This window comes from Nicotiana tabacum, chromosome 19 (assembly GCF_000715075.1).
Source record: "Nicotiana tabacum cultivar K326 chromosome 19, ASM71507v2, whole genome shotgun sequence".
Taxonomy (NCBI): domain Eukaryota; kingdom Viridiplantae; phylum Streptophyta; class Magnoliopsida; order Solanales; family Solanaceae; genus Nicotiana; species Nicotiana tabacum.
The window spans coordinates 63452265-63524353 of record NC_134098.1 but is presented as its reverse complement, the minus strand read 5'-3'; the positions used below and the strand labels follow the sequence as shown (position 1 = coordinate 63524353).

Sequence of the window (72089 nt, the reverse complement as noted above, 5' to 3'; positions counted from 1 at the left end):
CCCCGGGGCATTGTTCAACCCAAAAGGTCCGAGCCGCGACATCACGAAACCTTAATTTCCTAAGCAAAAATATTCTGGGGTCGTTACACTTAAGTCAACATCCGGTAAACCTTTTCAACTTAAGTTCTAAACCTTGGAACTAAGTATTCCAAATCATTTCAAAACCTCACCGGACCTGAACCAATTACTTCGACAAGTCCAATAATAAACGTAAAGCACAATTGGAGCAGTAAATGGGGAGACGAGGTTGTAATACCCGAAACGACAGGCCAGGATGTTACATTCTCCCCTCTTAAACAAACGTTCATCCTTAAACGAGTTTAGAATTATACTTGGAGTCTCAAATAGGTGTGGATATTTGCTCTGCATCTCCCGCTCAGTCTCCCAAGTAGCTTCTCCGACTGGCTGGTCTCTCCACTGCACTTTCACTAAAGTTATGTTCTTTGATCTCAACTTTCGAACTTGCCGGTCTAAAATAGCCACCGGCTCCACATCATAAGTCAAATTACCATCCAACTGCACTATGCTGAAATCCAAAACATGAGACGGATCCCCGACAGACTTCCAGAGCATAGATACATGAAACACTGGATGAACACTCGATAGATTAGGCGGCAATGCAAGTTCATAAGCCATCTCTCCAATATTCTTAAGCACTTCAAACGGCCCAATTTACCGAGCGCTCAACTTATCCTTCTTCCCGAACCTCAACACACTCTTTATGGGCGAAATATTGAGCAAAACCTTCTCCCCAACCATGTAAGCAACATCACGAACCTTCCGGTTAGCATAACTCTTCTGTCTAGACTGCACCGTGTGAAGCCGCTCCTGAATCAATTTAACCTTCTCCAAAGCATCCTGAACCAAATCAGTACCCAATAACCTAATATCACCCAACTCAAACTAACCTACCAGAGACCAACATCATCTCCCATATAAAGCCTCATACAGAGCCATCTGAATGCTCGATTGGTAGCTGTTATTGTAAGCAAACTCTTCCAGTGGCAGAAATTGATCCCAAGAACTCCCGAAATCTAAACACAAGCGCATAACATATCTTCTAATATATGAATAGTGCGCTCGGACTGTTCGTCCGTCTGAGGGTGAAATGTTGTACTCAGTTGAACATATATACCTAATTCTCGCTGTACTGCCCTCCAAAACTGTTATGTAAATTGCGTACCCTGATCTGAAATGATGGACACCGGCATATTGTGTAGGCGAACAATCTCGCGGATATAAATCTCAGCCAACCGCTCCGAAGAATAATTAGTACCAACTGGAATAAAATGTGCGAATTTAGTCAACCGATCCACAAACACCCAAACATCGTCAAACTTCCCCAAAGTCTGTAGGAGCCCAACTACGAAGTCCATGGTAATACGCTCCCACTTCCACTCTGGAATTTCAAGTCTCTAAAGCAATCCACCCGGTCTCTGATGCTCGTACTTTACCTATTGAAAATCTAAACATTGAGCTACGAACCCAACTATATCTTTCTTCATTCGCCTCCACCAATAGTGCTGTCTCAAATCCTGATACTTCGCGGCACCTGGATGAATAGAGTACCGCGAACTGTGAGCCTTCTGAAGAATCAACTCACGCAAACCATCTACATTAGGAACACATAGCCTGCCCTGCATCCGTAATACACCGTCATCCCCAATAGTGACTTCCTTGGCATCACCGTGCTGAATCGTTTCCTTAAGGACAAGCTGATGGGGGTCATTATACTAACGTTCTCTGATACGTTCATAAAGAGAAGACTAGAAAACCACACAAGAAAAAACTCGGCTCGGCTTGGAAATATCAAATCTAACAAACTGGTTGGCCAAGACCTGAACATCTAATGCTAAAGTCCTCTCTGCTACCAGTAAGTATTCTAAGATGCCTAAACTCTCCGCCTTACGACTCAAGGCATCGGTCACCACATTGGCCTTTTCGGGATGATAGAGAATGGTGATATCATAATCCTTTAGCAACTTCAACCACCTCCGCTGCCGCAAATTAAGATCCTTCTGTTTAAGCAGATGATGTAGACTCTGGTGATCGGTATAAACCTCACAATGGACACCGTACAAATAATGCCGCCAAATCTTCAAGGCATGAACAATAGTTGCTAACTCAAGGTCGTGGACTGGATAATTCTTCTCATGTACCTTTAATTGTCTGGACGCATAGGCAATCACCCTACCGTCTTGCGTCAGCACTACACCGAGACCAATACGCGATGCATCACAATACACAGTATAAGACCCTGAACATGTAGGCAACACCAATAAGGACGACCCCTGTCATATTAAAATCGACCCCCTGAAGGAACACCACTGAAACCACTCGATCCACGAGGCCTCTTGGCCTCTCTCTCTCTCTCCTCGCTTATGGCTATGAACCATCTCTATCTACCGAGCAATGTCAACTCCTTATCAAAATTAGCACTAGACACCCTTTCCCGAGTCATAAGTAACCGCAACTGAAATGTGAGGCCATCAATGAACCTCCTAATCCTCTCCCTATCACTGGGAACCAACCAAACTGTGTGACGAGCCAACTCAGAAAACCTCATCTCGTATTGGGTCACACTACGTTATGAGCCATCCTGGCGAAACTGCTCAAACTGTCTGTACAGCTCCTCCCTATGAGACTGCGACACAAACTTCTCCAAAAAGAGAATAGAGAACTCTTGCCATGTAAGTGGTACTGCACCGACCGGCCTACGCCTCTCATAAGCCTCCCACCATCTGAAGGCAGACCCAGAATACTGAAAAGTAGTGAACGAGACCCCACTGGTCTCCAGAATACCCGCTGTCCGAAGCATCCGCTGACACTTATCCAAAAAACCCTGAGCACTCTCTGACTCAGCACCGCTAAATGATGGAGGTTGAAGCCTTCCAAATCTCTCAAGTCTCCTCTGCTCATCATCTGCCATATCGGAGACTACCGGGACCTGAGCAGCTGCAACCGGCTGGGCTGGTAGTTCCCCAGGTATATGAAGCCCCTGCACTACCTGCTCTACAGTACGGGCAACAGGGGTATGAGTACCTCCACCGACCTGAGAAGTGGCTGGTGCGACCTGAGCCGAAACCACTTGAGCAAGGCCTATGCAAATAGTCAATATCTCTGCTAGAGCCTCCTGAAGGCCTGGGATCACAATAGGCAGAGTTGGTGCATGAGCTAGTCCCGCCGGCTCAACTATATCTGGAATCTTCTCCTCAGTTGGAGCAACTGGTGGTCCTACAGGTGCTGCCCTAACTGTTGTACGAGCTACACCTCGACCTCGGCCCCGGCCTCTAGCGGACCTAACTGGTGGCACTGGTGGATGACCGTCCGATCCGATAGTACGTGTTCTCACCATCTGTGATAGAATAGAATGAATGAAATTTAGTTTTCGGAATCAACAAATTTGCACGACAGAATACAAGAAACTGAAGTTTTCCTAAGGTTTTGCCAGCCTTTCGAAGATAAGTACAGACATTTTCGTACCGATCCGCAAGACTCTACTAAACCAGCTCATGACTCATAGGACCTATGTAACCTAAGCTCTGATACCAACTTGTCACAACCCAAAATCTCACATGTCGTGATGACGCTTATCTCGATACTAGGCAAGCTGGCAACCTCAATAAACCATAATTTCTTTTATGATTAAAAATATAATATTTAAGGTCAATACAAAATCTCATTAATACCGACATAAAACACTCCCAAAATCCGATGTCACTGAGTACGTAAGTATCTAATTGATAACATAGTCTGACAGATTGAACACTGTCTGGAAATATAGAATAGTACAAATAACTGAAAGGAAAGAGAGTCAAGGTCTGCGGACGCCAAGCATCTACCTCGATAGTCTCCGTAAATAAAGCTCCGAATAACTAGCAACCGCCGTGACCGGAGGTACCTGGATCTACACACGAGGTGCAGGGTGTAGTATGAGTACAATCAACTCAGCAAGTAACAATACTAAATAAAGACTGAAGATAGTGACTAGCCTCACAGCTAAATTCAATTACAGTAATTTCCAACAATAGAAGGTAGGCATGCTTTCTAATTCAACATTTAAAACTCAACATTAATTTCATATCAAGTTTGACTAAAGCAAGAGATAATATCTTTCAGAAGTTTCCAAAACAGTGATATATGACAGCTAAAGTACAACAATAATAAAATCAATGCATCCTCTCAGAACAACAGTCCCCCAGCCCTCCCATTCACGCAGACCTCACAATCACTCTTTCCTCCCAATCACTCATTCCTCTCAATCACTCAGCATTCGACACTCGCACTCAGTAGGTACCTGCGCTCACTGGGTGTGTGTATAGACTTCAGAGGGGATCATTCTGCCCAAACGCTATAACAAACCAATCATGGCATATAACAATGAAACATACTGCGGCGTGCAGCCCGATCCCATAAATATTCTCACAATCAGGCCATCGGCCTCACTCAGTCATCAACCTCTCCAGTCTCTCGGGCTCTCAGAAATCATGATAAGCAGCCCAAATAGGAATGATATAATTCATCAATAATGAACAATAGAGATTGAGATGTAATATGTAGTAAAATCTTGACTGAGTATGAAACAATAATTTAGCCGATAATTCAACATGTACACGACCTCTGTGGGTCCCAACAATGTAAACACATGATTTAAACATGATTTATAGTTAAATTTCTCTAATACGTGGAAATATGTACGGATATCAATAGATTATTCAACTACACAGTTCCATGGAATTGATCAAGTCACAATTCCTATGGTGCACGCCCACACGCCCGTCACCTATCATGTGCGTCGCCTCAAAATCAATCACATATCACAAAAATTCGGGGTTTCATACCCCCAGGACCAAATTTAGAACAGTTACTTAACTCTTACCATCTAATTCTTTATTCTGCATTGCCTTTGCCTCGCGAATCGGCCTCCAAATGCCTCGAATCTAGCCACCAATAATTCTATTAAGTCAAAACAAATTATAAAAACTAATTCCATATGAAAATACTAATTTTTCAACAAAATCTGAAATTACACTCAAAAATCTCATGTGGGGCCTACGTTTCGGAACCCGACAAAAATTACAACTATGAATGCCCACCCAACCACGAGTTCAATCATACAAATTTTACCAAATTCCGACATCAACTCGACCCTCAAATCTTCAATTAAAGTCTTTGAAGATTTCTACCATTTTCAATCCAATCTTTACCCATTTGAACTTAACAATCTTTCCACAAACCTTATTGGTACGTGTATGTATAAATAATACTCTCACACCCAAGAATCATACCCCCAATCACCCATCTTTACCCAAACTTGAAATTGAAGACTAGGGTTAGAAATTCTTACCTCTTTGAAACCGTAGCAAGATCCTTGTGAAATCTTTAAACCTTGAACAAGAATTGATAGACAAAGGACTAGGTCTTCACTTTATCTCTCTAAGATGCTCCCACATCTCTCTAAAATATCAGATGACACCCTTCAAAATGACCCTCAATGCCTTTTTATAAAAATGGGATCGGGTAAAATTTTCAAAACTTAAACTTGCCGAAACTGGGTCTGCGATCGTAGACCGTACCGCATAATCGTTACTGTTACAACCCAATTTTCCCTCCGTGTGACGTCGTGACGACACCTAGTCTATACAACTAGGTAAGCCTAACATTTTGCGGAATAATGAAATAAAAATATAAATTTAACCAATTATTCAAAAATACACAAAAAATCCTAAAATCCGGAATATCGTGAATCACAAACTACAGAAGGAAAATCTAGTGTCTCTATATATCGGAGTCTAACAAGGAAAAATACAGAAGATAATGGGCCTTAGAAAGAGTAGAAGGGGACTCCGAGGTCTGCGGACGCCGCAGATATACCTTGAAGTCTCCAAAGCTATCCCGGCTCACTGACAGTGCGGCTGATAAGGTAGAGTTGGATCTGCACACGAAAAACATGTGCAGAGAGTAGCCTGAGTACACCATAATCGGTACCCAGTAAGTGCTAAGCCTAACCTCGGTCGAGTAGTGACGAAGTCAGGTCAAGGCCCTATTAGTAAATATATAATAAAACAACATAGAGTGTAATACCGCAATAAAATAAAGGCTGAAATTTAACAATAATGAAATCATAGAAGGTAACAACTTAGTACACAGAAACACAACAGGGGATCTCCCGAGATACCGTCTCGTAGTCCCAAACGTAAATGTGCAGAGGGATCTCCTGGAATACCGTTCCGTAGTCCCAAAGTAAATGTGTAGGGAGATCTCCCTAAATACTGTTCTGTAATCCCAAAGTAAATGTGCAGGGGGATCTCCCGGAATACCGTTTCGTAGTCCCAAAGTAAATATGCAAGACAGGAGGATCTCCTGTAATACCGTTCCATAGTCCCAATATAAATATGCAGCGAGAATGATAGAAATACAACAGCATCACGAAGTTCTTACAATTTAGACTAAGTACCAGTCAGGGAAGAAGCAAGAAATTCATTAAGCATGCTGCACATAATTCACATAAATAAGACACGTAGACATGTTGTATTAGACTAAACATGATAGCTACACATATTGAAAAAACTCAATTAATAATGAAAATAGATTAGTACTCATTAAAATGGTATAACTCAAAATAACAGGAAAAACATGTTGCTGCTCAGTTAGAAAATCGGGTTTTCCACAACTAGCTCGTATACGTACTCGTCACCTCACGTACACGACGCTCACATATCACAATAGTTCCAAATCTCAAGGGGATTTCTCCCACACAAAGTTAGGCAAGCCACTTACCTTGAGTCAAGCTCAATTAATCGGTCACAATGCATTTCCCACGAATATCCGGCTCTGAATGACCTAAATCTAGCCAAAAGAAATTACGTATCATAAATACAACAATAATAGACTCATCTAATTAATGAAATCAATATTTAACGAAAAATCCAAAATTTAACTCAAAACTATCCCGTGGGGCCCACTTCTCAAAAATCGGGTAAAAGTCATAAATTACGAAAGCTCATTCACTCACGAGTCTAACCATATCGATTTACTAAAACGCGACACCAAAATCTCGATCAAAACCCCAAAATTCGGCCTAAGAACTTTTCTCAAATTTTCACCCCAAATCCGAATTTAAACGATGAATTCAAGCATATATTAGTGGAATATAACCATAAGGGAGTTAAGAATCATTACCCAAAAACTTCCTCCAAAAATCTCTCCAAATTCCGCCTTCTACCGAGCTCTCAATCAAATTTGTTAAGTGAACTTCAAACCCTAGAATCTGCCCCTTTTCTGCCTAGTTATTCCGGATCTGCGGACCTTGGGTCGCACCTGCGGAATTTCCTTCGCAGGGGCAGAAATGACTTAAGAGGGCTGGGTCCGCTTCTGCGGAAAATGGGCCGCACCTGCGAGTGCGCGTCTGCGGACTATTGTTCGCTTCTGCGATCTCCTCCGCACCTGCGGGTCCTTTAGCACATCTGCGGGCATCGCAGATGCAGCATTTCCCTTCGCACCTGCGACCCCTGACCACACATCCCAAATCCGCTTCTGTGCTTGCCTCTCCGCACGTGCGATCACGCACCAACGGTCTCTCCATTGCAGGTGCGAAAATGACAGATGCCTGAAAACTTCAGCTTCAACACAAATCCAACTTTTGATCCGTTAAGCAATCAAAAATCACCCGAGACCTCTACCAAACATACCAACCAATCCTAAAACACCATACGAACTTAGTCGAGCCATCAAATCACATCAACTAATACTAAAATCACGAATCACCCTCTAATTCAAACTTAAAGAACTTGAAACTTCAAATTCCTACAACCGATGTCGAAACTTTTCAAACCACGTCTGAATGACCTCAAATTTTGCACACAAGTCATATTCAACATTACAAACCTACTCCAACTTTCGGAATCAGAGTCCGACCCCGATATGAAAATTTCCACTACCGGTCCAAATCTTCAAAAATTCTATTTTCGCCATTTTAAGTCTAAATGAGCTACGGGCCCCCAAAACACATTCCGGACACGCCCCCAAGTCCAAAATTACCTAAAAGAGCTAACGGAACCAACGAAATTCTATTCCGGAACCGTCTTCACACAATTTTGACTACGGTCCAAATTATAAGGCTTAAGCTCTCATTTAGGGACTAAGTATCCCAAAACACTTCGAAACTCAAAACCAATTATCCCGGAAAGTCACAATAGCAGAAATAGATATGGAAAAAGCAGTTAATTGGGGTTCGGGGCTCTAACTCTCAAAATGACCGGCCGGGTCGTTACATCCTCCCCCTCTTAAAATAATCGTTCATCCTCGAACGAGCATAGAGACATACCTGAAGTGGTGAAAAGATGAGGATAACGGCTGCGCATATCCTGCTTGGTCTCCCAAGTCGCCTCCTCGACCGGCTGTCCCCTCCAATGAACCTTCACGGAAGTAATGTTCTTTGATCTTAGCTTTCCGACCTGCCTGTCTAAAATAGTCACTGGCTCCTAAACATAAGATAGATCCTTGTCCAATTGAACTGAGCTGAAATCCAACACATGGGACGGATCACTGTGATACTTTCGGAGCATAAAAATATGGAATACCGGATGAACTCCTGCTAGACTGGGAGGCAGGGCGAGCTCATAAGCAACCTCCTAACTCGACCCAACACCTCAAATGAACCAATGAACCTTGGGTTTAGCTCGTCCTTCTTTCCAAACCTCATATCGCCCTTCAAAGGTGAAACCCGGAGCAAGAATCGCTCTCAAACCATGAATGTCACATCGCGAACCTTCCAGTCCGTATAACTCTTCTATCTGGACTGGGCTGTGCGAATTCTATCCTAATCACCTTCACTTTTTTCAAGGCATCCTGAAGCAAGTCTGTACCCAATAATATGGCCTCACCGGGTTCGAACAAACCCACAGGGGACCGACACCGCCTACTGTACAGAGCATCATACGGTGCCATCTGAATGCTGGAATGATAACTGTTATTGTAGGCAAACTCCGCAAGTGGCAAGAACTGGTCCCAAGCACCCCCAAAATCTATCACACACGCACGGAGCATATCCTCAAATATCTTAATAGCCTCCCGAAGATAAGTACAGACGTCTCCGTACCGATCCGCGAGACTCTAATAAACCGGTTTGTGACTCACGATACCTACGAACCTAGAGCTCTGATACCAACTTTTCATGACCCAATTTCCCCTTTGTGTGACATCGTGACGTCACCTAGTCTCTACAACTAGGTAAGCCTAACATTTTGCGGAATAATAAAATAAAAATATAAATTTAACCAATTATTCAAAAATACACAACAAATTCCAAAACCCGGAACATCGTGAATCATAAACTACAGAAGGAAAATCTAGTGTCTCTATACATCAGAGTCTAACAAGAAAAAATACGAAAGATAATGGGCATGTGAACGAGTAGAAGGGGACTCCGAGGTCTGCGGACACGACATATATACCTTGAAGTCTCCAAAGCTATCCCGGCTCACTGACAGTGCGGCTGATAAGGTATACCTAGATCTGCACACGAAAAACATGTGCAGAGAGTATCCTGAGTACACCACAATCGGTACCCAATAAGTGCCAAACCTAACCTCGGTCGAGTAGTGACGAAGTCAGGTCAAGGCCCTACTGGTAAATATATAATAAAATAATATAGAGTGTAATACCGCAATAAAATAAAAGCTGAAATTTAACAACAACGAAATCATAGAAGGTAACAGCTTAGAACACAGAAACACAATAGGGGATCTCCCGAGATACCGTCTCGTAGTCCCAAATGTAAATGTGCAGGGGGATCTCCCGAAATACCGTTCCGTAGTCCCAAAGTAAATGTACAGGGGGATCTCCCGGAATACCGTTCCGTAGTCCCAAAGTAAATCTACAAGACAGGGGGATCTCCCGAAATACCGTTCCATAGTCCCAAAGTAAATATGCAGCGCGAATGATAGAAATACAACTACATTACGAAGTTCTTACAATTTAGACTAAGTACCAGTGAGGGAAGAAGCAGGAAATTCATTAAGCATGCTGCACATAATTCACATAAATAATTAAGACACGTAGACATGTTGTATTAGACTAAACATAATAGCTACACATATTGGAAAATCTCAATTGAGAATGAAAATAGATTAGTACTCATTAAAATGGTATAACTCAAAATAATAGGAAAAATATGTTGCTGCTCAGTAAAAACGACTAGCCCGTGTACGTACTTGCCACCTCACGTACACAGCATTCACATATCACAATAGTTCCAAATCTTAAGGCGATTTTCCCCACACAAAGTTAGGTAAGCCACTTACCTCGAGTCAAGCTCAATTAATCGGTCACAATGCCTTTCCCACGAATATTCGGCTCTGAATGGCCCAAATCTAGCCAAAAAAAATTACTTATCATAAATACAACAATAATAGACTCATCTAATTAACGAAATCAGCATTTAGCGAAAATTCTGAAATTTAACTCAAAAATCGCCCATAGAGCCCACTTCTCGGAATCGGGTAAAAGTCATAAAATATGAAAGCTCATTCACTCACGAGTCTAACCATATCAAATTTACTAAAATGCGACACCAAAATCTCGATCAAAACCCCCAAAATCGGCCTAAGAACTTTTCTTAATTTTTCACCCCAAATCTGAATTTAAACTATGAATTAAAGCATAGATTAGTGAAATATAACCATAAGGGAGTTAAGAATCATTACCCAAAAACTTCCTCTAAAAATCTCTCCAAATTTCGCCTTCTACCGAGCTCTCAATCAAATTTGTGAAGTGAACTTCAAACCCTCGAATCTTCCCCTTTTCTGCCCAATTATTCCGCATCTGTGGATCTTGGGTTTCACCTGCAACGCCGCACCTGCAGAATTTCCTTCGTAGGTGCGGAAATGACTTAAGAGGGCTGGGTCCGCTTCTGTGGAAAATGGGCCGCACCTGCGAGTGCACGCCTGCGAACTATTGTCCGCTTCTGCGATCTCCTCCGCACCTGCGGGACCTTTAGCGCATCTGCTGGCATTTCCCTTCGTACCTGCGACCCCTGACCACACATCCCAAATCCGCTTCTGGCTTGCTTCTCCGCACGTGTGATAATGCACCTGCGATCTTTCCACCGCAGGTGCAAAAATGACAGATGCCTGAAGACTTCAGCAGCAACAGAAATCCAACTTTTGATCTGTTAAGCACTCGAAACTCACCCGAGCCCCCCGGGACCTCAACCAAACATACCAACCAATCCTAAAACACCATACGTACTTAGTCGAGCCCTTAAATCACATCAACTAACGCTAAAATTACGAATCATCCTCCAATTCAAACTTAAAGAACTTGAAACTTTAAATTCCTACATCTGATGTCGAAACCTATCAAATCACGTTCGAATGACCTCAAATTTTGCACACAAGTCATATTTAATATTACGGACCTAATCCAACATCCGAAATTATAGTCCTACCCCGATATCAAAATTTTCACTACCGGTCCAAATCTCCAAAAAATCAATTTTCGCCATTTCAAGTCTAAATGAGCTACGGACCCCCAAAACACATTTCGGACACGCCCCTAAGTCAAAAATCACCTAACGGAGCTAACGGAATCGACGGAATTCCATTCCGAAACCGTCTTCACACAGTTCCGACTACGGTTCAAATTCTAAGGCGTAAGCTCTCATTTAGGGACTAAGTATCCCAAAACACTCCGAAACTCAAAAACAATTATCCCGACAAGTCACAATAGCAGAAATAGATATGGGAGAAGCAGTTAATAGGGGTTCGGGGCTCTAACTCTCAAAACGACCGGCCGGGTCATTACAGTTACGCGGCCCGGATAATGGGTCACAAAAAGGCCCTCTAGAACTGAGCAACACTATTTCAGTCTGCGGCCGTTATACGGTTCACAGACCTGTTCTGCGGTCACATAATGCACTGCAGAGCTGGTCTCCGGTCGCATAATGCGCCGCAGACCTTCCTCCAAACTTGCCCCACCTCTGATTCACTATGCGGCCATTATGTAGTCCGCAGAGTGATTCTGCGACCGCATAGTGGGCCGCAGAAATGACTTTTTTCGGCAAAAAAAATTTCTTTATTCCCCAGCGCATTGTTCAACCCAAAAGGTCCGAGCCGTGACACCACGAAACCTTAATTTACTTAGCAAAAATATTCCGAGGTCGTTACACATATGTCAACATCCGGTCAACATTTTCAACTTAAGTTCTAAACCTTGAAACTAAGTATTCTAAATCATTCCAAAACCTCACCGGACCCGAACCAATTACCCCGACAAGTCCAATAACAGCCGTAAAGCACAATTTGAGCAGTAAATGGGGAAACGGGATTGTAATACTCGAAACGACCGACCGGGTCGTTACAAAAAGAGATGGGAAAGGGAGGACAATAATAAACTATTTAATATTCTTTTTTATTTCTTGTGGAATTAGACTTAGGGCTGTTTATCGGGCGGATTGGGCGGTTAATTACTCTTAACGGTTTGGCTTAACGGTTATCGACTTTTAAATGTATTAATCCGCTAGCCACCCGATAAGATATCGGGCGGATTGGTATCGGTTTAGCTCTTATCGGGCGGTTATTGGGCGGTTTATCGGCCTAATTCAATCTATATTGTGTATTAATTGTTTGCTGACCGCCTAGCATACAAATTCAGAATAGGAAATTATACATTGAGTCTAGACATACATGTCTGTTAACGCCTACATAAGAATGATGTAGTGTGTCATGTGTTGTAGAGTGAAAAAAGATGTGGCACAACACTGTTGTTCTTCTATTAAACATAGACAACATGCATTAGTTTTAAAAAACAAAAGCAGAGGTGAACCATAGACATCAACTTAAACAATTTTGTTGTAGGGTGGGAGAATAAGCTAAGCTAAGCCAAGCCTGGGATCTTTTGATGCATAGTACGTAAGGGTTCTGATTATTTAGGAATTAGGCGTTAGAACTTAGAGATAGAGTACTGGAAGAAGTGGAAGGGTTTTTGATCTTTAATATATATATATATATATATATATATATATATATATATATATATATATATATATATATTCTTAACGGGTTAACGGATTATCCGTTAAGAAAATTGAATAATCCGCCCCCAAACCGATAAGCCGTTAATAAAAAAATTTCAATCTGTTCCCCGTCCGTTAAACCGTTAACCCGATACCAATAAGCCATTAAGCTTCAGTTCCAGTTCGATTTTCGATTTCGGTTTGATTTTGAACACCCCTAATTAGACTTGTATGCGAAGCGTGTTTTTATTTTCTCACAAGCAAATTTAGCATAACCAAAACTCCGCTTAAAATCCCAATTTCAAAACAGCTCTAACAATATCTTCAAAATCAAAATAATCCAAATGCAACAAAATTAACCTTCAAGGACAACCAAACCTAAAATACTAAACAATGAAATTACAATAAATATAACACCAGGCACAATAGATATTTCAATTTTCAGCAATTCGAGGAAAAAAAGGCCTCAAATACAAAGCGCAATACTTTCAACTAACATCAATGAGGATAGAAAAAAGGAAAATGTTAAAAGCAAAAAAAAAAAAAAGTATAATAAGTTGAGAAGGCAAAAGGTTGACAAAAAATAATCTTTGAGATGCATCTTGACAGCCTTCGGCTTTTTCTCCGCTAGAGTTTTATCATCGGAAGGTTTCTCCAACACTTGCTTCTTCTCAGTCTTATGCCTGGCTTTGGATTTTATAGAGAGATATAAAAAAAATATTCTAAAAAATTGGAATAGAGGGATTTGAGGAAAAGAAATAAATGGAGTAGTAATGAGGGGGGAAAAACAGAAGAAAAGTAAGGAAGAAAAATGAATTTGAGGAAAGGGAGTAAATAGAGTAATAATAAGGATAAAGAAAACGGAAGAAAGAGGGGAGAAATTAAAAAATTGCGAGATTTACAGGTGGTTATTCAAAAATAGTCACACTTTCAAAAGTAATTGAAATTTAGCCATTTTTTATGTAAAGATAAATTTGAACGAAAATACATTTCAAAATTCGGAAAATACTCCAGTATATTGTACTGGAGTTCCAGCATAAGTATATTGGAACTCCAACATAATATAATGAAGTTCCAGCATAAGTATTCTAGAACTCCAGCATAATATACTGGAGTTCAAGTAAAGTATATCGGTCCAGTATAATATGCTGGAAGTTCATACACAAGTGCTCGAATCTCCAGTATATTATGCTGGAACTTTTCGTGTGTTGGAGTTCCAGCATAATATGCTGGAAGTTCATACATAGGTGCACCGAACTCTAGTATATTATGCTGGACCGGTCTTTGTTGCAGCAAAATAGTGGCGATTTTTCAATGACTTGGCAAACGCTGGCTATTTTTGAATGACCAATCCGAAAACTGGCTAGCCCATGCTATTTTAACAAGAAAGAGAGATGAAGAGCCCGTTTGGACATAAGAATTTTTTCTTTTTTTTTTTCGAAAATTTTTACTTTTTTTCGAAATCATTGTTTGGCCATAAAATTTTTAATTTTCACTTGAAGATGAATTTTGAAATTTTTCGAAAATTTGAAAAACTCCAAAAAACTGTTTTTCAAAATTTTCACTCAGGTTACTCACAAAACTTCAAAAATAACCCAAAATTATATTTATGTCCAAACACAACTCTAATTTTCAAATATCATTTTCACTTGAAATTTTTTTTCACTTTTTTTATTTTAAAATTTTACAATTCTTATGTCCAAAAGAGAGTGATAAATGTTGAGTAATTGCAAAGATTAACATACCAAATTAAGTGTATCAATTTTAAAGAGTTAATTGAAAGGAATGAGGATTTTTTTTACCCAAAAAAATGAGAAAAAAGATAAATGACAATCCTAATCTTAGAGAGGTGCCACATCATATTTTCTATTCCCAACTTTATATATAAATATATATATAGATTCTGGATAGTAGTGAGTAAATTTGATCATGGGTCCGGTAAATAGTTAATTTGAACGTTTAAACTTCAAATTAAATATTAAAATACCATTTTGAAAGTGTATTTAAGTTGAATATTAGTTCCGTTTATGAATTTTTAACTTTCACACACTTTTTTGTTTATAAGTGAAGCTCATGTTTTAATTTTACGAACGTGTGTTCAAGCTTTTTCAATTAATTCAATTCAAATAGTGTGCAAAGCTTATAAGTCTTTCTCAACCGAGAATTATTTATGAGAAAAGTAAAAGGGAAAAGAAGTTTTTTAGTAGTCAAGTAGTGAAATGTTGCCATGGAAATTGACTAATAATTTACTTCGCATGTAAAAAGTAGAGCGGTTCAAAATCGAACCGAAATCGTTAATCAAATCGAACCGATGGCTTATTGGCTTATTGGTATCGGATTATCGGGGTAATGGATGGTGAACGAATTGAGATTTTATAATTAACGACTTAACAGTTTGTATGTTGTTACATCCGGAGGGTTGAAATAATAAAAGCATGTGAAAAGACAGTTAACTCATGTTATAGCACAGTAAAGTAATAACAACTTGTTACTACATTGTTGCATAAGTAATTGTAAGTTCATAGCTGTCATTTTGATAAGCATTCTTAAGGTGCTTTTCTTGTGATCAAATTATAATCAGATACATTCATATAAGATTCAAGTCCAAAACAGTCTTAAATGCGTGTAAAATTGTAACATAGAATGATAGAACTGTCAAAATTGTAACATAGAATGATAGAACTGTCTGTAGCTAATGGCAGTCGTTTCTGGCTTCTCATGAATTATGAGTGGACATGAATTGAATTCCTCTCTAGGCCATAGTATTACCTTTGTGGATAACAATGCTAATGGTATTGATTGTTCAAAAACTAACAGAGATAATTTGAACTATGCATTTGGCCATTTGATATTGATTGTTCAAAAAAATTCTATTTAATTTAGCCGATAAACTGTCCGATAATCGTTAATATGATATCAATCTGCCCATTATCTTATTGGATGGCTAGCTAGCGAATTACTACATTTATAATCCGATAACCAATAAGTCGAACCGTTAAGCATAATTATCCGCCAGATCTGCTCGATAAGCACCCCTAGAAAAAGGTAAAAAAACTTTTCCCCCTAAAAAAGTTTACAATACTAAAATATTAGGATGTGGTTATTCTTGTATTGTAAGAATTTATGGACTTGCACATATATTTTGTATTAAGAATGATTGTATGTTGGTTCATATTGTTAAAATGTTGACCCAAATTAAAAGTGATCTATTAAGGTTTTAAAGTTAAATGGGTCTATAAGACATCTTCTAAAGTATGAGGTTTTATGTGTAGATATCCGAATGTAATTTCTAATTTAATGATGGGCTAAATTAGAAATACATAAATTTGTGCACCTATTAATGAGGTTATGGTCCCCAGATCCGGCGTATGACTTTTCTTTCTAGCATCCCATCGTTAGAAACACGATTACGGCTTATGTCTTGGTTTAGAAGATCAATAACCCGCAAAGACGACAAGTTTCACCGGTTCACATGGATTTAGGTATGCTTCTGTATCTACCTAGTATTAATTCTTGATGATTTAATATGATAGTACTTGGTTAAAAGACGAAGGATTTATCTCCGAAGCATTTTGGTTATGACAATTGGTATCACATCCTTCGTCGTGTTGATTCATTGGGAAATCTCTTTAGTAAAAACGTTTATGAAAAAGCTTTCGTTTGGTTAGAAAAACCTTAGTTTAGTCATTTACTAATTTATGTGCCGTTATTGATTAAGGTAAGGCTCATTGTTAAATTACCGTGAGCCATGAATCTAAAGGCTACCATCAGGATTTGAAGCTGCCGAATTTGTGACTGTAAACACTTCAAGGAATGGAGGCTTTTGTCCTCCTTTCTTTGCTGTCAGAAAAGATAATTTTACTGCTATTTGATTAATTTACTTTGGTTGTTTTATTATTATTTTCTTTTGTTTAATTTAGGTTTAAGTAATTAAAGAATGTTGAGGCAAAGAATTTAGGTTTTATTAATATTTTTTCTTCTCTGGATGCTGACAGAAAGGGATTTACTTTGGATTATATGATTGTAACATGAATCTTTGCAATTCACTCGATATTGTTCACTGTTCTAACGGAGATATTTGGCCATAGCATAGTTTTTTTTTTAAATCTTAATTTGGTGTTCCAGTTACTAATGTTTGGTTGACAATATGAAACTTTGTCACTGCACTATGTTATACGTTAAATGTCAGTTGAGTAGAATTATTTCTATTCAAGGTTATGGTTTCAATCTCTTCTTAAGAATAAAATACTGGCAGCATCTTTAATTCAGTTTTTTTTTGGCCCACCATAATTTAGTTTATTTTCGAGACTTATATGTTTTTGTTTTTGATGAATTTAAATTTGAATATTGGTATGGTTATATATATCTTGAGATAAATAAATTTGAAACTTGATGTCACTAAAGTGATTTCTCTTGTGAAAATTTATTTATTTTGAAATATAAAAGGTTGTGTGTGTAATTTATGTGAATATTGATCAACCCAAAGAAGGTCAATATTTATCAGAATTACATGTGCATCTTGTGGTAGTAAATACGTGATAGTTATTTGGTTCGTGTGAATAATAAATTGGCCCAAAGGAAGATTTAATATTCGACATGTTCTTTAATATCAATGTTTGATTAGTACACCAAGATACTACTTACAAGTTAATATTTTGTCCAAAGATGAAATATTAATGGAATGACCGGTACCTTGAGATGAAGTTTACCTTTATTCAAATTTATTTTGATTTTGATTTTAAGTATATGTGAGCTTATTTTGTTATTTATTGTTCTCTGATTCAGCTGAAATTACTCTTGCAAATATTACTGCCAACATCAATTCAATTCATATGTTAAATTGTACTAACTTCAAGTCATGGCAAGAGAACCTCAATATAGTTCTCGGAGTCATGGATCTCCACCTTGCGTTAATAATTGATTCTACACCACCTATTACAGATACGAGTTCCTCTAATTAAAAGAGGGAGATGGAAAGGTGGGAGAGATCAAATCGCATGTGTATGATGATCATGAAAAAAGCCATTCCAGAAACAGTCAGGGGCGCTATGTCTAACAAGGTTAAGACGACAAAAGAATTTATGGCTGAAATTGAAAAGTATTTGTCAAGAGTGAAAAGGCTGAGCTTGGTATACTCTTGACAAGTATGATTTCATTGAGATATCAAGTCAACGGTAACATCAGGAAGTACATCATGCAAATGTCTCATCTTGCTGAGGACTTGCTAGTGCATTTGGTTTTGATATCCCTTCCACCACAGTTTAGCCTTTTTAAGGTGAGCTATAATTATCAGAAAGAGACTTGGTTTCAAAATGAGCTCATCTCATACTATGTTCGGGAAGAAGATAGACTAAAGCATGAAAAGATAGAAAGTGCTCACTAAGCTGTTGTGCCTAAGGACAAAATGAAGGACAAGAAGAGAAAGAATAAGGAAGTTGCGAATACAGCAACACAAAATAAACAACATCAGGAAACAACTGTAAATGGTTGTTTCTTTTGTAAAGCTGAAGGTCATAAGAAGAAGGATTATACCAACTATCATGCCTAGCGTGCAAAGAAAGGTACACCTCTTAATTTTGTTTGTTCTAAGGTTAATTTAACTTCGGTACCAAGACACGGATGGTGGAGATATTTCGGTATAATAACTCACATCACTGTGTCTCTGCAGGGTTGCCTGAACTATCGAAAGCCTAATGATGGTGAAAGATATATCTACGATAGTGAAGGCAAGTTGGAGGAAGTAGAAGCAATTGAAACTTTTAGATTATTGTTAAAAATCGATTTTATTTGAATTTGAACGACACTTATGTTGCACCATTTTTTTTTATGGGATTTGATTTATGTTTCTGTATTAGACATATTTGGTTATTTTTATTTATTTGGAAATGAAAAATATTTGGCTATTTTATAATTCAAAATTGGTTGGTCCCAGTTCTTTATCAGATTACAATAATCTATACTTACTTGATATGATTGCTTCGTTCAATGAACCTTGCATGTTAACATAGCTGGTAATAAGGGTAAATTAACCATCCGGTAGTCAGCTTCTTTACGACACGTTAGATTAGGTCATATTTCTAAAGAAGAATTTAGAGACTTCTGTCCAATAATATTTTCTATCCCCTTAATTGTTAGAATTTTTATCCCACTACTAATGCTACTTTTTCCAATAATGTGAGGTTCTTTGAGGATGTTGAGCTTGCGGGGGGAGGGGGAGAGAGAGTTAAGGACTTTATCTTTGAAGAGGAACATATTGATATCCCTCTAATTGTTATTGTCAAGAATAAATTTCAATAAAAAAAAAATCATCTATGGATTTAAGAAAGTGTCTCATTAATAGTATTACTAATTTCATCAAGTTATTGTCTCATTTGGTTTTGAGATAAATCTTGTTAATTATTGTGTATATAACAAGTTTAGTGGGAGTAAGTATATTTTTTTTTATTGTTTTGGGGTATGATCAGCTTTATATGCGTCTGAATACCTCATTTAATTTAGGGACGTTGGACATATATTTAAATAATTCATAAACTTATCTTTTGAAAGTAACTTAAAGGTTCAAAAGGTAATTACACAGAACAAATATTTTTATGCTCACATAAAAAAAGTCGAAAAAGTTAAAGATAATCAGGTATTCAGATATCGACTTCACTAGATGCTGATATAATATGACATACTTGGTTGATGAGCTATATAAGGAAGAGTGTTAAACAAACACTCATAACTCTTTTCACCATGACAGTTAATTTATAACATATCATGTAGCATCTGATTATGGAATATGACTGCTGAATTTTGTCACTAGCTGCGAATCTATGTATAAAGATGAAAGGACACTTAAGTTATTTTGTGACAATAAGATAGAAGTCTATTATTTAAATAACGACAAGAGTTCGGTAAAGTCAAAGCATATTGACATAAAGTTCCTGGTTGTTAAAGAAAGAGTTCGGAGTGATTAGACGTATATAGAACATATTGGTACAAACTCCAATAGTTGTGGATCCATTTACTAAGGGACTACCACCCAAGGTCTTTCATGAGCACACTCTCATATGGGTGTCATGTCATTTAAGAATATTCAGTTTTAGTGGGAGTTTGTAACCATTTAAATATTCTTTACAGACATAATTTGGCTTGTAGTTTAAGTTTTCAAGTTATGGTTTCGGTTTAAGGATATTTGAGGTTATTTCTGCAGAAATAAAGTATTCAGTTTATTTTTTACTCTAACTTGTTTTTGAGTAGTACCAGTTGAAAATAGGCATGCTTGGATCACATTGCATGTAATTTTCATGCTACACATCCATACTTGATCTATGTCATTTGGTTATATTGGTATTCGTGATCAAGGAAGATTTAGTTGTGATAAATATAACAAAAGCCGCCTTGGTCCAATATTAGCATGATTGATGGACGAGATTGTTCGGAGGTACTTTGGTTTATGATAGCAAATATATTTTGAGCTCATAAGGTGACATACAATTATAAAGTCATATATACATATACATGTGTAGTCCAAATGGGAGATTGTAAGAATTTATGGACTTACACAAATATTTTGTATTAAGAATGATCGTATGTTGGTTGCTATTGTTAAAATGTTGACCCAAATTAAAAGTGATCTACTAAGGTTTTAAAGTTAAATGGATTTATAAGACGCCTTCTAAAGTATAAGATTTTATGTGTAGATACCATGATGTAGTTTCTAATTTAATGATGGGCTAAATTAGAAATACATAAACTTGTGCACCTATTAATGGGGTTATGGTCCCCAAATCAGGCGTATAGTTTTTCTTTCTAGCATCCGATCGTCAGAAAGACGATTACGATTTACGTCTTGGTTTGGAGACTAATAACCCGCAAAGACGACAAGTTTTACTAGTTCCCATTGATTCAAGTACGTTTACGTATCTAGTTTATTCTTGATAATTTGACATGATAGTTCTTGGGTGAAAGATGAAGGATTTCATCTGAAAGTATTTTGGTTCTAACATGTATTCCCTACTCTTTTTGTAGTAGCATTTGCCACACGAGATCGGATCCCTCCGGTGAAAAGGCTCCAATATTTCTCAATGATTTTTTTGATTGAAGCCAAATCGTCAACCTAAAACAGTACTACTATATTTAGCGTTAGGACTTAGGACGGACTTAAGTTAGTTGAGATTTAACAAAAAAGTATTCGTTCGTCTAATTTATGTGGTGTTTTTTGCTTTTAGTTAATTTAAAAAAGAATTTCATATTTTAATATAGAAATAATTTATCTTTAGAATTTTTACTTTATTATTAATGAATTGATTTACTACCATACAAGTTACTATAGATTATTTTAGACCACAAATTTAAAATAAAAAGAAATATTTTTTTATTAAACTCCATGTCAAGTCATGCACCACCAGATAAATTGAGACGGAGGAAGTAATATTTGAAGTTGAAGTAGAAAATTTGTCACGATCTGGAATCCCAACCTCGGGGTCGTGATGGAGTCTAACATCCACTTGCTAGGCAAGCCGATGTGAGATAGTTAATTAGTCAATTTTTAACAGTTTAAATCAAAGTGATGATAAGTAACGAGAGATAGGTACGCGAACTAATACAACACCAACATCAGTCATGTAATAATATCTCCTCCCAAAGATCCGGAGTCACAAGTACACGAACTACTAGAAGTTATACAAATAGAGTATGAAATAAATACAACTATTTTGAATGAAATGAACAGTAAATGAGGAAAGAGGAAGGAGACTTCAAGGTCTGTGGACGTCAGCAGATCTACCTCAAGTCTCCGAATGTGATAATCCGAGCTAGTGCACCTCACGTACAACTCGGACCGGTACCAAAATCTGTACAAGAAGTGCAGAGTGTAGTATGAGTACAACCGACCCAATGTACTCTGTAAGTGTCGAGCTTAACCTCGCCGAGGTAGTGACAAGGCTATGACAGGACACTCACGTAATTAAACTTGTACAAACATAGATATATGTACCAAACAACAACAAAATAGAGATTCAATATGTGTAGTTGGGAGGGAACATGCAAAAGGGGGACACGATACGATAACTACAACATGAATGACAACGCAAGACAGTCAAATAAATTATCAACCAATAAAGACGGATAAACATACGGTATGAAGATGGTACGTCATCACCCTTCATGCTTTTACTCTCAACCTTACCATGAAATGACGACATAAGTAGAATGAAATGGTACGATATCGCCCACCATGCTTCTACTCTCGATTTGCCCATGTAACAATGAATAACTGATATAGATGGCACGACATCACTCTTCGTGCCTTTACTCTCAATCACACTATGCATCAATGAATAAATGATATAGACGGCACGTCATCACCCTTCGTGATTTATCTCTCTTACTCACTATGTATTAATCAATAAATTAGGTAATAAAATGGCATGACATCACCCTTCATGCTTTAACACTCTCCCTTACCATGTAGGAATGAATATAAACTTTTGGGAGATAAAGAATGCAAAGGATGTACCTTATGTCAATTATGATTCCAAACTACCAAACCTCAACTTCCAAAATACACAACCATTACTAATTAATCCATAAATACGGAAGGAACGATCAAATAAGTAATAATCTAATCCAAGCATGGATGTCATAATTAAAGAGGCAATAAATTACAAGGAAACAAATTCTACCCGCATGCTTTAACCTAACAACAATGTATAAGTACTCGTCACCTCACATATACGTTGTACCCACACATTAAACACGTAGCAAATAGGCAAACAAGTCCTAATTCCTCAAGTCAAGGTTAACCACGACACTTACCTCGCTCAGCAATCAATTCAAAGCTCTACCGGGGCCTTTCCTCTAAAATCTGCCGCTGAACCAACCGAATCTAACCAAAATCGACTCAATAATATCAAATAAGGCTAGGGAATTCAATTACAATACATAAAGTTAAGATTTTTACACCTTTCCCAAAAAGTCAACAAAAGTAAATTCCGGGCCCGCTTGGTTAAAACTCGAGATTCGGATCAAAACTCATTTACCCATTCACCCCCGAGCCCGATTATATAATTAGTTTCGAAATCCGTCCTCAATTTGAGGTCTAAATCCGAAATTTGCAAAATCCCCCAATTCTTCCCAAATCCCTAATTTTCTACCATGAAAGGACAAAGATTAAGGCTAGAATTTAATGGGTGATGATGAAAATGGAAGAAAATAAGTTAAAGTATACTAACTTATGAAAGGATGATGAATTTTCTCTTCCAATCGCCTCTAGGCCGAGCTCTAATGAAAAGATGGTGAAAAATGGGTGAAATCCCGTATTTGGAAATATTTAAGGTTTGGGCGTCAGGCCTTCTTCGCGTTCGCGAAGGGCCTGCTGCGTTCGCGATACACAACGACCTAAATGGCCTACGCGTACGCGAGTTCACTCCCGCATTCGCGAAGGATGCTCCCCTAGGCCTTCGCATTCGCGAGCCAGTGCTCGCGTTCGCGTAGAGTAAACCACTAATCCCCCCCCCCAGGTCCAAAGCCCTATGCGTTCGCGATTAAAAAAATTCACCCCAATCCCAACAACTCTTTGCGGTCGCGGGAGTATCTTCGTGATCCGAAGTAGGACACACCAGCTGACAGCAGAAGTTAAAAACCAGAAGTTTCTTAAGTTCAAAAATATTTGTAGCCTATCTGAAACTCACTCGAGCCGCTCGGGCTCCAACCCAAATATGTACACAAGTCCAAAAATATCATACGAACTTGCTTGCGCGATCAAAATACTGAAATAACACCTAGAACTACGAATCGAACACCAAAACAAATAAAATTTTCAAAGAAGCTTAAGAACTTTTATTTTAACAACCGGACGTCTGAATCACGTCAAATCAACTCCATTTTATACTAAATTTTGCAGACAAGTCATAAATATAGTAATGAACTAATACCAAGTTCTAGAACCAAAATCCGAACCTGGTAGCAACAAAGCCCAACTACGGTCAAACTTGAAATTTCTTTAAACCTTTAAACAATTCTGCCTAACTCACAAATAACTACAATTCAAGTTTAATACAGTGCAACAAAATTAAACAAAAAACAGAGACTCTAACAGCGCAATAGTAGCAGCAGTATTAACTTAGTCTTAAATTATACCCCAAAACTCAATACTACAGCTACATCAAAATTCATACCCCAAAATTCAAAATAACATTCCTTCTCCAACAGTACAACTATTATTATAAAAAAAACTAAAGATTGAAGAATGAAAAGTTATGAACCTGTTGAAGAGTTGAAGATTGAAGAATAAAGGTAAAAAAAGAGGAAACCAGCAGTCACACTTGAGAGTCGCTGGCGCCGAGGTCGTGAAGTCGCAGTGACGTCGTCTGACTTGTCTCTATCGCGCTGAGGTTCTAACTTCTCTGAGTTCTCTCTCACAGTCACAGTCGATCTCTATTCTCTTAGGTTAGGTTTCTGTTTCTCCCTTTCTAATTTCCTATAGTGAAATGAAACTAGGGAAAGTCTAAATAGGGTAAGAGTTGGGCCTTATTGGGTTGGGCTGGGCACTAGGGCAGTGTAGAGAATTACAGATACAACATATTGGGTTGGGCTGGGCAGTATAGGTCCAACATAAATTCTTTAAAAATTTGGTATTTCGATATACCGAAATTTCAAGATCATAATACCGAGGACCGTACTGTTATACCGAAAATGTAATACCGAATTATACCGAAAAAATCAAAACCGAAATACCAAATTAATTCGGTTTGGAATTCGGTTTTTCGGATTTTATGCCCACCCCTAATGCAACTGCAACAACAACATCTGCGGTCATGCAGATGCAAAGTGTTTCCACGGATGTGGTGCCAACTAGGTCCTGGGGTTCTCGTAGAAGCGAGATTGATACCGCAAAGGCGGTGGTCGCAGATGCGACAATGTGACCACATATGCGGAAATGCTAGGCAGAACTATATTTTTGAAGTCTTGGTTCTTATTTCACATTTTGGGATTTTGGAGCTCGGTTTGGGCGACTTTGGAGAGAAAATTCACCATGTGACTTAGGGTAAGCATTCTTGACTCACTTGTGATTATATTGCATGATTCTATCTTCATTTTTGATAATTGGATTATGAATTCATAGAGAAATTAGGGGTTTTAGCCTAAAGTTTCATAGAGTGAGTTTTTGAGTTTTGAACATCGATTCAGAGTCGGATTTGGGTGAAACTAGTATAGTTGGACTCGTAAATTAATGGGTTATCAGATTTTGTGAGTTTTGTCGGGTTCTGAGGTGCGGGTACGGGTACGGGTTGGACTTTTGGGTTGATTTTGGGCTTTTGATCAAAGATTTGACCTTTATCGATTGGGTTTGTTTCCTTTGGCATTATTTGGTGTATTTGAGTTGCTTTTGGCTAGTTTCGAGACGTTCAGAGATCGGTACACGTGAAATGGCATTTTTGGAACATCACTTGGCTTGCTTGGTATTGGATTTGGCTTGTTCATTATAAGTAACACTTCTAAACTTAGTGCTGAGGGTATGAAAACCCGAATTATATATTGTGTGACTGATGTTGAGGTGACAGGCGTGTGGGTGTGCACCGTGTTAATTGTGATTTAGTCGATTCCATGGAACTGTGTATCCATCTTATCTGAACATTTTTACCATACACTATGTGTTAGAGCACTTGAGCTGTAATTTATGCTAGAAATCATGTTTAGGCTATATGCTGGCACTATTGGGACCCCCAGTGGTCGTTCTTCACTGTTCAGTTGTTTGCTTGATTGCAGTTATGTACTCAGTCGTATTCATCATTCATATAATATCTCAATCTCTGTTATTGTATATTGTCACATCTCGTATCATCGATTAGGGCTGCTTAGTATGAGCGTTGTGAGCCCGAAAGACTGGAGAGATTGGCGACTAAGTTAGGGCCTGAGTGTCGTGTTGTGAGTTTTATATATATATATATATATATATATATATATATATATATATATATATATATATATATATATATATATATATATATATGTAGATCGGGTTGCACGCCGCAACAAGCCTTATGGCTATATGTATATGTGGATCGGGTTGCACGCCGCAACAAGCCTTATGGCTATATATATGTGGATCGGGTTGCACGCCGCAACAAGCCTTATGGCTATATATATGTGGATCGGGTTGCACGCCGCAACAAGCCTTATGGCTATATATATGTGGATTGGGTTGCACACTGCAACAAGCCTTATGGCTATATATATGTGGATCGGGTTGCACGCCGCAACAAGCCTTATGGCTATATATATGTGGATCGGGTTGCACGCCGCAACAAGCCTTATGGCTATATATAGATTGAGCTGCATGCCGCAACAGGTATTGTACAATACTGAGTGACTGAGTGTGCTGAGTATTGAGCATGATGAGTGAGAATACGAGATATTGAGATTGAGTACTCTGAGAATGTGAGTACATGAGTTCATCATTGCGATGCATTGCATTTGACATGCGTACTTGAGATACAGACATAGAGATGCATTTCCTCATGCTACCCGGCTTTGATGACAATCATGATTTCACCTGTATATTGACATGTAGGCATAGAAATGTATTTTCCTAGTGTTATCTGAAAAATGAAACATCTTATTTATTGTTGAAATGTTTTTGGGAAAATCACAGTTTCAAACTTATTCATATACTTTTGAGGTTTTCGATGAAAGGTCTGAGATCTACTGTTATACTTGAAAAGCATGCCTATTTTCCGTAACTGTGAACCAGCTGAATTATTTCTTGTACCATCTTTATCATATTGTTATGAACTGTTGCTGGTTATTGGAGTTGGACCCTGACCCTTGTCCCAGCTCGTCACTACTTTCAACCTAAGGTTAGGTTTGTTACTTATTGAGTACATGGGGTCGGTTGTACTCATACTACACTTCTGTACCTTGCGTGCAGATGTTGGATGTTGATGTTGATGTGCACGGCCGGAGCCGGATTTGAAGATGTACCTGCGTTCCGGTCATAGCTGCCTCTCGATCTTGGTAGCTTTAGAATTTTAATCTATTAATGTATATTTCAGATAATGATGTACTTTATTTCATACCAACTTTGTAAATTCTAAAACTTAGAAGCTCGTGATTTGTACTACCAGTCCTTGGAAAATTCTTGTATAAAAGCAGTTGTATTATCATTATTTTTCTTAATAAATCTCATTAAATTGGATAGTTGTTAATTGGCTTACCTGACGGGTTTGGTTATGTGTCATCATGACTAGTTGGATTTTGGGTCATGACAGCTACATATGCAACTATATCCTTCTTCATCCTCCTCCACCAATAATGTTGCCGCAAGTCCTAATATATCTTGGCGGTCCCCGGATGAATAAAATACCGGGAACTTTGGGCCTCCTCAAGAATCAACTCACGAAGCCCATCTATATTGGGCACACAAATACGACCCTGCATCCACAAAAAAACCCCCATCATCTCCAACAACAACCTGCTTGGCACCACCGTGCCGCACCACGTCCCTAAGGACAAGCAAATGGGGATCATCATACTCACACTCTCTGATGCGCTCATACAAGGAAGACCGAGTGACTGTGCAAGCTAAAACACGGCTAGGTTCCGAAATATCTAATCTCACAAACTGATTGGCCAAAACATGAACATTTGCAGCAAGCGGCCTCTTACCAACTAGGATATAAGAAAGGCTACCCATACTTACAGCCTTTCTACTTAAGGCATCGGCCACCACATTGGCCTTCCCGGGATGATACAAAATGGTGATATCATAGTATTTCAACAACTCCAACCATCTCTTCTGCCTCAAGCTGAGATCTTTTTGTTTGAACAAATAGTGCAGACTCTGGTAATCCGTGAATACCTCACACGACATGCCGTAAAGATAATGCCTCAAAATCTTCAGCGCATTAACAATGGATGCCAACTCTAAGTCATGAACAAGGTAATTCTTCTCATGAACCTTCAAATGCCGCTACGCGTATACAATCACCCTACCATCCTACATCAATACTGCACCGATCCCAATACGAGATGCATCACAATACACTGTGTAAGATCCTGAACCAGTGGGCAACACCAACACTGGCATCGTAGTAAAAGCAGTCTTGAGCTTCTGAAATCTCAACTCACACTCGTCCGACCATTTGAACAGGGCACCCTTCTTGGTCAATCTAGTCAACGGGGATGCTATAGATGAAAACCCCTCGACGAACAGGCAATAATAACCCGCCAAACCTAGGAAACTCCGGGTCTCTATAGCTAAAGTAGGTCTAGGCCGATTCTAGACTGCCTTAATCTTAGTGACCGAGTCTAACCAAAACTCACACTTTGAAAACTTAGCATATAACTGGCTATCTCTCAGAGTCTGAAGTACAATCCGAAGATGCTACTCGTGCTCCTCTCGACTACGGGAGTAGATCAAGATATCATTAATGAATACAATCACAAAAGAATCCAAATAGGGCTTGAACACCCGGTTTATCAAATCCATAAATGTTGCTGTGGCATTTGTCAACCTAAATGACATCATGAGGAACTCATAATGCCCATACCGAGTCCGAAAAGTCGTCTTAGGGACATCAAATGCCCTAATCTTCAACTGATGGTAGTCAAACCTCAAATATATCTTCGAAAACACCTTGGCACCCTGAAGCTGGTCAAATAAGTCATCAATCCTCGACAACGGATACTTGTTATTGATAGTGACTTTGTTCAACTGTCGATAGTCTATACACATCCTCATCGACCCATCCTTCTTCTTCACGAACAACACAGCTGCACCCTAGGGTGAGACACTAGGTTTAATGAAGCCCTTATCAAGAAAATCTTTCAACTGCTCTTTCAGTTCCTTCAACTCAGGTGGCGTCATACGATATGGTGGAATAGAAATGGGCTGAGTGCCCGGAACCAAATTAATACAGAAATCAATATCCCTGACGGGTGGCATCCCCAACAGGTATGTAGGAAACACCTCAGGAAACTCACGAACAACTGGTACTGAATCCATGGATGAAACCTCCGCACTAGAATCACAGACATAGGCCAAATAAGCTAGACACCCCTTCTCGACCATACGTCGAGCCTTCATATAAGAAATAACTCTCTAGTAGAATGGCCAGGAGTCCCCCTCCACTGTAATCGAGGCAACCCCGGCATAGCTAAGGTCACCGTCTTGGCGTGACAGTCCAATATAGCATGATAAGGTGACAGGCAATCCATACCCAAGATGACATCAAAATCTACCATATTAAGAAGTAGAAGATCTATACTAGTCTCAAGACTCCCAATAGTAACCACACACGAGCGATAGACACGATCTAAAATAATAGAATCTCCCACAGATGTGGACACATACACAAGAACACTCAAAGAATCACGGGGCACAACCAGATATAAAGCAAAATAGGATGACATGTAGGAATAAGTAGATCCCGGATCAAACAGAACTGAGGCATCTCTATGGCAAACGAGAACAATACCTGTAATAACGGCGTCAGATGGCTCGACCTCAGGCCTAGCTTAGAAAGAATAACATCGGGGCGGGGCCCCACCACTCTAAACTACATCTCTAGGATGGCCTCTAGTTGGCTGGCCTCCACCTCTAATGACCTGACCTCTACCTCTAATGGCCTGACCCCCACCTCTGGCTGTCTGAGCCCTGTCTCTAGCTGGCTGAGCGGGCGGTGGAGCAACCGGTAATAGAATCATGGCACGAGAACCCTGCTACTGCATGCTTCCCTGTGACCTGGGGCAAAATCTAGCAATGTGCCTCAGATCACCACAAGTATAACAAGACCCTGACTGCTGTGATTGCTGACCCTGGAACTGGCCCTGAAGACCTGGATAACCACTCTCATAGCTCTGGATCGGAGGTGCGCTGATAGGAGCTAGTGGTGAACTATAGGTTGGCTGTCCAGAATGAGGCACGTAAGGACCACGACTCCCTGAAGCACTGTGAGATGCCTGAAGCGCTGAATGAAATGGCCTAGGAGGATGGCCTCTACCAAAAGCACCCCTGCCTTCAGATGAGGCACCGTTGAAACTACTAGAATGATGGAGCCTCTTATCTGACACCGGCCCTTCTCCTGAGCATGAACCAACTCGATACGTCTGGCAATATCAACGGCCGTCTGAAAGGAAATATCACTCCATGTCTCATTGGCCATCTGAAGCCCGATAGTGTAAGTGAGGCATCAATAAACCTCCTCACTCACTCTTTCACAATAGGAAGAAAGATAGTGGCATGGTGATCTAAGTCCATAAATCGAGTCTCGTACTAGGTGGCAGTCATAGCACCCTATTGAAGTCGCTCAAACTGCTTGCGGTACTGACATGGATGAATTTCTCTAGAAATAGCTGTGAGAACTGATCCCAGGTAAGTGCAAGCGACCCATCTAGTCTATTCAACATATAATCTCTCCACCATCTCCGAGCGGAACCAATCATCTGAAATACAGCAAAATTGACCCCATTGGTCTCAACTATACCCATGTTCTGTAGCACCTCATCGCAATAGTCCAGAAAATCTTGTGGGTCCTCAGAAGATGCACCACTGAAATGAACAGTAAAGAGCTTGGAGAACTTATCCAACCTCAACATAGCCTCAGAAGATAAAGCGGGCCCATCACCGGCTTGTGCCGCAACAACCGGATGAACTACCCCAACTGGTGGGGCTTTTAGAGTCTGAAACTGGGGAGCCACCTGCTCTATGGTGTGAGTAGCAGGAGTCTATGCTCCTTCTCCAGCCCGGGAGATGATTGGTGCCACCGGAAAGGTACTGGTCTGGTCCACACTCTCCATAAGACACACCAAACGGATTAGAGTGTCCTCAAGCACTTGAGTGGATATGAACCCCTTCGGGACCTGAGCTGGTCCAACATGTACAGTCTGAGCTAGGACGTCCTCATCAAAATCTACCTGAGGCTCCACTGCTGGTGCTACTCGAGCTCTAGGCTGAGCTCTGCCTCTGCCTCTACCTCTAGCACAACCTCGGCCTCGACCTCTGCCCCTAGTCGTAGCTGTCACAGGGGGCTCCGGCTCCTGTCCGGCGGTAGATGCAGTGCGTGTTCTCGCAATCTGCGAGAGAACAAGAATAGAAAGGTTCAATCATCAATGATAGAATAAAATCACACGACAGAGTAAGAAAGAAGTGACATTTTTTCCCTAAACTCTATAGCCTCTGGAAGATAAGTACAGATGTCTCTGTACCGATTCTCCAGACTCTACTAAGCTTGCTCATAACTCGTGAGACCTAGTCAACCTAGTGCTCTGATACCAACTTGTCACGACCCGAAATCCCAACCTCGGGGTCGTGATGGCGCATAACATCCACTTGCTAGGCAAGCCGATGCGAGATAGTTAGTTAGTCAAATTTTAACAATTTAAATCAAAGTGATGATAAGTAATGAGAGATAGGTACTCGAACTAATACAACACCAGCATAAGTCATGTAATAATATCTCCTCCCAAAGATCCAGAGTCACGAGTACACAAACTACTAGAAGTTCTACAAATAGAGTCTGAAATAAATATAATTATTTCGAAAGAAATGAATAGTAAAAGGGGAAATAGGAAGGGGACTTCAAGGTCTGCGGACGTCAGCAGATCTACCTCAAGTCTCTGAATGTTATAATCCGAGCTAGTATACCTCACGTACAACTGGGACCAGTACCAAAATCTGCACAAGAAGTGCAGAGTGTAGTATGAGTACAACCGACCCAATGTACTCCATAAGTGTCAAGCCTAACCTCGACGAGGTAGTGACGATACTATGATAGGACACTCACGTAATTAAACCTGTACAAACATAGATATATGTACCAAACAACAACAAAATAGAGATTCAATATGTGCAGTTGGGAGGGGACATGCGAAAGGAGGACAAGATACGGTAACTATAACAGGAATGACAACACAAGACAGTCAATAAATTATCATCTAATAAAGACAGATAAACATACGGTATGAAGATGGCACGTCATCACTCTTCGTGCTTTTACTCTCAACCTTAACATGAAATGACGACATAAGTAGAATGAAATGGCACGACATCACCCTTCATGCTTTTACTCTCAATTTGCCCATTTAACAATGAATAACCGATATAGATGGCACGACATCACCTTTCGTGCTTTTACTCTCAATCTCACTATGCATCAATGAATAAATAATATAGACGGCACGACATCGCCGGTATGGCTTTGAATTGATTGCGGAGCGAGGTAACATCAAATAAGTCTAGAGAATTCAATTACAATACATAAAGTTAAGATTTTTACACCTTTTCCAAAAAGTCAACAAAAGTAAACTCCGGGCTCGCTTGGTTAAAACTCGAGATTCGAACCAAAACCTATTTACCCATTCACCCTCGATCCCGATTATGTAATTAGTTTTGAAATTCGTCCCCAATTTGAGGTCTAAATCCGAAATTTGCAAAACCCCCCAAATTCTTCCCAAATCCTTAATTTTCTACCATGAAAGGACAAAGATTAAGGCTAGAAATTAATAAGTGATGATGAAAATGGAAGAAAATAAGTTAAAGTATACTAACCTATGAAAGGATGATGAATTTTCTCTTCCAATCGCCACTAGGCCGAACTCTAATGAAAAGATGGTGCAAAATGTGTGAAATCTTGTGTTTGGAAATATTTAAGGTCTAGGCGCCAGGCCTTCTTCGCGTTCGCGAAGGGCCTGCCGCGTTAGCGATACACAACGGCCTAAATGGCTTCACGTTCGCGAATTCACTCCTGCATTCGCGAAGGCAGCTCCCCCAGGCCTTTGCGTTCGCGAGACAGTGCTCGTGTTCGCGTAGAGTAAACCACTGATCCCCCCTTCCTAGGTCTAAAGCCCTACGCGTTCGCGATTAAGAAAATCCACCCCAGTCCCAACAACTCTTTGCGATCGCGAAGAAGAACACACCAGCTGATAGCAGAAGTTAAAAACCAGAAATTTCTTAAGTTCAAAAACATCTGCAGCTGTCACGATCCAAAATTCCACCACAAGCGTCGTAATGGCACCTAGTCTCTAAGACTAGATAAGCCGATTTCCATTACATTTCGAAGCCATTTTTTTAATAAACAAAACCAACAACGAAAATAATTATAACAACCTCCCAAGGCTGGTAGTACTGAATCACGGACTCTAACATAATACATAAAATGATCTCAATGATCGAATACTCAATACTGTTTGATTAAAAATTAACAATACAATGAAATGAACAGACTCCAAGGGACTGCGACGACCAAGCAGCTCTACCTTGAATCCTGGCGATCACACTCTAACTCTGTCCAGGTCTGATACCTCAAATACCTGGCTCTGCACAAAAATGTGCTGAAGTGTAGTATGAGTACACCACAGTCGGTACCTAGTAAGTATCAAGACTAACCTCAGTGGAGTAGAGACGAGGTACAGTCAAGACACTCACTAGTCAATTTACCTGTGCAATATAGCAGTATACAATAGTACTGGAAAACAACTAGCAACAAGAACATCATAATTATTACTCAGGCGAATAAGGAACACAAGTACAATCAACAAGTCAAGTCCTTCAAATATAAATCCTTCACATATTATTCTTTAAGATAAATATCTTTCGAATATACTTCTTTTGAATAATTATCTTTCAAATATAATTCTTTTCAATAAATATATTTTCAAGTAAAAGTCACCATGTGACACCTTATTTCACAATCATAAAAATTACGGGTCTCAGCCCACTTTCATATTTTCCACGGCACCTCGTGCCCATATTTCTTTCAACATCACACCGACAACTCATGTGTCAATAATAAAATCATCATACTTTTTCCCGGCACCTCATGCCCATATTATTTTTATAACTGCATGGACAACTCACGTACCAAAATATCATTATATATAAGGTCCGCATGATCAATTTATTTACAGTAAAGTAAGGTTAAAAATCTTTAAAACAAATAAGAAATTAACAAAAAGATAAGTTTATTTTAGAAATCGTTTGAGTGAGGAAAAATAACATTTTCATTAAAATAAAGCATCAGCTAAACTACTGATTTGGATATAGAATTTATTAAATTAAACATACTAGCTATTTTTTCTTTTATTTAAAATAACTCAATCATCAAAACAAGTACAACCCAAAAATACGAATCCTCAAAGTCTCGTACGAAAAAGTCAAGGTCAACACAATACATCAAGAAATACAAAACGCTTATTATTAAGTCAAATAATACATCACAGAAAATACAAGAATTTATAAATTACGAAAAAATAAAATAACCCAAGGCAAGTGCATTCATAGAAAAATATCAACAAAAGGGCACTCTCGAAGTACCGCCTCGTAGTCCCAAAAGTAAATATACAAGACAGGAAAAATCTCCCGAGGTACCACCTCGTAGTCCCAAAAGTAAATATGCAAGACAGGAAAAATCTCCCGAGGTACCGCCTCGTAGTCCCAAAAGTAAATATGCAAGACATGGGGATCTCCCGGAATACCATTCCGTAGTCCCAAAGTAAATATGCAGGGAAGGGGGATCTCCCGGAATACCGTTCCGTAGTCCCATAGTAAATATACAGGGCAGGGTGAGATCTCCCGGAATACCGTTCCGTAGTCCCAAAGTAAATATGATTTCAACAACTGCACATCAAGTGCTCACATATCACACATGGCTCATCAAGTGCTCAAATATTACAACATATCATAAATTGCACATCGAGTGCTCAAATATTTCAACTTGCCACAAAAATCAATAATACATCATTTTTCACAATAAGGAGCCCATGGCTCGACCATAATGTGCACAAAATCTTAACATTTCACATAAATTCAAGGTGGCAATCACACCAAATCATCATATAAAAATAATTTCATCAAACAAGGATCTAGGCATGACAAATAGAGGATTTAATAAGTAACAATAAGTTCCAATTTAATACATAAGGGCATCTAAGGATTTTTAATCAATGAAATTCGCATATATAAACCAAGTACGTACTCGTCACCTCGCGTACATGATTTTCAATTACACAATTTGCATATAAGACTCAATTCCTAAGGGAAAATTCCCCCACTCGAGGTTAAGCAAGACACTTACCTTTTTGAAGTTAGGCCGATATTCCAAAATCGCCTTCTTGCTTGAATTGACCCCCGGATGGCTCCAATTTTTCTTGATCCTTCCTTACATTACTACGAGGTTCCGAAAATTCTAGCAACTTTAATCTATTTAGAAGCATAATAAAAGTGAACCATAATTTGGAAGATTTTCATGGTTTCAGCTCATTTGAGCATTTTATCAAACACTAGGTGTGCAAATTTAGTTACAAGGTTCTTGTACAAGATTACCTTCATTTCACAACCCAATCTTTACTTATTTGAAAATGAGGGATGGTTTAAAGATTTGAAAACTAGACACATAGACCTTTCTTTTGATAGGTAACACACCATATAACTCTTCATATAAAGAGAGGTATGCTCGTTTGAAGTTAGGTTATGTGCAAACTCACTTGAAACTTTAGTCTATTATGAAATTTTCAACTTCAACATTCGATGCTGAAACCTATCGAATCAAGTCCGGTTGACCTTAAATTTTGCACACAAGTCATAAGTGACATAACGGACCTATTCCAATTTCTAGAATTGGATTCCGACCTCGTTATCAAAAATTCAACCTTCGATCGAACTTTTCCGAAAATCGTCTATTTTTTAACTTTCGCCAAAATGTGTCGAATTGTCCTACGGACATCCAAATCCAAATCCGAACACGCGCCTAAATCCAAAATCACCATACGAAGATATTGACGTCATTAAAATTCTATTCCGAGGTCGTTTGCTCAAAAGTCAACTCTTTGGTCAACTCTTTCCATTTAATCTTCAAAATGAGAATTTCTCTTTCAATTAAATTCTAAATCTTCCGAAATTCAAACTCGACCACACCCGCGGGTCATAATACATATTATGAAGTTTTTCAGGATCTTAAGTCATTGAACGGGGCGGTAATTCTTAAAACGATAAGTCGGATCGTTACAGTAGCCTATCTGAAAGTCACCTGAGCCCCTCGGGCCTCGTGCTCCAAACCAATTATGCACACAAGTCCAAAAATATCATACAAACTCGCTCGCGCGATCAAAATACCGAAATAACACCTAGAACTATGAATCAGATACCAAAATAAGTGAAATTTTCAAAGAAGCTTAAGAACTTTCATTTTAACAACTAGACGTCCGAATCACGTCAAATCAACTCCGTTTTGCACTAAATTTTGCAAACAAGTCATAAATATAGTAATGAACTCATACCAAGTTACGTAACTAAAATACGGACCTAGTAGCAATAAAGCCCAACTACGGTCAAATTTAAAACTGCTTTAAACCTTTAAACTTCTAGTTTTCAATAAATGGCGATAATTCGAGCTAGGGACTTGCGAATTCGATTCTGGGCATATGCCCGAGTGCCAAATCACGATACGGACCTAACGAGACCGTCAAAATACTGATCTGAATTTGTTTGCTCAAAATATTGACCGAAATCAACTCAAAAGAGTTTTAAGGTACTATTTCATATTTTCATCAAATTTCACATAAAAACCTTCTGGAAAAAGATACGGACTGTGTATGCAAATCGAGAAAGGCTAAACGGATCTAGTCGAGGTTTCAAAATACAGAATTTAGGGTTAAAACTATAAATGACATATCGGGTCATCACAAAATTATATTTGGAAGTTAAAGTTATGTTAGAATATAGAAATACAGTTAAAGTTTTATGAGTGAAAACTTAATAAATTTCAAAACTTCCTAAACTTATTTTTCAAGCATAAAATTTTGTACTTCAAGTTTGAAGAATAATGAGTCAATTTGATAAACAAATACTTATATGCGTACGAAAATGCGCTAATCTATGATGACATAACTCGACTTCATTATAGGAAGAAGCATTCAAGGCTTGTGTGGAGAATATAAGATCATAAGTCTCATGAATATTTTGTAGAGTCTTTTGTCCTCAAGTTCGCGGCCAAGGATCCTCTGTCATCGGGTCCTGAAAAGACATTTATCAAAGACGAAAATTACATTAAAGTTCAGACTTTATTTGTCGAGGAGCTCACAAACGAGAGATTAAAAGACAAAACGTATAAAAGTGAATTTAAGGGCTTGAAAAAATCTCCAAATATTATTTCAAATGTTTGAGTAGCTAGAGGAGCGAATGAGATTATATACCCCAGTAGTCCTAGTAGTAAACGATGGATACTAGGCGCTGCGAGTATCGACTCGTGTAGTGTTGTAGCTAACGCGTTAAGTATCCCGTCTAGGGAGTACGTTCGCGAGAATACAACTCATAGGAATTGATGGAGGCCGCACAAGCGGTAGAGCATGTGGATATAATTACACAATTTGACATGCTTATCTCACCAAGTAATTATTTGGTCAACATCGAATATGTGTAATTGAGAGGGCATAACTACACTCTCCAATTCTCAAGGGGGTGTAGAAATTGATGATAATTACACTTTTTTTACAAGTTAATGTAATATTTCTAATCTTTTTTTCCCCCAAATATATTAGTACTATTCTTTTTTATATTTTCCCCCTCTATTTCTCTTATTCTCAGTTTTTAACCTTCAAACATGTGCTAATAGTGTGCTTCCATATAATTTTATAACTTATTATATATAGTGCTCTTTTTTTCCTTAGTTGTTAAAAACAAATTCGTATTTTACTAGCTTTATTTTTTATTCATTAGTATAAGATATCTTAAGAAAAAAATACTTTTTAAACTCATATTTATCTTTTTGTTATTTAAAAGTGCAACAAATCATTAATTTTACATTTTACTCATATGAGTTGGTAAAAGTTTTAAATTCATAATTAAAACTTTTATTAATTATTTAAATTATGATATTATTTATTTGAAAATAGTTAAGATACTGATAGTTTTTCCAATCTTAATTACCAATTTATAATTATTTAATATTTTTATTTTCTTATAATATAGTTTAAATAACTAATTATAAAAAGTATTTAGCATTTATATACGTATATGCATTTATCACGCATTAATGAGTTGGTAAAAAAAATCAAATCATTATTAAAATTTATGTAAGTAATAGTATTATTTATTTAGAAGATACATACTGCTTTTAAGATATTATTTATCAATCGATAATTATTTAACATATTTCAATAGGTTAATTAAAAAAATTATTTAATTATCTAATTACACTTGTTCAATCAAATATGACAGTGAAAACTACATTGTAATTGCATTCTAGCAAACAAACATGTAATTACCAGGGTGTTTAATTACTATCTTAGTAATTACACAACCAAATAATTACACAACCAAATAATTACACGTGGCTTTCCAAGTAACTACACAACCAGCAGTAATATCTTCTAAATTTTCTTAGTATATTATTTTATACATGTAAAAGAAAAATATTCTTTGTGTTGTTTTAAATATTTAAATATTATAAAAATGTATTCATTTTTAGAATGAGCCAAACAACTAAGGAAGCGTGTTATTTTGGGATCGCAAACTATCTAAAAGGGATGAATAGTGTGTGTTAAAAGTACTTTTGCCACTATCATTTAAAGCCCAACTTTTCTTGGGTGTGGGGTTGTTGGGGGAGGGGGAAGGGGGAAGAAGTGTATATCTAGTGGGAGTTTGGACATAAGAATTGTAAAATTTTAAAATAGGAAAAAATTATTTTCAAGTGAAAATGATATTTGAAAGTTAGGGTTGTGTTTGGACATGGATATAATTTTGGGTTGTTTTTTAAATTTTGTGAGTTATTTGAGTGAAAATTTTGGAGTTTTTCAAATTTTTGAAAATTTTCAAAATGCATTTTCAAGTGAAAATTGAAAATTTTATGAACAAATGCTGATTTCGAAAAAAAGTGAAAAGTTTTTGAAAAAAAAAAAAATTTCTTTATGTCCAAACGGGCTCTAGTTGACATCTTGTTTTAAAGGGGGAAGGGTAAAGGTAATGTGTATATCTAATTAGTTGACATTTTGTTTTAAAGTTTGTTAGAAAAAAATTAATTTTTGAAGAAAAGCATTTTCCCCCAACTATATTATTAGTTTTGGTAAATTTGGGCAATTTGGCACACCTGTGTAGGAATATTGTTGCTTATCATAGAGCATGGGAGCATGGATCAAAATAGTAGTTCAGTCACTCCTATAGTTGAAGTGTTAATTACCTTTTTTATTTTGGTAATAAGTGTTGGACTCCTTTTATTTGCCTCTAATGTTAATTACACCTTCAAAACGACTCATAATGTAATATTTTGTTGTTCAGTCCATTATTCACTTCACAACATGCCAACATCATTTTATTTTTGAGAAGACGTGGAGTTAGATCAAAGAAATTTCTTTTGGAATTAACTCTTTCGTATAGTCAAATATTTCTATAACGACATCGTTTGTTCCGATATTATACGATTTTTATAGTGAATGACTATTATACCTCGTATAACATGATTTTGTCATTTAACTATTTTTTGGCTGTTATAGACAAAAAATATCCAAAATTAATTATTTTTCTTTTTTAATATTAAATATAAAAGATAAAAAATTTATTCAACTTTAAAATCTCAAAAGATATGCATATTTCACAAATTAAATACTGAAGAAAGCTAATGCTTTATTAGTAAATACTAAACATACAAATATTTAAACTCTAAGGCATATATTCTTTTACCAGTGATGCACACTTGTATTGGCGAGGATTTATATCTAAATTTTCAGTAAAAAGGCATCCAATAGCTTTATCTTGAAGGCAATCTAAGATCTTAATATAGTTGGATCTTCTATTTTAATATTTTTTGGTATTTGTCCAATGAAAAGAATATCATGTACAAAATTTCAAATCTTATGTATTTTGCAAGATGAAGATTTTGTTCAATGGAAAAACTTATGTGCGGATTTCTAGAATTATTATTAGTAATGTAAAAAATTCTATATATATGACTGGCAATTTTAATAAGAGCGATCTGCAATAAATATGACTATTGCTGTTGTACGTAAAAAAAATGTTATAGAGAGATAAAATATAATTTAAAAAGTTTGATTTCAAGAAAAACTTAACATTTATTATAAATGAATATTATATATAGATATTGTTAGAAGAGGTTTAACAGAATTTTTTTTTATACACACTAGATGAAAACACAACTCTATACAGCTAAAATAGATCAATTAACCTGACAACTAGCTTTAGGACATACCATTCTTTAATTTTCGTTGCTTAGGTAAGATAAACTATTTAGCACGTGTAGCAATTTAAAAAATAATAAAGAAAGAAAGAGGCACGAATGTGAAGGACATGACAGTAATTTCGAATTCCAAGGTTAACAAGTGTCGGCTGCTATCAATTTATTTCCAAGAAATTCGTTAGAGACAACAATTGCTAAAGGATAAAGGGAAATACTTAATATGAAGTATTTCTATTTTAATTTCTCATTGTAAGTAATCACTTGTTAAGAAAATGTTATTCTTTGATTACTAAGATATACTAAATTTAGAGTATCTTCGAATTTGTTTCTTCTGTTTGCTGTTTTATTTTCTTGCACGAGAAATGTCATATTTTGTTGAGATAAGCATTCCTCATTAAAATAAGGAACAATAACGTTTAAATATCCTATTCCAAACAAAAAGGAAGAAAAGTAGTAAATGATTACAGAATATAATAAGTCTAAATCAAACAAAACCGTCAAATCAAAGATTTTATTTTTTAATAAGAGTTTAACTTTTATAAATTATACGGTGATGTCAGGTAAAAGATAATTATATATACTTATATATAATACTCCATCCGTTCACTTTTACTTGTCAACTATGGACTTTGCACATCTCTTAAGAAATAATAAATGAAGTGTATAATTTACCATACTACCCATATTAATTGATGTATATTTTTAATGAATTTGAGAAAATAATTTGAAAATGAGTAATTAGTACTATGAGTATAACAAGAAAAAAAAATCATCTTTTCTTGATATGCTAAAAGTGATAAATAAAAATAAAAATTTATTTTTAAAATATTAGATAAGTAAAAATGAAAGGAGAAACTAAATAGTACACATAATATTAACTGCTTTATAGGAAAGGTGTTTATATAAGTCATAAATCCCTTTAATATTCTTGATTTGTGCAACAAACCGGACACGCACACTGTACGGAGATTGAAGTGTAGAGTGAGAAAACGCAACCTTAGTGACAGCAAAAGTTTGTTTCTCAAAAACTCGTATCACATACAGATGGCAGTTTCTCCTTGGTGTCGTACTCCATAATAAGTAATAACCCCACTCTTTCTTACCCCCATCTTATTGCATTATACTCTGTAGTAAACATTGATGTCTGTACATATAATAGTGCTTGTGATCAACCCTTTCCTTTCACTTCCCCAGAAGTGTATGTCTTTTCTACTCTCCCCGATCTCCTAATCCCTTGTTTCTTCCTTTTTTTTCGGTTTTGATACTGTGAAAATTGAAGAAGAGACACAAATAATGGAGCTGTACGGACGGTCCACGGGAAGTAACGGGTCACAATCCGATCATCAGTCAGAATGGGTTCCGGTGGAGCAGGAATCGGGTCTTGATGGTGGTTTTTGTTTTTTTTAAATTTTAAGAATTTACGCTTGTTATACTTTTTGATTTTTTTCACATGTCTACATTGTGTGTATGTGTTTTTCTAGGGTTTTTGACAATGCTAATATGGTTTTTGGAATAATGTAGAATCAATGCAGAGGTTGGGGTTATGGGGCAGAGAAATTTACCCGGAAAGGCCTGGTGTACCCGACTGCTCGTACTATATGAGAACCGGGTCATGTGGATACGGCGCTAATTGCCGCTATAACCATCCTCGTGATCGCGCCTATGTAAGTTCCCTATAGAGCTTCAGTTGGGTCTCATGTTTAGCTAATTTTTACTTTCACTGGCCTGGTTATTTTAGAAAGCCCACTGTCAGGGGTCTTCTAGTTTGCAGTTTGAGGAGATTTAATATCTGCATAAAACCCAGCATTAATTTATATAACGCTTGATTATTACTAATTTGTTTTTCCTCATAAATAATATGTAATGCGGGGATTTACATTTTATTTTATGCGGAATAGCATGTGGAATGAGAATGAGAGTATTAGTAATACATAGATTAGAAACACTAAAATGATATAACTGACCCATAATGCAAGGACACCTTATTTTGTTTAAAAAGTTAAACATATATTTTAACTTATACTATGTATACTAATATGTAATATATCAAAGTAAACATTCAAATAAGAACTAATTCATCCTCGCATTATTAGTCTCTGTATTGCTTGTCTCTAAACCAAACGACCGCTAAATCCTTTACCATTTTACCACATCCTTCGGCGGTTCTTGTTAAGCTTTGTTCTCCTTTCTTGTATATCTATTGGAGCATATGTTCTCAAAATATTAGTCACATAGATTCTTTGAATTTTTCATTTGGAAGTCGTAGTCGAGAATGAGTTCTTTCTCAAACCTGAGGCAGATCCAGGATTTTAAGTTAGTGTGCGTGGGGTACATAGCACCTGCTATTCATTTGCTATCTCGATTTTCTGAATATGCTATATTTTTCTTGGAAGCCCAAGTGTGAATACCGAATTTCCTTATTTGGCTGAGTGATTTTGTTTTCAGGGTGCTAAAATGCAGTTGGAACGAGTTGAGTTCCCAGAAAGATTGGGAGAGCCAATGTGCCAGGTACTCTGCTTTCAGTGTTGGAGAGAGCGTTGAAGTTTGATCTTTTTGTTTCTTCTAAAGCTCAAAGTGTTAAGATATTCTGTTTTCCCGAATGTGGTATAGCATTTTTAATAATTTTGATTTCATTGCTGACTGCACAATGTTCATGCGCAGTACTATTTAAGAACAGGGGCCTGTAAATTTGGTGCATCCTGCAAGTTCCACCACCCTAGGAACTTGGGTGGATCCTTGAGCAATGTGCCACTAAATACTTATGGATATCCATTACGCCCGGTAATTGTTTCATGATTTTAAATGCCTACACTTATGTTAACTTTGTGCATTAGCATCTAATTTTCAACAACTACAACAGGGGGAAATTGAATGCTCCTATTATTTGAAAACGGGGCATTGCAAATTTGGTATAGCATGTAAATACCATCACCCTCAAACTGCTGGTATATCAGCGCCAGCACCTGCACGTCCATTTTATCCGACAGTGCAGTCTCTTCCTGCTCCTCCTGAGGAATATAATAGTGCGTCAACTGGTCTTAGAGTAGCAAGGCCTCCACTTTTACCCGGGTCATATGTACCTAGTGCTTATGGTCCAGTGCTGCTTCACCCAGGAGTGGTTACCATTCAGAACTGGAACCCTTACTCAGTAATTCAAAGATCTTCTCTCTATCAACCTTCTACAATTATGTAATTTCTTTTCTAATGCGGTGATTAATTTACTCGTTGCAGGGACCAGTAAGTCCTGCACTATCTCCCGGTGCTCAACCCTCTGCTGCAGTGACATCTATCTATGGGATATCACAGCTAGCATCTTCTACACATGCCTTTGCAGGACCTTACTCTCCATTACACTCGGCTGCTAGCCCTTCCAGCAAGACACAGAAGGAAAAGAGTTTTCCAGACAGACCTGGTCAACCCACGTGTCAATACTACATGAAAACTGGGGATTGTAAATTTGGATCGTCGTGTAGGTATCACCATCCACCTGACTGGATTGCATCAAAGACAAATTTTGCTATCAGCCCCTTAGGCCTTCCTTTACGTCCGGTATGATAATGTTTCTTCTTTCTGCCCTTTGTTTGATTTGACATGACAATTTAGAATCTAATCTGGGTGAGATTCTTGCCTATTGCATGGTAATGTGTCATTGATAGTGAATGTGTGCTGGACTTTGAGGTTCCTTATTTGTGAATCTGAGCAAAACTTGATGAAACAAGAAAGAAGGGAGAAATGTAGAGGAAGAGATTTTTTCATATGATCGTAGTCTTGCTTAAATTTGGTGCGCACATGTTTATAAAGTTGTGATTAATGAAGTTACATTAGCTGTCTCCTGCCTTCATTTTGATTATTGCAGGTTCACGATTATGTCTTCATTGTTAAAATTCAAAAGCATGAATCAAGGTGGTGTTTAAATTTTTCTGTATTTATTGAATTGCCTTAACATCCTCATCCTATATACTTCTTGAGGTACCAATGTCTTTGAAGAGGAGGTTCTCCTAGTCTAGTTCCTCTTAACTGTTTAAAAGTCCCATGCAGTTCTCCGGAGACTTGTGTAACTTCAGTGAAGGGGTTGTATAACTGCATTACGAAATGTCAAGAGGTAAACTAGGGTTTGCCATGAGATTATCAAGTTTGTTCATGACCTGAGCTTATTTCATTGTAGGATCTCATCATTTATTTATTATGTAGTCATACAAAAATGTCTCTATTTAACGTGAAAATCAATGGATGTGTAATATGCTGTTCATCAATGAGGATATTTGCATGTCATGCTTTATTGCTTAGTCTTGTTAGCAATTGGCAGCAGACGTTCTATGAGTCCAGTTCTGTCCTAGCCTTCTAGGATTTTTGAAAAAAGCAGAAATACTCGAGCTAATGACTGTAACCGTGGTATAGTTACATCCATGGGGTGAATCCTAAGTTTGTCAATGCTGTTTTCTATTATTTAGTTTTTTACCAAACTCTTAGATATAGAATTTTTGCCACTGTCTGGTCATAAAGGAAATGATGAATTTAGTAGTTTTGGCTGGCTTTCCTAATAATTTTGTTGCCGGTGTCGAAGCGTGTATATGTGCCCAAATGTATGTGTGCTACTTCTTTCTCTGATGGTTACTGCTCTCAATCTGATGCTTCTATTAAGAGCTATGGGCATAAATACTTTATTTCTTTGAACTATAATTTTCTTTTGCGCATGGTAGGTAATAATTGCTAATCTAAGGGAGGTAATGATCTCTTTTTTCCTTTCTTCCGAGCATGCTTTTCCTATTCATTTCCAAAGAATTACTTGGAAGTATACAAGGAGGGAGTTAGCATCTTGTTTTATATAATTAGACGCGTAGGAACTGCTCAGACTGAACTGCCTCTGGAGTTGAGTTTTCACGTTTTCAAAAAGTTGTGCCTATTTTAGGAGAGAGGGAGACGGCCAAGTGCTTGTCCATGTAAACAGAGATGGTTTATATTCTGTCGTGTTTGTCTGGAAAATGATCTTGGTTGACTGTCTTTGAAAGTATTGTTTCTTGTAAGTCTTCATATTTGAGTGCTCCACTGATGTATATTTCTAAAGCAGGGGGTGCAGCCTTGTTCCTTTTATCTACTGAAAGGATTCTGCAAGTTTGGTCGCGCTTGTAAATTTGATCATCCTATGGGAACAGTACAATATAGTTCATCAGCTTCTTCTCTTCCTGATCTACCAATTGCTCCCTACATGCTGCGATCTTCCTTTGCTTTTGCTCCCACTTTGCTGCCGGAGTTACAGGCTGGATTTGTTTCAGGGTCAAAGGTGGACGCCGCCTCTTTATCTAGACCATCTTCTTCATTGAAAGTACAATTGGTAGAGTTAACCTAATACTTTCTTAGACTGGCCATCTGCTCTCCAAAATGTAGTTATGTCGGGGAACTGATATTGAATTTAAAGTAAACTCGAAGCACTATGTATTATTCTTCCCTTGCTATTTTGTCTGTATACTGTCAGTAGAGAGCTTAATGTTGCTCAAAGTCAGGAATTGAAGTGTGTTTCTTTATCTCCGTTTCCCAATGTTTGGCATGATGTTCCCATTCGTTGAGATTGAAGGGGAAATCTATCTTATGAAGTAATAAGCCATATCTGCAGTTCCTTTCTTTGAATTTTATGACTGCAAGTTTTCTATGTTTGCTAGGATTGCCCTCCCAATTCGGAGATTTTTTTCCTTTCCTTTACTTTTTTTGAAGTTTCTACGTTGTTGACTGACAATAGTCGTGACTGGTAGGGCAATAAGCTCTGGTCTCCCGCCAACCCTAGTCTAATCAAAAGAAATAAATACCCCTATTGAAGATAGTTTACCAAACTACTTTTTTGGAAGCGCAGTTGCAGTACATTTTGGAACCTTGCAAGTTATGGTCAACAGAGAAAGCGAGCTTCACGCTGATTCCATTAACATGGCTTAAGAACATGTGGTTGTAGGGCTAGCTAGTATCTTTCCTGAGGCCCAGTTGACATTTATTTTAGCATCATCTGCATTTTTCTCTAGAAAGCCATCTAGGATTACCCAAGATCTAATATAACGACTTAGAAATGGCCATCCTGAATGTTGCAGACAAGGGCTAGTCAATCTAATTGCTGCATAATTGAGCAAACAAAATGGAAACACGAGTGCTTGTTTTAACCCAAGTTAACAGAAGAAACTTGTGAAAGCAATGTTAGACTATTGTCTGTTGAACCATGCCAACGCGGAAGTGTCCAACGCTAGAGGAGATGGTGAGCTGATATTACTCAGTTTTTCTGATCGACGAGTAATTGATGGAATGAGTAATGGGGTTGGGATTTAGTTTCGTCGTAGGAGCCAAATGCAAGCAGCTGTATCGTGAATAGCCTAGAGATGAATTCACAAAAGTTAGTAGCCATGAAACTCCAGAGCACACTAACAATAATTAGTGTCTTATGACAAGTTACATGCAATATCAAATGAGTATAATAAGAAATATTGGGAAAGACCAATAATATCCCAAACCACAATGGAGATAAGTATTACAAAGGCAAATCTGAAGCTTGAAACAAAAGGGGAGGAAGAACTCCAACTGAAGTTATCCTGAGTTGTGATTCTATTTTGACATTGTTCAACAAGAAGCTTAAGATTAAGCATAATTTGGATCTTTGTTTCTTGTGGATGGATCATGTAAAACCAGATTTTATGTCTACTGAAAGCACAATTCCCTGTTTTTGATGGATATCCGGTAAGGTACTTCCGTTTTATTTCCTTAAGAAGTTTGAAAACACAATAAGTGCTTTGATAGTGGTATTTCTTTTAAGAGTGTAGGCACAATATGCAATAAGTGCGAACTACATGAAGCTAAAAAAACTCACACTTGTTTATATACCTTTAAAGTAAAAGTTTGAGTGAGTATCTTCTTTCAAGTTTACAATCAAAACGCAAAGCAAGAACTTCACTCAACACATCAACATCCACCAAAATCAGCAATGTGAAACACTATATACTTTTTCTTATTCACATTAGAGTAGAGCATCAAGAAACCGAATGGCGCCTTCTCTTCTGAAAAAGTAACCGGCTTTCTGAGTTAGCTTTCCCTCCTATTGGTTTTAAATCTCTTATTCGGAACAGTGCATTGAGCTTGCTTAATTTCTTTGTGAATGACTTGAATAACTTATTGGCAGGATGTGACTTTACTAGCTCCTGTTTCATGGAAACATGATCTTTCTCTAAATCTGTAAGCCTCATTCTCATTCTTGCAACCTCGAGCTTCAGTTCTCTATTTTCTCTCCTGACTGATGCGTAGTTATCTCTCGGAGAGATGCATCCGCTTCCTGCTCCGCTGCCTGAACGCTGAGGGAACTGATTATTCATTCCAAAGAATTGATTATGTCCCCCGTTCATTGCATTTCTCAGCCTGATTTGTTCGAAGTATAGCACTTGGACCACCATTTGCACAGGCAACCGTTCATTTTGTGCTGCATGACTGCAAGCTTCTTGTGATAGTTTCTGGCAATCAATAGTTTTACACAGTCGATAGCGTTCAGAGTCCTTAATGTTGGGATGTACCTGCCATGAGAAAATGCCAAGCATTGTATTAAAGCACATTCCGCTAGCCAAATATACGAAAAATATACACTAATCCTGCATAAAATATGTCTATTATATGTAAATTATACATTAATATACAAAAATATACATTTTGTTGGCTATTACTTTTGAGAGAGGCTATAATGTGTAGTTTTCCCATTGTTAAACTACTCATATGAGAAATACTGATTGTTTTGAACAGGTGAGAGGGATAATGTGGATGAGGTTAAGCAGCTTACCTTGAGAAAAATATCTACAGCTCGATATAATCCATCATAAACTAGACGGGCGTGGTCTGGAAGTAACTCAGCCAGTGCTATATACTTCAATGGTGTGAGGTTAGAATCGAGTGCAACTTCTGCTAGATAATTGTCCAATAACTTTGACACCTTAACAATTGAGCTATGTTTGGGAGATCCAGGACTATCAAAATCGTAAACCATTTCGCTTTCATCTCTTAATGTGTTGTCCTCTTCATCATCCTCATCCAAATTCAAGAAAAATGAAAAGATCCTCAAGACAGAATCTATGTCGTAGAGAGGGCTGTGGTTGTTCCCATGTGTATTTGCAGGTATGAGAATATCTTCTAGAATTGCCTGATCTAGCTGCAGACCGATGCGCCTCTCTAGATCAGATCTGCAACAAGTGGATGCTGATGCAGCTATGGCAGATTTTAACAAACTTGAAAGAAAAGCCATTGGGACTGTACTTTTCCTGGATTGTGTTGGTAGTAAGCTAGCTATTGTTTCGACGATAACCCTTTGCCTTTTCTGCAAATCCAAATCCAAGAAACTTCCTTTAACCAACTGAGGATCCTTGATGAAAAGTCCCTGAAGTGAATTTTGGGCATAATTTATCAAAATTCTGCTGATAATGTCTTGTTTAAGACCCTTGGACTTCACTACAGATACAACTCTCTGGAAAAAATCTAGATTTAGCACGGTCAATGATTTTCCCCACCAGTCTATTGGTGTCTCAGAATCAAGGCTTTGAACAGGTTTTGGTGGGAAGTTATGCTCCAGCTTTGACAAACCAGATGTTAGTTGCTCTTTACAAGCATTGTTTGCAATTGCATTGATTAATCGACTAACGAGATTGACTTCTTCAGATACCGGTAGTAGTGTTTCACAGCGATGAAGAACAGATATCGAGTTGGATATGCTTGGGAATACTGTATCTTTAAGGAATACTTCAGTACGAATTTCCAGGTTTTTCTCGGAGATGTCTTCGTTCATTTCCATGAACTTGGATGCACATCTTAGCATCGCCACGTTTGATATGGTAATCTCAACGTTCACGCCATAACAGAACTTAGCAGCAAGTTCAAATGCATCAGATCCGCCAGGAAGACCGGTAAGATTGAGTCTTGAAATCTTTGTATCCTTTGCCTCTAGCAGCAGCTTTCTAATTCTTCCGCTTCGGGAAACTAGAGGAAACTGCAAACAGTGTGATATTAGCAATCACATTAGAAATGTTTCCAAGGTATTCTTCCTTCTTTTTTCTTAATTTTAACAGGAAGCACAACTTAGTCTAAGATCTACTACATTGAAACACCTTCAGCTGTTGTTTCTGACCTTCAGACTGATGCTTAAGTTCTGTTTTTACATCTGCCTTTTAACCTTTCTTTTCCCTCCCTATTTTGACACCATGAAATAAATTCTGTGCGGACACGACTGTCTTAATATCAGTTGCCTACTTATAACAGCTAACTTATAAATCATTTTCAAGCTACTTTAGACAGCCATTTCTTTGCAAAATTTATGCTTTTGATACACTTGAGCAATCCAATTTCGAAAAGATTGGTAGATCAATATACACTAGAAGAAGAATGATCTAATACTTCATATTTGTACCTTGTGAAGAGCAAAACTGGCAGCTCCTACTTCTATTGTAAGATCACTAGAAACATCAGATATTGGCCTGCAATAGAATATATGGTCAATGATTAAAAGTCAGAAACAGGAAATGTGTCGAGAAAAAACATATAATAAACTTCTCTGTTTATATTTTTAGCCTAAGGTTTCAATACATGGTGCAACTTACATCTCAACACTGTAATGCTGGATATATGGAACCTTAAAGCTATCTAAATTCAAGCAGATGAAACCTTAACGGTTCGGGGAGCATATGTTATCGTGCTCTAGCGCTTGGACATACGGCCACAATTTACGACCAAAAGTATCATAAGACACTATGAATGGAAAAGCTCAAAACAAAGATTACTCAAATGTGTTTAGATCCAACATAGCAAGTGGTAGTCATATTCTGGTTTCTTTGAAATTTATTCCTGGTTGTGATTTATCTTGTGGTCTGTAGTAATCTAACAGATAATTGCAGGACTCATCTGTACTTGGTAGAGGGCCCTCATTAGATACATATGTTGAAAACTAGGGAAATAATATACTACCTCCGTAAGAAAGGTACTTGAAACTAGAAAAATGAACATAAAAAGCTATCGCCACTATCATCTGGTGTAAGATGTTACAAAGTCAGATATTTGATTTGTCATTTTCAATGATTGAAGCCTTAGAAACTGCTCATGTATAGTCATTCCAGATCTGCTGTTTCCCTTTCTATTTACTTTAGGATCTGATAGAAACTTTAGATTTTAAGGTAAGTTCCATCACAATCAATTTCTAAAGCTATAAATATTGCCATTTTCTCTTAGTCAGCATCTGAATATGGTCTGTCATAAATGTTGGAGGCTAAAATCTGTCCAATCACCTAAAGAAAGATGTATCCTTTGTCTAGGACTGAGCCTTTTATTAGAACTGAGCATAACTGACAATCACAAGTACCCAACTCACAAGAATTCATACTATCATCTAACTGTACCAATAAAGTCCTAAATATGGACTTCTCCATATCTTAGGTGTAAAGTCCTTTAATAGGTATGAAAAATTAATTGAAGAAATTGATATGGCACTGAAAAAATGTTTATAATAAGCATTAATTGATACATCATCAAGATGGTAAGTATTAGCTCTAATTATGGGTCCTTAAAAGGAACAGCTATTAAAGTTGAGAGAGTATATATATACCATTCAGTAATATGTCTGGCACTGGAACTTGGACGAAAAGACCTCTTCCCAGATATGCTTGGCTTCAGTTCAGAAACAGTGACAACTCCCATCTTCTCAACTTACCAAAACCATTAACAAATCACTATGCTTTTAATAGCTATTCTTTTTAAGGACTCATAAATTAACCTTAACTTTATTTGCTGGCATGTTCTCTAGCTGTGTGTGTGTGTGTGTGTGAAGGGAGAGTAGCTAGAAAGGCAGAAAGCTGGAGTAAGAAAAGATCCACAAGAAACCATGCAGGAGGGTTAGAGTTAAAAACATGAAATTGAAGTTATATACAATCATTTTATAGTACTATTACTTTTAACTTATTACCATACGCGGATGGCACATATAATCAACAACTTCAACGAAATTCAATAATTTCCACGTGTGAAAAATCACTTTAATATTTTAAAAATTATATTAAATTTTGATCTCATATTTCAAAAGTGTAATGGTTTTCATTAGTGAGAAACTAAAGATTAAATGCATCAAATTTAAATTCTCCATTTGCTTCTGAGTGTGAGAAATACTTTATTTCTCAAGTTATGATATTAGGCTTGTTATAAAAAATTACCTGTTGTTGTAGGTTTTCTTTTTAATTTTTTTTTTCATAAGGAGGGGGGCAAGGAAAAGAGGAAAGGAATGTTGTGCTCTATTGATGAAGTTTGAACTGTCCACCTTAACCGTGGAAGACTCGTCAAGTGAGTTATCCCTCAAATCTTGTTACCATAGTCTTGTAGATTAATTTAATTTGATTGTGTAAAAATTTATAGAATTTTTGTACAGAGAATAAAATTCTCAAAAAGAATAAAAGGGTTGAAATACTGACAATTTAGGGAATGATTTTAATTTTCTTGTCTGGTAAAAAGTCAAGGATATGTTGCTACACTTGTGCTACTTTTCGGTGAAAGGTGGGAAGAGTGACTTTTTTTAATTTTCACTATGTTTTGTTTTCTTAGAGATGGCTGGATTCCCGAATGTTTGCAATGCTTTTAGGGTTTGTAATCATGCCTAGTGAAAGCTACATCTCTTAAAAGATTAATCTTTTTAAAAGACCAACTTAATTAATCATGTCTAAAGCTCATTAAAGTAGGAAAAAAGGCAAGATTAGTTGGCTACATTGTGCTTTTTATGGGCAGAACTACAGTCTATAGGGTAATTATAATATGCTGCATTTTACAAAAGAAACACCTAGTGATAACTGATAAGAAAGGGAAATCATAGAGGAAGAGACATGTAGACACCCACAAGGCTACTATGGAAAAAAATCGTAAACAACTTAATTTATAGCTGGTAATTAAAAAATAGTTACAATTTCAAACGTAATCGAAATTTAGCTATTTTTTCATGAAAAAATAAAATCTGAACAAAAACACGTTTAAAAGTTCGAAAAAATTCAAGTATAATATGTTGGAGTTCGAAATTTTTACATATGAGATTCCAACATAATATGCTTAAGTTTCATAATGTGCTGGAGTTCCAAATTAATATGCTGGAAGTTTATACGCAGTAGCTCCATAATCCAGTATATTAATATATTATGTTAGAATTTTTCGTGTTTCAGCTAGTATTTTTATTCAAATTCTATCTTTGCACAAAATAATGACTATTTTTTAATAACTTTATAAATGTTGACTATTATTCTATTACCAATCCAAAAACTTGCTAGTATGTTATTTTCACTAGCGAATAAATATGCGGACTTTCTGGCAAATGAAGGTCACATACATAACGAAGAAACAATAATCTAGGAAGGCGTGTGCAATGAAATGAAATTTCTTCTCTTGGCCGATTCAAGTCGCGAAGTTTGTGAAAGATTTTTTTAAGTAATTCATTATCTTTTACAGTGTACCAAAAAACAAAAGAGACATAAATTCCCTATTTTTCATTAATTTTTCGAGTTGATTTTCACTATGTCATACTAATTCTCGTTATGGATTTTGACATCGGTAACTTTATTTGAAACAAAGTTAAAAACATTTAGAACTACCTAAAATTATTAAATGAATTGTAAACAATCGTAATAAAAAATCATGTGACTTCGTACATAGTAATGTTGTTATTGTTCTGGTGATGGATACTTTTAGCATTTTAAAACTATTGTTCATTATTTACCAAGAAGTTTGAAAAAACAACTTCTTTTTTCCTTTCTGATTACCGGGTCATTGGAGAGTCCACAACAAAAATATGGTTCTTTTGGACTCAAAGAACTAAAATATATGGGAAAAAAACTGGTCATCATAATATGTATAGCGCGGTATTTCACCGCGCTATACCTTAATGGTCGTTTGTCCGTTAAGGTATAATGCGGTTATTCACCGCGCTATACTTAATTATTGGGCCCACCAATAATTCTTCTGGTATTAACTGACACACCAGTATTTCAACAGGGTATAACGCGGTGAATTAGCGCGCTATACGTAAAATTTGGGCCCACTAATAATTCTTATGTACTTAGTTGACAGACCAATAATTCTACTGGGTATAGCGCGCATATTTAAGACGCTATACATCAATTTTTTCCTTATTTAAAGAGTTTCAGGAGGATTTTGTAAAAATCAATTCAGAATCCTTCAAGTCTTCCGAAATATTTGTTCGTTAAGTTATTTTGCATTTTGTCATAATGTCTGAAGAGCGAAAAATTAGGGTTTCATTATATTGGGGGAGGGGGGAGGTGAGGTTTATATTGGGGAGTGAGGTTGTGGTGGAGAATAACTCAGTACACTATAGTTGTTCTCCACAGTGTCATGTTAAGTTGCCATTTATTATGGAGTACGATACATTGGTATGGTTTTTATGTAAAAACATGAGTGTGAGCAAACGTTCGGTGAATATTAAAGTAACCGGAAGATATCTATATTCTGTTACTCCGCAAGGGGTTGCTTGTTATGCTGAGTTTAACATCGAAGACGATAAAACTATGAGAGATTTTTTGAGGACTTCGGATGAATATCGGGAATATCTTGTGATAAAAATATTGAAAATGTACGTCAAAACTGAAAACGTTCACAATAATGAGGTTTCGCAAAGTAGGGATATCCCTCAATCATCGGGTGACTATTTTGGAGCAGTTTTAGCCGAACGGGTTGCAGGTGAAAGAGTTTGGCATAATCTAATCTCCACGGGCGAATGAGGAGCGAGGAAATAATTTCTCCCCTAGTTTACATAATCCACAAGCCGAGTGGTAAACTTCAATTTTTCTTTGTGTTACGATATTTATTTTTATGTAATGAATTTGTATTAACACTCATATATTCCACAGGGGGTACCGGCCAGATATGAATTTTACAAGTTATGAACCAACGCCCAGTTGGAATATGCCTAGTTTTGGTGTATTGGATCATGGTGGTCCATCCGGGAGTCATCATCAACACGATAATGTCCATCATGGGATATCAACACATTATGATTTGTAAGTGAAGTGATAAAGCTATATGTAAAGTTTGGATCAATTTGAGAAACTCATTATTTTATTGGTTTTGCAGTGAAAATGAGCAACTTGAAGGTCATGTCCTTACTCAATTGCCCGAAGACGACATATTTAATCGGGATATGATAGATGTGTAGAGTCAGGAAGAGAATAGTGATTATGTCAACAATGCTGATGAGTCTGGAGATGACACACCCTTCTCTAATGAGGGTGATGATGAGGAGGAAGAGAATGTTGAACCTGATTTGACAAGGGAGCATGCTCCACCTCCCGTTAGACCAAGAGTGTACGAGTCCCACATGCTGTTTCATTCAAGGGAGATTCCCTACCTTGATCATTTGCTAAGTATGCCGGATGCGGATGCCCTCACAAGGGATCTTGACAAAATTCGGACAATAATGTGGGATGAATCTAGAGCAACAGTGCTGTCAAAGGGCATGCTTTTTGCTGATAAAGCGCCCCTAAGCAGGACGGTGCGAATGTACAACATAAAAGAGTATCGTGATATCGTGGTTCATGAGTCATCTCCGGATGTATACAAGGTTATTTGTCGTAGATGGTCTACGGGTTATAATTGGATGCTGCGTGCAAGGAAGCTGAAAACAAATATGTGGGGTGTGGGTAAATACATTGGCACCCACAATTGTGAAATGGACACATTCAGTGGGAATCATTCTGACTTGAATGTTGACTTGATTTCTTTTGTCTTGATTCCACACATTGAAGCGTCCAAAAGGTATAAGATCAAAGAGTATATAACATCTGTCCACCAGGTATATGGGTGTACCATTACCAAAAGAAAGGCATTCCTCGGGCGCAAACGTACGTTTGAAATTGTTTATGATAACTGGGATAAGTACTTTGCATCTCTACCCAGGTACATGGCCGCATTGCAACACTTTAACCTCGGTACTGTTGTTGAATGGAAGCTTGAGCAATGTCCGGGAATAGCAGAACGCATATTCAGATATGGGTTCTAGGCATTTAAACCAGCCATTGATGATTTTGTGCATTGTCGTCCGGCAATATCCATAGACGACACTCATGTCTATGGAAAGTATGATATTAAGTTGTTAATCGCCATTGCAGTAGATGCTAATGGAAGTATATTTTTCCTAGAATTTGCTATTTGTGCCAATGAAAGCCAAGAGACGTGGACATTATTTTTGAACCACTTGAAGGAGCACGTTGTCAGACAAAGTTCGTGTATTTGTCTAATATCTGATCGTCATGGCGGTATTTTAAGTTCTGTACAGAATTTGCGTGCATGGCAGAAACCGTATGCCTACCACCATTACTGTGTGAAGCACATGAAGGCCAACTTCCAGAGGGCTTATCCGAACAAGGACTTGCATGATTTAATATTGATGGCTGCAATAGATCACCAAGAGTGTAAATTCAGGAGGCGAATGGAATTGATCAGGCAGAAAGACCAAGGAGCCTATACTTGGTTGATGCGACATGAGCTTGACAAATGTACTTTGTATGCGGATGGTGGCAGAAGATGGGGAATTCTGACTATAAATGTGTTAGAGTCTTTCAACGGGTTATTGAAGTCTGCACGTGGATTGCCTGTCACTGCCATGGTGCGGATACCATTTAAGTAGATGACGCAGAGGTTTGTTAAAAGGTCTAGAGGTGCATCCTCATTGATGGAAAGGGGGTGTTGAATTCATGCCAATACCAATGAAAAGATTTGAAAAATACAGGAAGTGAGCACAGTGGCATTCATTTTTGCAGTATTGCAACGAGCGAAATATTTTTGAAGTTCGCACCACTATCAATCATAACCAGGGAAAGAATACACACATCGTCAATGAAACCAGAAGGTTATGCTCCTGTGGGAAATGGTCCATCTATCACATGTCGTGCTCACAGCCATGAAGTACTTTCAACATATAGGTTTCGCGGCAACGAGGTACGCTGATAAAGAATATAGTGTTGCTGCATACTTAAACACCTATAGTGGACAGTTGCAGTCAGTGGGTGCTGAGCATTATTGGCCGCCAGAACCATTTAAAATAGTGTGTAACAAGGAGTATGTGCATCAATGACAAATGCAGAAAAGAACGTGTATACAGAACCAAATGGATGTTGGTGATACCGTTTATGCGCGTAAATATGGCATATGTTCCCAAACAGGACACGACTGTCGTAAATGTCCTTCAGCTAGTTTGGGTAGCGGTGGTAATTCAGCTCGCGATGGAAGTTCATCCAATGTGCCCAATTATCAAGGATACACGTAGTGTTTTATTGCAGTAATTTGTTGTAATAAATGTATGTAAATGTTCAGCTTGCAAAATATATGAAATAAAATTATTATTCCAATGGGGTTAAATCTAATTGATATTTAGCATTAATACTTCACTACAACAATTTAACATACACCCCAAGAAAAAAATAATAGTCATTTGCCATTATCGTCGTTGTCTGGCACGATTTCAATGTCATTATCTTCATCTTCTTCGTCAACATTGTGTACGCATCCTTCGGGACCCAGGGCATCATAATCTAGGCCCCAATTGACACACATTTCTCGTATTTCATCGCTATCATCAATAATACCACTTTCTTGATTTCTACAACAATATGGGACTCCAACGTCCAATGTCTGTGGTAGAAACTTAGGTAGTCCCTCCCACTCGACAACTGTTGGAAAAACAGGATAATCATTGTCTCTATGCAATTTTTCATTTTCGAATAAATCTCAGTACTGATCCTCCGTTCCTCCCAGGTAGTTAAGATCATCCATTGCATGATGAACAACTAGTGCCTTTTTTATCTCTAGAATCTCCTTCATCAAATGCCGAATCACTTCTGGTTCATCTTTGTGTATGTTTGTTAGGAAGGTTGCAGACAGTGCTTGTGGCACAGCAAGCCCATGCTAGCGACATAGTACTCCATAATCACATCATTTTGAATAAAGGGGAACCCATTGTAGTTTTTCTCCCCAAATTCGCATACCTTCAGGCTTTGCAGAACAGCTAGTGCCTTTTCCATCTCTAGAATCTCCTTCATCAAATGCTGAATCACTTCTGGTTCATCTTTGTATGTGTTTGTTAGGAAGGTTGCAGACAGTTCTTGTGGCACAACAAGCCTATGCCAACGACATAGTACTTTATAATCACATCATTTTGAATAAAGGGGAACCCGTTGTAGTTTTTCGCCCCAAATTCGCATACCTTCAGGCTTTGTAGAATGCGCTTCACCCTCAATAATGTGCCTTTCAACTTTAAGATCAGTGTGTATATTAATAGGCTTATTTTCCAAGGGACGCAGAACACTATACCACTTATCATCAACCAAGTCAGTATAGCAACCTAGCATATTTTTTTCAAGGTAGGGATCGATATTGTTAAGACGTGTTCCATAGGGATCTGTTGAACTACCTTCATCCTTCTGCCTCTTTTTGAACTACTTATTAAATGTTAGTGGCATTTTTTAAATGAATGTTGTAATATTTCTTCAAATGGTCTTTGAATACAGATGTCTTGGTTCAGTTTAAAAAGCTGTCTTATACCCCAAATAATTATTATCACGCGAAGCATAGCGCTCCACCAGTATACGTTATATGTATTGTCTTGTCGACCTGAAAAAGCTGCCGTTCTGGAAAAGATGTATTTTACCCTAAAAAATCATTATCACGCGAAATATAGAGCGCCGCCAATATGCGTTATGTGTATTGTCTTGTCGACCTGAAAAAGCTACCGTTCTGGAAAAGATGTATTGTACCCTAAAGAATCATTATCACGCGAAACATAGCGCGCCACCAATATACGTTATGTGTATTGTCTTGTCGACCTGAAAAAGCTGCTGTTCTGGAAAAATTGTCTTGTACCCTAAAAAATTATTATCACGCGAAACATAGCGCGCCACCAATATGCGTTATGTGTTTTATCTTGCCTATAAAAGCCTAGCACATTGTAGTTATTATTTGCGCTTAACCAAAACAAATAGAAAAACTTTCCATAAATTTTTTATTTTTCTTGCATTAAGAAATGTCTGGACACAATGACGTACCAAGGTGTTATTGTGGCAAACGTACGATTTTGAGGCCATGGTGATCAAATAGTAATGTGGGGCGCAGACGCTGGATCTGTCAACAACTTGTAAGTTATTGTTTTGGAAAAAATATTTGTTAATATTTTTTATATAACAAGTTAATTAATAGTATTATGTTATAATCTCATTGGTAGGACGGAAATCAATGTAGATTTGAAAAATAATATGATGAACTCATTAATCAGGAATACTATAAATCATGTTTGCAGTATATTTGGAATATGACAGGTGAATACGAACTCCAAATCTTTAAACTACAACAATAACTTGCGGCAGTGAAGGAGAAACTAAAAGATGCAGAAGAAAAAAAAATAGGTTGGAAGAGAAATTTAAGTGGTTGAAGTACAGAATAATGGGCGATAGTGAGTAAGCAAACACATGGATGTGTTGAGTGTAGTATTTTATCTTTATGTTTTACGTGTCATGTATTTTCATTAATTGTACCGAATTTAAACTATGTTAAGTTGTCGTTTATGTTTTTATGATGTAGTATTAAACTAATAAATAACCCGAGAAATAAAAATATATGCGCAAATAATGTAAAACATAAATAATGTTGCTATTATATACTGAATGTCGTATGTACAGATAATAAAAAATATCAATGTGTCCCACATCCTGTATTCTTTAAAGCATTGGCTGGCCTGAGGCACATCCCATCCCGCCCAGCTACACTATCAGGATCATCCTCATCATGTCGCCTCTTTATCGGAGGATACGCTGCAGCATGATCGTCGGTAAGGCTGGCAGGCTCGGTAGAAGGGGTCATCGGTCTAGCAGTAAACTACAGAATAATAAGATATTTTATTATATGAAATATATATTACTAATGTACGTGTTAGCTAAATTTTTTTAATGGTCTTACCATGGTCTCAACGGGCTCCTGAATATAATCAACCGTCTCAGGCATGTTAGTATCGCACAAAGTGGCCTTCGTGACAGGCGAGGATGATGCCTTTAAAAAAATAAAAACGCTTTAGATATTGACGACTAATCAATGAGATAAAAATAAATATAAATAATAGTAACACAAACAAACCTGCGCCTGTGAAAGATCCTCAGCATCCCTCGATGATGACCCATAACTCAGTCGGCGCTCACTATGCACATCTCGTGTCGGACGATCATCAATAACCATCGATGGCTCTAGGGGACCGGGAAAATACTGATCCCACTCTTATCGTGTAATGGACGTACCCGCAATCAACAATGGAGCTGACGGGGTCACCTGCGAAGTCCCTGGCGTCAGCTGAAGGCTGAATGGCGACATATCATTAGGAGCATCGTCTGGCTCAGGATGGTCACCTGACTGATCAACTCCAAAATTCTCAACAGGTGGCTCAACGCCCCCTTGCTGGGGACCACGTCCTCGCCGACCCCCACGACCTCGTAGGGCACCTCTTCCTCTTTGGGCACGCCTGCCACGTGGACGACGTTCAGGCTCCACTGCTGGCCCACGATGCTACTGCTCTGGCAGCAGATAATCAGCCTCGTGTCCCAAGCGCTCATCATCTCGGGCTCGCCTCAATGTCCGGGAAGCCAGATCTGTAACCTGGCGGCCATACTCGTGCAAAGCTGCCGCTCCCTCGCCGGTATGCTGTTGCATCTGCAGCCCCAACTGGTAGAACATATGTAAGCCAATATCATGCACAATATGTAAAATACTAATTACGGAACGCTAGGTTAACGTTATAAGTAAGTATAACAGATAACATACCAGTGCCTCATGCCTCCCGGCGTATGGAATGTACCGACCACCAGTGCGATGAACGGGATTCCCGACGAAAAGTCGGGTAACGCTGCGGTACCAACCCATATACTCATGCTCACCATCCATACGCTCAGGTGGAGGGGGTGGAAGAATCAGGTTATGCCGATGGTCCCAAATCTCAATATGCGCCTCTAGCCAGGCCACGTATGTCTAGTCAACCCTGGAACGATCATCCCGCTGGTAATGTATCCTAAGACAAGTGGGCGGAGTAGGTACAAGTTGCGGCGACCAAACTGGCGAAGGACTCGCTCGGTGGGATGATGCTCGACAATATCGAAACACATCAATGGGACGGAAGAGCTCCACATAAGTCGGCCACTCGAGCAATAATCGGGCAAACCAGCTATTAGCTCGTCGTTGTTTGGCCTCCATATGAACTATTAAGAAAAAACAGGAATCGTGAGTAAACGCAACACATATAAAGCCACGCCAAGTAAACTTAAGTATACATATACCTGCGCGCCCTCCAGCAAATCCAACAAATCCCTACAATAAGGGAGATTATGTCGAGCCTCGACCTCGCGTCCATAGCCTCGCCTATCAACCCACCTCCTAGCTAAAGGGAGAAACGGTGTAGGTGGTGCATCCGGAGTGATAGGTGGTAGAGGTGGCTGCAACTGCAGGAACCGCTCCCAGGCCCAAACCTAATATACAATGTGGACGTAAAATTTAAGGTATATTTTTACTCTGTATGTTATAATCATGAAAATAATTGACTATATTTTCACCTGCAGCAGCGGCAAAAATCCGGCAACGTCTCGTTGGGTGCCCATGCTCGCCCGTCACATCTGCCTATACAAGTAACCTAGAACAGCTGTAACCAGGTAAATCATCTAGCCGCTCAAGATGATGAAAAAATTTCAAGCTGACTAGGTTTCCCAAAGTGTTCGGGAATAATACCCCACCAAACATAAGCAACATCAACAATCTCGTGTACCGGTCGATATGAAGATCCGGTGTATCATCTGTAATGTCTGCATCCATCGCCTCTAGATGCAGCCGGACGGGCGTCAACTACAAATGACTGACCCTATTCAATGCAACCTCCTCTGTTGGCTGGAAACCGGTGAGCCGCTGTAATATCTCCAGGTATTGCAATCCCGTATATTTTCTGAGAGCATGCGGGTAAGCTGCAAGATATCCATCAACCGGCAGCCCATACAGAACCTCCACGTCTTGAAGCTGTGCGTCTCCGGTCGCCACCGCTCTATCAAAGCCGTGATCAACGACCAGTCCAACTGCAACTGGTCGATTTCTATGATCCTATAGAAACCCGTATCCTGAAGGCATCTGACTATATGAGGATGGAGTGGATGGACCCTAAGAAAGTCTCATATATCGTCTACCCATCTAGCGCGGAATGACTGGGCCAAACACTTCCCCTCCCATATGTACGAAGACCTATGCTCGGCCTGTAGCAACAGTAGCTCTAGCGATGCAGGTCCGGGATGCCCAAGCGGAACCTCCATGACGACTACTGTAAATTGAACATCATTAATTAAAGTATTTTTCTTTTTCATTGCTTAACATCTTTAAATATATTGCAATATCTTTAATATTAAAATTTATTCGATATTTTTACTATATTGTTAATTAGGTTGATACATTCGATATTTTTATATGTTACTTTAATATTTTATATGTTACTTTAATATTTTATATGTTAGTTTACTATTTTTACTATATTTTATATGTTAGTTTACTATTTTATATGTTAGTTTATTACTCACATATTTTTTACTATAATAAAATTAAATAATTAATTTTCATAACTATACAAGATTTAATTATTAAATATTCAGGTAACAATACTTAGTTTGACAAATATTATTATTTTTTAATGTTATTTTCTTACGTCTGTTGACTTGAATTCGAGAGAGTTTGTGTTTGAACTATCAACTTTTTTTAGATATTTTTGGGTTTAACAGATAATTAAATAATTAATTTCAATAGCTACAAAGATACCACACTAAAAGGCACTACATTACAAATACGAGCATTACATTAAAATTACGGGCACAGGATACCACTACAGGAAACTAAAGTCACATATTCATATATGTACAACAATAACATCTAAATAAGATTAATTATTCCTAAAATAACAATTTATCTATTTTACTAATCTTTTAGCAAATAAATAATCTAAATCGGATAAAAATAATAAATTACTTTAATCCCAAAACAATCACGAAAAAACATATACCAAAGTAAAAATTAACTAATTAATATTTTTTTAATAACTAATAATAATTTCTCTATTTTACTAATTTTTTATCACACTAATAATATAATCCGGATAAAAAATAACAAATTAGTTATATCGTAAAACAATCACGAAATAACATAGAACACAGTAAAAATAACTAATAGGTATTTTTTATACATGAGTTTTAACAAAAAATAAATCGGAATACCTCGATTTAAATTTTTTGGAAAGTTGAAGATTTGGTGATTTAGAGCCGAAACAAGCAACCCACTACGAGATAACGCCTTAGATACGATGTGGGACCGAAAATCTACACTTTTTATTGGACCGGTGGGCTCCACCCGAGTTTTTTTTCGTTAAAAATGTGGGGGTGGGGGTGGGGCGGTGGGCTCCACCCGAGTTTTTTCCGTTAAAAAGTGGGGGGAGGGGGGGCTTCTGTTTTTGGGGAAGAAGATGGTATTTATGTAGGTATAGCGCCATTATTTACTGCACTATACTATAGCGCGGTAAATAAAGACGCTATACCTTCCCGCCCATTTAAGTTCAAATAATGCGCGGTGAATAACCGCGCTATACCTTAACGGACAAGCGGTCATTAAGGTATAGCACGGTGAAGTACCGCGCTATACATATTATGGTTGCTAGTTTTTTTCTCACATATTTTGATTCTTTGAGTGCAAAAGAACCATATTTTGGTTTCGATAATCTGTCCGTCCTAAATGCTATTATTACTACTCGAAAAGTTGAAATATTTCACTACTATATTTTCTAGCAGTAATAGCATTTTCATGTGAATTTTAAAGTTTGTAAATTTTCTTTCAATAAATTAAGAACCTAATTCCAGATTCACACAACAAAGTAGATATTTTGACCTGTACGTTCTAAATTTCATCATTATATTTGAGATGAAAGTGTAATATTTAGTGGAAATGCACTGCTGTGATCAATCATGGCATGGCCCATTTGAGTGTTTACTCCAAAATTAAAATGCTATGGAGGCAATGATATATGATGACCCATCAATACCACATTCTTAACATTTTATTTTATTTTATTGAAGGTGTAAAAAATATTTATACAATAAACTCATTTTTGGGAAAAAAAAATGATAAGTTGCCTACTATAACAAGTTGAACTATATTGAAAAAAATTTATACCGACCATGTATATAACTTAATTTTAATTTTTAAATTTGGTGCTGGGAAAGGCTAGCTGTAGTTACCTGTGGTTGGGATCATATGATCAGATCTGCAAATAGTATAGGTTTAGGGAATTGCACAGCTGCCCTTTTTCTTTTCTAGACTTGTTTCTTTTACTATAAAATTATATTAAGGTTGTCCAGGACCATATTGCAGGCTTTCTTCAAACAAGGAAGCAAATCAAAGATTATTACGACTATTAGATATTTACTCTGCCATTATTGCAGGCTTTTATGAATCATGACATATGAATCTCTTTCATCTTTTATGGTTTAACGTTAATATTCAAGTTATTATTACTAGTGTTGTAGCATAGAATATCAAAGTGTAATCTATCCAAATTAGTAAAATACCACAAATTGCATTTGCTCTAAATTATTCGACGCTTTAGAAAATAAAAGTCATTATTTTCCTTTTCAAATCTGTCCTTACTGCTTCACTTAATGGAATGTTAATTAAGTAAGACATATAATATAAAAGAAAGATAAATGATAGTTTTGATAAATACTCTTATAATAGTTAGGACTATTAGATATTTCTTTTAAGTGGTGTGCAAGAACCTTAAAGATAGATTAATATGAACAAGAGGGAATACTATCCGGGAAATAAATGTTTTCGAAAAAAATATGTATAACCTACTCGAAAGAACATGAAGAAATCTGTGATTGTTTAGTCAAATTAGAAACTTGCTTATAGTTATAGTAATTTATAAATATCTTGTCAAAACTTGAATGTTAATTTCTTCTATAGAAGAAGTTACAAAAGCTTCAACATTTTCCAATTTTATTTTCTTCTGCTTGCGAGGTATATATTGGCTAGATAATTAATCGTTCAGGAATTAATTAAGAGCATGCAAGAGCAACCAAAAGGGATCTATCAAATAATGTTTAATTAGGTCCACAAGAAATTTAATTTGTATAATTGGAACAAAGGATCAAATGCTCGTGGCTACAATGATGGCGTACACAAAACATAGAACCCCACAAAAACATATTCAAAGAAGTAAAGAAAACAAAACAAAGGAAATCCAAGAAAACAACCAAATAATACTGCTGCATGGCCCTTTACTAAAATACATCTAATCAGGTCTTTCTTGTTCTGATCAAGTCCTTATGTGTGATCCAACGAAATCTTCACTTTTTATGTATTCTAATAGTAGCTTCAAAATCATATTTTTCAGAAACTTTAAATTATTAGAATACTTCTTTAAATGTAATAAGGTATATATCAAAATATAAATCAGTCAATAAAAAGTATTTATCATACGGAAAAAGTTGTAAATTTTTTATCCGATCCGTTCTTTACATAATTGCATACTTCTAGAATATTGAACCAATTCTTTTTTCATGCGAATATTGCATGTTTCACGTATTGTCTGTTTGGCCAAACATACATGCCGAATTTATCCTTTGGGCTATGTTATAATAGAGCCAATAAGCGCGCATAATATGTGAATCTCTAATATATCTTATAAAACTCTTCAGTTTCTTTTCTCATTCCGATGTGAACTTCGCTTATAGTGATATGTGAACGTTTTATTCAGAAGTTTGTAAGTCTAGAAGCCTGTCAATTATTCTCTTTGACCTGCCCTCATCATCAGTCCGCCCTTTGTCATGAATATCACAGCATGGTCCACTATCATGTAAGAATGAGGATATTTTACCTTTCCGTTCTAATTACTATCATACTATCTTAACCGTTGTGGCAAAAATGTTTGACGTTATCTTCGCGAGACAGTTCATAGATCATTGGACCATATATAAGCCACGCTGCCAAGATATGTCATATATCAAAGTAAACAATTTCCTAAAACTAACATTTTTCAAGAAATGATTAATAATTTTCTTTCCGAAGTCATGAGAATTTATAGTGTGTGCATGTAGGCACGTGCATATGAGGGCTCGATGTAGGGTGTAAAGAGTGTGAAATATAAACAGTTAGCAGATTTGCTGGTCACGCATTTGAAGATTTTGTCTCACAATAGCTGACGATTAGTCTCATCCAAATATGAAAGCATATGAAATTGGAATTTACGTAAGTGTTCACCCGAAAAATCGGATAATGTTAAATTTATGTATGGTTCTAAGGATACGTAATACCCTTTGATATAAAGATAACAATACAAGTATTTTGATTATGAGAATGACAATGATGAAAAAGAAAGAATGAATAAGATCCAGTAAAACGAGCACAAGGAGATATCTTTGTATATGAGAAAAGATCTTTTTGTTCCAATCTATTTCGTGTGTTTAGTGTGTGCATAGCTTATAAGGATTCCCCCTTTTATAGTAGAAGGTCATTACAAAAAATAATAAAATAAAGCATATAGTGGAGGACCCATGATAATTTGTCTCTTCCTCGATTCCCACCAAGATTCTCTCTCTTGGTGCGGTTGCAACGGCTCTTGTATATGAGCTCGATAATGGCTCGAACTCGTTATTAGATCGAGCCCTTCGGTCTTGGCTCGAGTTCGACCTTCGGGATGGGCGTCCCACATTTCCGACCTCGAAGCAGTGCCTTGCGGATCGATTCGGTCACGGGCTTGATAAGGTTATCGAGACGACTCCTCGAGCAACCTTCAGACTCGAGGCTCATTAGTACTGACTTCGGAGCTCACTCCCAAAATCTCACTCCGACTTCTTACCACTTGAACTCGATCGAATGTAGGAAAATCGAAATCTATTTCGACCGTATACAGATAGTCCCCTCGTTTCTCACGAAGGATGCGGTGAGAATAGATGTGAATTTTGGTGATTCGATCGGGTCATAAGCCGACGTTTTAACAGGGATCAATTATGACGTATGTGATAGTTGTCCCATCGATTTAGCCTTTCAAGGTATTTAATGCTTGTCAGATGGCGGTCGACCACCTCTGATATTGAACCATCATGATGCGAGCCTATAAATAACTCTTCCATCTAATATTTACCACTTTTACACATTCACTCCAAATTTTCTCATCTTTCCTTTCTATCTCGTCGCTATCAGAGTTTTGGTGTCGTCGATTTTTCACTTTCCTTTGTCTTTCTTCCTCTCATATCAATGGCCAAAACTTCGAAAACTGTATCTCAGAAGGAGAAAGCTTCTTCTTCACGGCCGTCCGGCGACAAGGCGTCAGTGGAGCCGTCCACCTATGACTACGTTCCCGGCCCGTGTACTCTGAAGATCGATTTTAAGGTTGAGAATCCTTCATCCGTCCCGGGTCGATGCGAGCACGTGTCGATGTATATGTGCTCTATAACAGAGGGTCATCTCGAGACCGTTAGAAAAGACTGCAACTGGGGTTCCGAGGTTGTGTTGCAAATTCCATCCCCCGAAGAGAGCGTCATCACCCATGTGGAAGGATTTTTAAGTGTTTACACTTATCCCTTCACATTGGGTCCGGTCGACCCGGTGATCATTGATTTTTACAAAAGATATCAGGTCACCCTCGGTCAAATTCATCCCTCTCTATGGCGTATAGTAATCCTACTTCGCTTCTTCTCCATCAAAGACGGGGGGGCTGGATTTTTCCCTGAATCACCTCATACGGTTGTATCGGCCTCAAATCTTTTGAGGATTAATCAGACTTCATCATCCGGTATCGAAGGCTTTGATGTCGAGCATGACAAGGATCGGGGTTGGATGGGATGTTATATTCGGGTGAGGACCCGTGACCTTATTCCGAAAGAGAAGATGTCGTTCCCCGAGAAATGGAATTTTGACCGTAAGTGGTTCTCATAAGACGTTGCTTTTCGTATCCTTTCCAGATTTTTTTGATGTCTCTTTCCGATATACAGCTGCCCCTTGGATGCCACAAGTGGTGCCCGACCTCGAGGATTGGGTTCGGAAGTTAGCCTCGACTTCCTCTTATGCCGAACGCGCTTGGAGTGATTTGGCAAAAGGTAAATGGGAAGCCAAAAACCATGGTAAGGTTTTACTTCTCGTTTCCTTCGAAGTGTTCTTTGTGCTCCATTCGTTACCGATTTCCTTTCATGCAGGTGTAACCAAGGATGCCGCTTTGAGGCCTTCGAGCGGTGAAGAAGGAACCAAGTCCCCGATCCCGAAACCGGGGAAAGATAAGAAGCAAAAAGCTGCCTCTCGGTCAGAGGGTCCCAAGCCCAAAACTCGAAGGGTGAGGAGGAAGGCAATTGCTCTTCCTATTGACTCGATCCAACGACTGATAGAAGAAGAAGAAGAAGACGAAGAAGAAAAAGAAGAAGAAGAAGGAGGAACTGCCTCGGCTTTGGTGATCCGATCTGCGAGAGCTATTGAGGTCACCAAAGCTCCTGAGCCGATGGCGGCTGTACCGGTCGGGGTTGGCCCCGGGATCCTGAGTCTTGATCGGAACACCCCGAGTGATTTGCTTGGGGCTATGACAGTGGGTTATTCGCTTTCCCTTCCTACATTTTCTGAGGAGGCGTTAAAGGAAGCTCGAGAATTGAAGACCCCTGATATAGGTGGAGGCTCTAGTGTAGGGGATCCCTTTCGGGATTGCTTTACTGGAGTTGATGATGCTTCCAATATTGGGGACGCTTCCCTTTTACTAGAAGAGGCCCAACGTTTCATTACTCGGGTAATGATTTTACTATACTTGGTTTCTTTGTTCTTTTTCGAATTTGACTCGTGTTCTTTCCCTATTGTGCAGACAATTAGTAGGTTTCGAGTTGACCTTAGTCAGTGTGAGGTCGAGCTTTAGAAGGTCTCGGGGGAGAGAGATGCCCTGCGACTTCTTTGCAGCCAAAAGGACGAGGCTATAAAGGACCTCCAAGTGGATTTGGCTAAGGCTCGTGAAGAAGAGGCCGAACTTGATAAACAGGTGAGCCTCATTCTATTAAAGTATGGGTTTGACTCGACTGTGGAAGTTAACCCTTCGTTGTCTCAGCTGCAGCAAAAGGTTGAAAAGATCGGGTCACTTCGGGAAGAAGTCGATCAAATCAAAGTTGAATCTAATCGGTGGAAGGAGACTATCGACCGCCTGGCTGCGGAAAAAGAGACCATTTTGACCAACTTATTATCGGCCGATGTTCAGCTTCGAAACGTTAAGCTAAAGGGTTCGGCTCAAGCTAAGAGGATCGAGGAGCTTGAAGCTCGGCTTGCTGAAGCCAAGGCGGAGGTTGAGTCGTCGAACATCTTAGCGGATAAGTCCATTGCCGTGTATCTTGCTGATGCCAAGGCTGCTCAGATGGAGGCACAAGAGGCGGCGGATATTGCCGACACTCGAGCACATTGGATTGCTGAACTTGCTAAATGTAGGTCTCGGAGGGAGACCCTCGAGGAGATACACGCTCGAGGTTTCGACCTTACTAAAGAAATTAAAAAGGCTTAAGAGCTCGAAGCTGAAGCTGAAGCCTTGGCTTATGATGGCGATGATGATGATGATGATGACGGTAGCAAGAGCGGATCCGAGGATGGGGAAGAGCCTGACAGAGAAGAAAACGCCCTTGAGGATGATTAGGAAGCTTAGTTCATAATTTTTTATGTTTGTAATCAATCATGTAGAAAGTTTTTTATATAGACAACTTGGCCGATTTGTGAAGACTTTATACGTGCCTTACAAATGTTTTCACAAGGATCTTAACAATTCAATCAAATTTGGACTTCGTAGTCTCTATGATTGATTGTCCGAAGTGACGTAGCCCTTAGGCTTACTAGTTGAGTCAATGATTCAAACTTGAAGAAATATAATCCGTAGGTGTAATAGTCGAGTGAGTGCTTGCTTGAACTCGAAATGAAAGTAGCCCGTAGGGTTTAATCGTCGAGTGAATGATTTGAACTCGAAGTAATGTAGCCCGTGGGCGTAATGGTCGAGTGAGTGCTTGCTCGAACTCAAAATAAAAGTAGCCCATAGGCTTTAGTCGTCGAGTGAATGATTCGAACTCGAAGTAATGTAGCCCGTGGGCGTAATGGTCGAGTGAGTGCTTGCTCGAACTCGAAATGGAAGTAGCCCGTAGGCTTTAGTCGTCAAGTAGATGATTCGAACTCGAAGTAATGTAGCCCGTAGGCGTAATAGTCGAGTGAGTGCTTGCTCGAACTCGAAATGGAAGTATCCCGTAGGCTTTAGTCATCGAGTGAATGATTCGAACTCGAAGTAATGTAGCCCGTGGGCGTAACGGTCGAGTGAGTGCTTGCTCGAACTCGAAATAAAAGTAGCCCGTAGGCTTTAATCGTCGAGCAAATGATTCGAACTCAAAGTAATGTAGCCCGTGGATGTAATGGTCGAGTGAGTGCTTACTCGAACTCGAAATAAAAGTAGCCCATAGGCTTTAGTCATCGAGTGAATGATTCGAACTCGAAGTAATATAGCCCGTGGGCGTAATGGTCGAGTGAGTGCTTGCTCGAACTCGAAATGGAAGTAGCCCATAGGCTTTAGTCATCGAGTGGATGATTCGAACTCGAAGTAATGTAGCCCGTGGGTGTAATGGTCGAGTGAGTGCTTGCTCGAACTCGAAATGGAAGTAGCCCGTAGGCTTTAGTCATCGAGTGAATTATTCAAACTCAAAGTAATGTAGCCTGTGGGCATAATGGTCGAGTGAGTGCTTGCTCGAACTCGAAATAAAAGTAGCCCGTAGGCCTTAATCGTCGAGTGAATGATTCGAACTCGAATTAATGTAGCCCGTGGGCATAATGGTCGAGTGAGTGCTTGCTTGAACTCAAAATAAAAGTAGCCCATAGGCTTTAGTCGTTGAGTGAATGTTTCGAACTCGAAGTAATGTAGTCCTTGGGCGTAATAATCGAGTGAGTGCTTGCTCGAACTCGAAATGGAAGTAGCATGTAGGCTTTAGTCGTCGAGTTAATGATTCGAACTTGAAGTAATGTAGCCCGTGGGCGTAATGGTCGAGTGAGTGCTTGCTCGAACTCGAAATAAAAGTAGCCCGTAGACTTTAGTCGTCGAGTGAATGATTCGAACTCGAAGTAATGTAGCCCGTGGGCGTAATGGTCGAGTTTATCTTAATTCTGATTGCATAATAAATCTCCAAATAGAGGAATTTTTCTTGGATATAAGTCGTTATACATGTGTTCATGTTTCGCATCTGGGTTTGGGCCAACTACATGGGCATGGTTCGTTTTGACTATTTTGGCTCTTACAACTTTTCCCACTAGAACCTTGTTGTTGCGAAATAACTTTCTTGTATCAGAACATGATATATTTGAGGGCTAATACCCCCCCCCCCCAGTATTCGAGTTCGATTGTACGGAGGCCTCGGATACTTGTTGTAAGTGCATCACGATCATAGGTTGCCTCATTAAAAACATTGTCGAAAAACCCATTTGGGATAAAATCGGTCTATGGAAAAAAGAGTGCAACGCGTGCTTTCAAGTGATGGGTCCATCTTAGCTCTTGTTCGGAATTCTACAGGGGTCAGTTTTGAAATATAAATGAATTTAGAAGGGTCGTACCTTAGCAGTAGTATCGTTTCAGATGTAACACATTCCAACTGCTTGATAGCTATTTGCCCTTTATAATGCCGAGCATGTACGATCCCTTTCCGATGTTCTTGAGAACCTAGTATGGTCCTTCCCAATTTGGTCCTAGTTTTTGGATTTTGGGTATTGATGGTGACTTTTCTTAACACTAAGTCCCCGGGCTTGAAATGGCTGAGCTTGGTTCTTCGGTTATAATATCTTTTGATTCGCTGCTTTTGGGCGGCCAATCAGACGAGAGCAGCTTCTCTTCTTTCGTCCGATAATTCGAGGCTGGTATTCATAGCCTCGTTATTTGATTCTTCCATCGTGAATCAAAATCTGGTACTGGGTTCACCGACTTCGACTGGTATCAATGCTTCGAATCCATATACTAAGGAGAATGGGGCGCCCCCGTACTGGATTTTGACGTTGTTCGATACTCCCAAAGGACTTCAGGCAGGATTTCTCTCCATTTTCCTTTAGCGTCGTTCAACCTCTTCTTTAGGTTTTGAATGATAGTTTTGTTCGTTGATTCGGCCTGTCCGTTCCCACTGGGGTGGTATGGTGTTGATAGTATCCTTCTTATTTTGTGATCTTCGAGGAATTTTGTTACTTTGCTGCCAACAAATTGTTTTCCATTATCACATACTATTTAGGCGGGTATCTCGAATCGGCATATGATATGATCCCAAATAAAGTCTATAACTTCTTTCTCTCTTATTTTCTCAAATGCCTGCGTTTCAACCCATTTAGAAAAATAGTCAGTCATAAATAAAATGAATTTGTCTTTACCTGGGGTCGATGGCAGAGGGCCGACGATATCCATTCCCCATTTCATGAACGGCCATGGGGATAGGACTGAGTGAAGTTTCTCTCAGGGTTGATGGATCATTGGCGCAAACCTTTGACATTTGTCACATTTACGAACAAATTCCTTCGTATCTTTGCCCATATTGATCCAATAATACCCTGCTCTGATTATTTTTCGAACTAATGTATCGGCACCAGAGTGATTCCCGCAAGTGCCCTCGTGCACTTCCCGTAGGATGTAATCGGTATCTCCCAGACCCAAGCATACTGCCAACGGTCCATCGAATGTTCTTCGATACAGTGTTCCGTCCGAAGCCAACGTGAATCGAGCAACTTTAGTCCGTAGGGTCCTAGAATATTTAAGGTTCGATGGGAGCTTTCCGCTCTTTAAGTATTCAATATACTTGTTTCTT

General features: G+C 38.1%; 2 protein-coding genes across 3 annotated transcripts; one reads left to right on the top strand and one right to left on the bottom strand.

The window, feature by feature from the left end:
* Nucleotides 1-41236: 41236 nt before the first annotated feature.
* Nucleotides 41237-45810, top strand: LOC107825081 (zinc finger CCCH domain-containing protein 32). The gene is made up of 7 exons (XM_016651919.2): nt 41237-41572; nt 41707-41849; nt 42631-42693; nt 42847-42966; nt 43046-43333; nt 43417-43734; nt 45254-45810. The coding sequence occupies exons 1-7, from the start codon at nt 41479-41481 to the stop codon at nt 45530-45532; spliced, it is 1305 nt and encodes a 434-aa protein (XP_016507405.1). The 5' UTR covers nt 41237-41478; the 3' UTR covers nt 45533-45810.
* Nucleotides 45811-47007: 1197 nt separating this feature from the next.
* Nucleotides 47008-51081, bottom strand: LOC107825101 (BTB/POZ domain-containing protein At1g03010). 2 transcript variants are annotated; one of them, XM_016651940.2, is made up of 4 exons: nt 50783-51081; nt 49595-49661; nt 47981-49177; nt 47008-47720 (listed from the first exon to the last, which is right to left on the bottom strand). In XM_016651940.2, the coding sequence occupies exons 1-4, from the start codon at nt 50872-50874 to the stop codon at nt 47187-47189; spliced, it is 1890 nt and encodes a 629-aa protein (XP_016507426.2). In that variant the 5' UTR covers nt 50875-51081; the 3' UTR covers nt 47008-47186. The 2 variants fall into 2 exon arrangements, with proteins under 2 accessions (XP_016507426.2, XP_016507434.2); XM_016651948.2 differs by lacking the exon at nt 50783-51081 and adding an exon at nt 49785-50106.
* Nucleotides 51082-72089: the final 21008 nt, after the last annotated feature.

Bases quoted from the DNA above. Each gene is read 5' to 3' on its own strand.
- LOC107825081 (XM_016651919.2), top strand. From the start codon at position 41,479: ATGGAGCTGTACGGACGGTCCACGGGAAGTAACGGGTCACAATCCGAT. The intron at 41,850-42,630 runs GTAAGTTCCCTA...TTTTGTTTTCAG, and splicing joins ATCCTCGTGATCGCGCCTAT to GGTGCTAAAATGCAGTTGGA. The intron at 43,735-45,253 runs GTATGATAATGT...TTTCTAAAGCAG, and splicing joins TAGGCCTTCCTTTACGTCCG to GGGGTGCAGCCTTGTTCCTT.
- LOC107825101 (XM_016651940.2), bottom strand. From the start codon at position 50,874: ATGGGAGTTGTCACTGTTTCTGAACTGAAGCCAAGCATATCTGGGAAG. The intron at 49,662-50,782 runs GTATATATATAC...ATTCTATTGCAG, and splicing joins GCCAGACATATTACTGAATG to GCCAATATCTGATGTTTCTA. The intron at 49,178-49,594 runs GTACAAATATGA...CACTGTTTGCAG, and splicing joins CCAGTTTTGCTCTTCACAAG to TTTCCTCTAGTTTCCCGAAG.